The 72,089-nt window shown below is 41.0% G+C and overlaps 1 protein-coding gene across 2 annotated transcripts; it reads left to right on the top strand.

Annotated features, from left to right (window-relative positions):
• The first annotated feature begins 9,367 nt into the window (after positions 1 to 9,367).
• CXADR (CXADR Ig-like cell adhesion molecule) lies at positions 9,368 to 51,398 on the top strand. Of its 2 annotated transcripts, XM_051639341.1 has the most exons (8): positions 9,368 to 9,525; positions 29,914 to 30,083; positions 30,740 to 30,944; positions 31,310 to 31,465; positions 34,379 to 34,501; positions 34,839 to 34,977; positions 35,322 to 35,508; positions 50,452 to 51,398. In XM_051639341.1, the coding sequence occupies exons 1-8, from the start codon at positions 9,471 to 9,473 to the stop codon at positions 50,491 to 50,493; spliced, it is 1,077 nt and encodes a 358-aa protein (XP_051495301.1). In that variant the 5' UTR covers positions 9,368 to 9,470; the 3' UTR covers positions 50,494 to 51,398. The 2 variants fall into 2 exon arrangements, with proteins under 2 accessions (XP_051495301.1, XP_051495294.1); XM_051639334.1 differs by lacking the exon at positions 50,452 to 51,398 and having other exon boundaries at positions 35,322 to 41,149.
• Positions 51,399 to 72,089: the final 20,691 nt, after the last annotated feature.

Here is a 72,089-nt window from a genome sequence, read left to right on the forward strand (position 1 = left end):
AGCTAATGTAATTAGAAAGCACTATTGAAACCAACCCAACCTGTTTATACAGTAGGAAGGAAAATTACATAACTCTACCTAAAAAAACCCAAACAAACAAAAAACCACAAAAAGCCCCTAAACTTTACCAAGTGAATTTTTTACAGATTTTACAGCAGTGGGATGTTAAATGATCCAGCAACTAGAAATGCATCTAAGTCAACCTGGAACACAAACTGTTACTCTCTCTTATGATAGGATGACATTTAAATGCACTGGGAAAGGAAGAAAGATCTCCATGAGAGACACGTGCACTTTTGAGGGGGCTAGTCTTCAGGTCAGCGAGCAACATCCATTGCTATCTCAAGCAGCCATGGCATATGCTGCCTTCCAGAAACTGCTAAATTTCTGCAGTGAAAGTTGTTAGACCTTTATTTTTGCCTCCATGGATGAAAGCTCCTCCAGAATTCCCAACTTGGACAATGAGAAACTTGACTCTGGAAAAAAAGGTAGATTTCCCAGGCCAAAGTCCCTGCTGTACCCAGTGGGTGTGGCAGCAGCGAGGGAAGCAGTGAAGGGTTGGTATGTTGAGCTTGCCAACATATGAGCCAGCTGGACCCACTCTCTGAGGGTACATGACCAGTACACAAGGTATGGGAAGTGGAGGGCAATGTAATGGAAGTGGAAGAAACATGACAGTATGATTGTTTTACTCACAGCTTGCTATTTAGGCAGTCACATCCATTCTTCTGCTTGTGCAGAACCCTTTTGATACACAGCATAATTTAGAGCAGGGACATGTGTAAGTGACTCACAACAGCAATTTCAACATTCTCAAGCTCCTAAGCACTGCTAGGCAAAATTTCAGGGCTTTAGGGATTGACATAGTAAAATGTATCCTGGCTACATGCCCACCTGAGAAAAAATGGAATTTAAGTGTCACAGTTTGACTCAGGATCAGCAGTTGAACCAGTGACACTAACGCTCTCGATCCCCTCCCACCCAGGTAGAGAAGGAGAGAACGAATGAAGACAGATAGACTTTCTGGATGTAAAACTAAACTGGACAGCTTTAATTAAATACTAACAATAAGAAAATATGTACAATTATATACAAGTATGTGCATGAACGTTCAAAATCTTATTGCTTCCCCTCTCCTCCAGCAACTCCCACAGCATCTCCTGAGCTGTGAACAGTTCTGAAACGTCCTGGAGCTCTGCCAGAGAGAGCAGCACAGCAGACAGGAGCTGAGGGGAGAGTTATGAGGGTCAGGAATGCACAAGCCTAGCGACCAATGGTGATGGATAGATGGAGTCCTCCCTGGTCAATGGCCATGGACAGAAAAGAAGGGAAGAAGAAAGGAAGTTCACTTCCATGATCTCTGACCTTACACCAAGCTTATGTAGATATATGGAATGGAATACTTTGGTCAATTTTTGCTGTCCATCTAGTCCACTCCTCCCTACGGGAGGGCTGCAGATATGACTCTCCTGCTCCCTGTAGCATCTGAGGCAGCACAGCAAAGCAACCTTGGCATCTCAGCAGTAACATAAACATTCCGGTGTTATCAGTCCACTAGCTGGAAAACTTGCTGCTAGTTAAAAGAGAATTACAAAAAAAAAATCAGTAAAAGGAAAATTGGCTTCATCCTGGCTCAAACCAGGACATTAAGGAATAGAACCTGGGGAGATAAAGATGAGGCTTAAGCAGAAGAGGCAGAGTGCAGGGAAATGTTGAAGATAATGAGGAGGAGGTGGTATCCACCTTAGAAAGGGCTAGGAAACCCTATCATGTTGTACTGCCAACCAAAAACTTAGGAGTAAATCCCTTCTCTCCACACCAGAAAATACTGAGGCTGCATTAAAAAAAAACAACAAAACTTCTTGAAAAATGAAGTTGAGGGTTTTTTTGTGATTTCTTCAGGTCTTTTTCCCCATCAATAAGATGCAAACAGGTTCTGATATCTGTTAATTTTTATCAGTAGTTCTGTTTTCCTGACTGTAGAAACTGATGCCTCAAAAGAAAGGACTGAGCAGCACAAGGCTTCAAACAAATTGGAGAAAATTGCCATTCTTCAATGATACCATGTCTAATGACAGTAGATATTATATGGAGGTACCATCAAAGTCTTTACAACTCCAGGCCCCAAGAGACAGACGTTCAGTGTTGTTTAAATATTCTGATGGAAACAACGGCAGTTAACACTGAGATACCTCCAAGGATCTCGGCTGTTAAGAACCGCTGGAGTTGCCCTGAAACACCTCAACTCCCATGACAAACAGATTTACAGCCCTGAGATAACTAGCCAGACTTCCCTGGGGAAGAGGAATATCAGACATCTGTGCAAGAATTATTTCAGAAAGCAGCCAGCTGAGCAGAGCGTGTCACATGGGTAATAGTGAAAAGTGGGAAAATGAGTAAAGTGTGTGGCATTTAAGCAACTGACTCTGTACCTGATGGACCTGAAAAGGCACCCACCTACCTGATCTTGAGGTCTTCAGCAATTAACTCCTCCCTTATATCAGCATCAATGGTTTGCCAGTACCAGATGAAACACTTTGTTGTCCTATCCTGTATTTGCACTCCTTATTGCTTATTTTTGCCTTGTTTTATTCCTCTTGTTGTCTTTTGTGCTGACACACTGTTCTTCCATCCACTGTTGGCTTGTTCCCAGAACTTCAGGCACATGATCTGGCAGGCCCCAGACATTAGGAGTGATCTGGGCATGGCTATGGGATCTGGTCTTGCTGGTGGAATAAGCAAATGAATGTCAGATGAAGTGAGCATTACATGAAGCTGGCTCCTATCTTAACGCACTTTCTTGCTTTTTTCACTGGCTAATGGTTGTAACACAAAACAGTTGTTAAGGCAGTCAGTAGAAATACTACATAGCAGGCTTGTGCATTCCAGGTTGCAGGCTCTCCTTCATGCTACTTCACACATATGCCTCAAGCTTGGTATGAAAAGGTAGTTTCCCCTGACTATGGAGTATCTTGCTTCAGGCGTTCTGGGGTTTCATCTCAGGAAAGGGCTTTGAGCAGCTTGATAGCAACTGGGCAACATCAGCAGTGACAACCAGGAGAAACTGGGCTGTCTAGTAAGACAGTGGCAGCTGAGTAGCAGTTCAGAAAATATCACTGGAGTCTTAAGTGTAGATACAGACACCAAAGAGATGAAAGTGCTAAGACACCAGTTAGGAATGCCTTGCACAAGCAAAGTAATCTGAAAGTTCATGATGCAGTCCAAGCAGCCATCAGCTGCTAGCTCTGCACTATCAAAACTGACCTGAGTTAATTTGGGGATGAGGTATGAAATGTGATTGCCTCTGGCATATCTGTGATTATTGTCCTGTTCAACTGTACTCCCTGAAGGTTCAGAGAAACCCCTTCCCGCTACTCTAAGCTCATGAATGCTCTTGGTTTTCAGGTGTAGTTTCTCCTCTCTCTCCTTTGTGGATCCTGATCCTAGTCTTGCCTGTTCAATTCTCAGAAAACAATCCTTTTTTTCCTAGGCGTTAAAAAAATGTACTGCTCATGCCCTCCCTCTGTCCATAGATGCCAGCTTCTACCATGTACCTTTCACCCCATTTATGGGTGGTTTCCATATTTCCCTTGGCCTTTTAGCTCCGTAATGATCACTTCCAGCCTGGCCATGCAAGAATCTGCCCCACCCCACTGTACAGCTCCAGTTGGAGAACACAACCAAAACCCATGTTGACACTGTGAAGAAGCATATAACTGCTTTCTTTTTCTGGCTGTAATTTTAAAGATCCGTGTTAGGGGTACAACCCCTGGATGGATGCTGGGTGTCGATGCCAAAATTCGTCCACACTGAGCCAGTTGTAGGAGTGGGAATGTAGCGCTTCTTCACAAGGGTATTTGTGCTTCGATACAACTGTGATGCAGCTAATTTCACCCTAAAGGTCAAATTTCATGAGAGAGCTGAGAAAATCTAGTTTCTGCTACAACCAACAAGCATGGGCCTGTTCTTCCAGTGCCTTCTCACAACTTCACCTCCTCCTCCTCACTTGTGTTGGTGCTGCTTTTGTGGCAACAGCACTGGTCAGTAATACATTCTGCAGGTAAGCCAAGCTGATAAAAACGTGGAAGGGAGCAATTATTGCTAATCTGGTAAACTAAATGAGCTCACTGAGTTGTCAGATGACTTATCAGAGCTGGCACAAGGGAATGCCGGGTGACTGCAGAGCTGAAAGCGGGGAGAGGAGACTGGGATTGTTCTTTCTGTTAAATGCTGTTGCTGGGTCATACAGGTATCAGCAAATGTCATAGTTGAAATTCAGTGCAAAGAGAGAGACAATAAAGGGGAGAGAGGAAGGCGAATGTCACCTCTTTTGAAGGTAATCTTCAGCTGCTAAAGAGGCACTTCTTCATCACTTCAGGAAATCACATCTATTTTTCCTCTTAAGGGAAGTTTACTTCAATCAAGGCATATCTGTTGTGAATATTAGCTCAGAAAAAAACAGTTTGCTACAGGACAGACCTGTATTTTCAATTGTGTTAATCTTCCAGCCAACATACATTGCACTTTTACTCCCATGTGCATATATAATTTGACTACAAATAAACCTCCAATATATAATCAATAGATTATATGTAGCACTAATACTTTTATAAAGATTAATCACTCCATGCACTTCTCTTCTGGACTTTAAACAAATCAAATCTATTTTATATTACACAGATTTTGCTTCCCTTTTACAGAGTAAATATGTAGCCTTAAGTTTGGGTTGACTCTCACTGCCATTGGTAGGGAACTAATGCTCCTTGGTTCTTCTTTCTGCTATTTTTGTGTCTAAATGATGTAAACATTCAAGTAACGTCTGAGAGAATATTATTTGAGATAAATTATATTCCTAAATTTCAGTATCACAGGGACACAAAGTGTAAGTTGCTGCCCTCTTAAAATGTCTTTGCTAAAAATTGCCTCTCCGAAAGAGGAACCCAGCAAGGTGTGAATTTTACCCTGATAGCAACTGTCACTTGATTGAGGTGCTAAATGTGAAAGCTGTTCTTTTAAGTCTGAACAAGACAGTCTGTGGAAAACATTAACCTGTTTTCAGGTTACCCTTAAGCTATTGTTGGCTGTTTTTTCCTTTATTCTTTCTTATTTTCCTCGGTAATGGATTGCATTTAGTTGTTATTATTATAAAGAGGTAGCAGGCCCATGGAAGCTTAATTGCAAATAGCCCAAGGTTGTTACAGCAAAAGGCAGAACCCAGTCATCTGGTCACTCCACACGTGCAGATGGGTGGCTCCTCTGATGCATCACTGGGGTGCTTTCTCTGTGGAAGCTGAGGGGAGACTGGGAGGGGTGGCACCTCCTTGGACCTGTCCCAGCCAGGAAGCTGCCTGAAGAGTGCAACACTGTCCCAGGGTCTGCCAGCTGGGACATAACAAGAGAGCCTGGGCTCAAAGTTTTATTACTAAATACTTAATGCTCTGCAACTTTGTCTTTTAAAATCCTTTGCTGTAGTCTCCCCACATTGATGAGACCTTCATGTTGACTATCTCTTGACTCTGGCAGCTATTTTCAGCTTATCAGTCTGATTTGCCCTGGGCTGGCTTAACTAATGCTGATAAGGTCAGCTAGTGCCAAAAAACTGAGCAATACAGAAGTGCCTGTTCCTCACATCAGGGCACGGACACCAGCACAAGGAATGCAGAAAATTATTTTGGAAAGAAATGATTGCACAAGCTAGATTGTCCTTTTCTCACAGCTCTGGCTGTAGTGCCACAGCAGTTTAAACTCATCCCAGCTGATTCATCATCCTGCCCTATCCCTGCCTCCCACCCTGCCCCCTGTTTTTTATGCCAGCTGCCATTCAGGCAAATAAGCAGGAAAGCAGTTCAGGGAGTTCAGCTGGCTGAAAAAAAAAAAAAAAAAAAAAGGTACTCATCTTTGGCCAGCCTGCCCTCCCAAACTAACTTACCAGCCACTGTTATAAACTCCAGTGCCAGCACAAGGGAATATTGGGGCAGGACTGTTGCACCTCCAATTTAAATGAACACACCAATGGGCTCACACCTAACAGCAGCAGCCTGCAACTGCTAAGGAGAAATGGTTCCATCTTCCTAACCCCATCACCCCTCTTCTGGCTAAATACCCCTGTGTCCTCCCTCATGCTGGCCTGAATTATGGAGCAAACTGATGGGAGTCTGCTGGTCCAGAAGAAAATGTGTCCCAGAAAAAAATGCAGCCACTCCCTCCTACACATAGAAGTCCAGACCCAAAGTGCCACGGGTACTGTTTGCTCCTTCTCTTTACCTTTCTTCTCCATTTCTTTCTCTTACCCTTCCTGAGACATGTTTTTATGCATGTTGGGAAATGTACAGCCCTATGGGAAATTTTCCTTCAGGAACTGGAAACTGAAACAGAAAATAACTCTATTATCCTTGTATGCCATGTTCATGTCCTATTACACTGCTTCTGAAGATCAAGCCTATGAGTAACTTCAGGCAATACTCTTCCACCTTCCCCTCAAAAAAACAAACCAATACTAATTTCACTTTGTGGATGGTCAGGCAGATAAGGAAGCATTCCCGAATCAAAGAATTATTCACAACCTAAGTTGAAATTGGTGGATCGCTTGAAAAAAGTAGAGCGAGGTTGCAGAAATACACAAAACATGTTATTCAAATTCAAAATTTTACTTTTGGATGTACCAAGCAGTTTCACCACACCATTTTGTAAGCTTATTTTAAAATTACTTCTGAATTTGTGCTTTTTGTGTAAGAAACTTACACAAAGTTGTATTGATATTACTGGTTTTTCAAGACACTGATAAATTTAAGCTGACACTAATGTAGGGTCTTAACTTTAAACACATAAAATTGTTTTTTTATATTTCAATATATCTGAAGATCCCTCAGGATGAGACAGCATTTGCCATGAAAGGAATGCTAAACAATTATTGGCTTGCAACATGTGGATCTGGACTGCAAGGCTCTGCACCAGTGGGTATCTCTTGTGTGTCTGCTGGATTCTACCTTCACCCTGCATTCTTTGTTTTGGGCTTGATCCAAAATGCTGGCATTAGTAGAAATATGTTCAAAAAGTTTTAAACCTGACCTTTTCCTTTGTGAGTGGAATAGCTGTGGTCATTTTCACAGCTATCTTTTTCCCTCATTGTGTTTAGTGTTCCAGGAAGTACAGGCCACTCAAAATCTACAGAGTGTCACATCCTCTAATAAATCTGGTGGCTTTATGCCTTATTAGCCTGACCAATGTTTGCAGTGGGGAAGCGAGGATTTTTTTTATTTAAAAAAAATATTAATTAAACATTGTATTCTGATGTACTCTTTAATTTGCAAGAGCATGAACAATTTTCAGGAGTGTGAACATGACTGCACCCGTGTTGCTTTTGATTTAAATGAGACCAGGAACAGGTCTGTCTAGGCTAGACAAAGTGGAGACCTCATGTTTCCTAAATGCAGTACAGTATTTATTTTAATTACTAACTAGAATTTATTTCACAGAAGGGTGAGCATCTCCATTCTAATGACGAATCATTTTCTCTTTCTGTAATGACTGTGATTGCCTCATTATACTTTCCACGGTATATAATTTTTGTGTTGACACAAGTGGACATACAGCAAAAAGCCTCGCTCATCCAGTCAGCCTGGGATCCTCGAGTCAAATTGCCCTTTAAAACACAAGTCTGCAGCAGATATAAAGCAACAGAAGAAAACAAAATCTGAATATCCTCACTTTGAGGTTCTGGTTCCTTTAGCTTAATATTACATGAGTTGTATTTTCTTTCCTTCATAGGAAAGAAAGACAATTGTGATCTCTAATTAAATAAAATGCTTGAAATCTCCCAGTTTAAAATTCTGTGCTTTATGTGTATCCAACATCTTACTGGGTAGATTTGTTTTTAAAGTGAGATCTAACAGACCCTGTGAGGTATCATGTCCTTACAAGACAGAAGAGGTACTTACCTGCACCTTCATGTAAAATGACCATGCATTTGCTCTACCTACCAAAAAGCTAATTCTGAGCTGGCAGTTAAAAGCAGCTGCTGTACTTATGAGAAACCAAGCATTTTGAAAGACATTACTGCATGTTCATATATCCATATGATATATCCATATATGCATAAATCCACACGGCCGATTTAATGGACAGGAATCCTTTATTGAACGACAGGCCTATCACCCACCTCCTTTTTAGCAAAATATTTGGGAAAATGCCCTGTGAGTAGTCACCCATTCAATTTTAGGTTTCCAACAAGGGCAGAAAGAACTTTGTTTTTTAAACTCTCACCTCATACATAGAGAACACGGTAATATAAAAATGTATTTGAAGTTTTTTTATTACGGACCTTAAAGAAAAATAACGGGCAGTAACAAGCTTCCTTTCAAAATTTGGACTGCAAAATCTGGACTACATAGCTTCTGCATTTGCATAAATATTTGGTTATGGGGATGCTTTCTTAATATAGCCAGAGCTGTGGACATAACACAGGAGATGGTACCAATACAACTTAACCCTTTACAAGAATAAACCATAGGGGCAGAAACAAGTCAGTTAACAGTAAACTTGGCTATTGCAGTACATAGCCATATATGCATAGTGACAAATTCACAGAATGCGCTCGGGTATGGACAATGAACCTCACCGGGTCTGTTTTATCTTCTGATAAATGCAACCAAGGGCTTTGTTGTACGTGGAGCGCAAACCGTCTTTTTCCTGGCATCATGGGGCTGCCATTTTGGGCACGGTGCAGCTGCGCCGCGCTCCAACAGAGAAGCCTGGCGGTGCCCTTTCACTAAGGGCCTTATCTGCCTTTTGTCTTGGTGGCGAGTTTTTCTTCAGCTCCAGATCTTTCAGCCGAAAGCCGTATGCGCCGTACAAGGGAAGAGCAAGACACGACAACGGCGTTGCTATGGGGACTGACGAAGACACGGCTGGTTTTGGCGCAGCGGCTGAAAGCCCGGGAGCAGGTACTGCCGAGGGGAGCGGTGCCGGGCCCTCACGGCGCTTCCCACCTCCCCCGCAGCCCCGCCGCCCCGCACTCTCGGCGTCCCGGGCGTCACCTCAGCTATCACGGACACCCTTCACCTCCCTGCCGGGGGGACAAGCCCCGGAGAGCCCTGCCTGCCTGCGGCGGCGCCGCCGTCGTCGTCTGCGGGGCGGAGAAGCCCTGCCAAGCCGGCGGAGAGCGGGGTCCGCCTCTCGCCGAGGTGTGCGGGCACGTGTTGCCGCAGCGGGGACGGCCGCACCCGGGGGCGGCCCGGCGGGGCTGGTCCCCGTCCCGGGGCGGGCAGGGGCGGCGGCAGGTGCCGCTGCCTGGCGCCGCCGAGCGGCCGGTGGGGCAGGGCGCTGGGAGGAGGGAGCCGGGGCGGGTGGCGGCCGGAAGTGACGGCCCGGCTGATTCACCTGCTGGGTGACGCGTGGGGCGGGGGAAGTGCCCGCCGGGACTGGCGGGGACGGAGCCGCCGGTGCTGGGTGCCCGTCGCTCGGGTCGCGCCATGGAGCCGCCGCGGCTGCCGCGGGGGGCGGCCCTCGTGCTGCTGTGCTTCGCAGGTGGGCGCCGGGCGCAGGTGGAGGGGAGGGGACCGACGGCAAGGGACGAGGCGACGGCGGCTCTGTTGGGTGGGGAAGAAGCGTGGCGGGGGTGAGGGGAGGGCAGCAGTCCGCGCCCCTGCGCCACCGCCGACTGAGGGGGCTGCTGCTCCGCCGCACCTCCGCCCCTGCTGGGGTCTGGCAGGGAATGGGGAGGCGGCTGAGCTGGGGGTCTGTCTCCGCCAGCCCCTCTCCGGGCGGCTGTCGCCTCCCGGCCCCTGCCCGCCCGCGGGTGCCTGAGGCGCGGTGCCCGGGCGGGCGCTGGCGGCGGGGAAGCGCTGCGGGGCCCACCTGGGCTTTGTTCGCCGGCGGGGCGGCCGGCGTCGCTGCCGCGGGTTGTCTCCCCCTCCTCCCCGCAACCCCGCCCGCTTCTCGCGCCCCCCTCCCGGGCAGCTCTCGGCGTGGCTGGGGACCACCCGCTCCGCCGCGGCTCCCTCTGCCTCCCGTGCCCTGCTTTTCCTCCCCGGCCGCGCGTGGAGCGCCGAGCGCGCAGCTCCTGGCGGCGGTGCGGGGCGGCGGTGCGGGGCGGCGGTGCCCGGCTGGTGCCGCTCCCGCTGTCGCTCCCGCTGTCCCGCCTCTGGCTGCGCCCGGAGCGGCGGGGCGGGCAGGGCCCGCGGGGCGAGCGGCGCCCACCGCGGGCGGGTGGGCTGAGAAAGCGCCGCGCCTGGAAACCGAGGTGAAAAAGAGCAAGAAAAAGCATAAACGCCCCCTAAACCAGCCCGACATGCGTGATGCCGCCTTTTTATCTGTACCTGACTTCAAGCTTGATCCTGGTTTGAGAGGGGGGAAGGGGCGGGGTGGCTCTTAGAGAGCCCCTCCAACCGGATTGTCCTGATCTCTGGCTGTGATGGAGTTCTGAGGAAAACGTGAGAGAATTAGAGAGTGCGAGGAAAGGAGCTGAGTTAGGCGGATCTGAACGCCTTTGTTTTTCTGGCTGAGAGAAAACAAAGGAGTAGGTATTCTTAAACAAACAAAAAACCAAACCAAAAAACAAACCGAACTCATGCCTGGGCTACTAAAAAGTAGACAAACGTTTTTAATTTCGAACACTAGATATCGGGTTCCTGTAATGGCCTCAGTTGGGATGTCATGTAAATATTTCCTAAAAACCTTAAAAAAAGAAAAGAAAAAAAAAAAAAGAAGTTGATCCAAACTTATGTGAAACTACAAAAGATGACAAAACACCTGTGGAGGTTCAGGTTCATAGCTAAATGTGTATCAGCGGTGTCAGGAGGTCAGTTTTTGTTTCCTGTTGAAATGTTAATACTTGTGTTGATGTCAGTGCTGTTCTGGGAAATTACTCATGGTGTGAAAATTCTGTCTATAATGGCATGATGAACTCTGATCTCCTGCGTAAAGGGTGTATTGGTAGTTCTCCATTAGCTGTTTCTCTAAGCATTGTTAAAAACAATATAGATACTGTGTAAAAAGTGTGAATTACCAGTATTTAGTGACTAGGTTAGCAATTAAGATTTATGTTGAAGCTCTTTGTGTAACTAAAGCTATGAAGACAGTTTCTAATGAGCAGAAATAATACATGTACTGCAAATGAGCTGGGTCATTGCTAGGCTATCAAAGACTATGAAAAAATTAAGCTGGGAGTAATCAATATATGAGGAAATTTAAAACTAGAAAAAAATGTTACACTTCACAATACTGAAATATGCTAGTGTCTTCAGACTTCACTGTGAATATATTTATATTTTGATAAGGACTATATTTTGCACAGTTATTTGGGTGACAGTACCCTGAAAGACACACATATTTCACAGTCCTCAAAAGGAAATAATGTAATGATTTATGTTTCATCAGAGTTGATTAAAAAATCTGAGCTTGCTTGTGGTTTTTTTCGTCCATCAGAATGAGTTAATAGTATTTCTGGGTCTGTGTTCCAGGTAGACATTACTTCCTTCACTGAGGTGGTGGATGTCAGTAGGTTGCTGTTGTCTCTATGGCCCAAACGTAGAGGAAGGAAGCTAATTTGAGTGCAGTTGAGTGAAAGATATTGGCAGTGGAGGATTGTCCAGGTGCTGAAGTCTTTACTTGAATTTGTGGTACTGGAATAATTTGTCGTGGTGTCTTAGGGCTTGCATTATGTGCTGTTTTCACAGCTTTTTCTTTCTTTTTTTTTTTCCCCCCTGTAAGTCTCACTTTCCTTGTTTCACCGTAACCGGAAGTAGAGGATTTGAAGTAACTGATATTGTATAAATAAGGAAGCTTATCTTGACTGTACAAAAGACACTTTCAGCAGGTGACACGACTATACCATTATGTGTTGAAATAGGAAAGATGAAAGGTGTCCCTGAACCCTGCTCAGGGGTTTAATCTCTCTGTTAAGGTCAATTTCACAGTCATAAATAACCAAATTGGGAACTTCCTTTCACTTGCAGGAAAGGAGAAGTTCATCCTTGAGAATTTCAGGGTACTAGGGAGAACAGTTATTTTCTGCTCTAGCTTTGTAGTTGGTCATTCATTCATTCATTCTACTGACTGCCTTGGTATTACATGGCTGTACAACTGATAAATAACTTGTGGCAGTTTTTCCTTGCATTGGTGCTTCTGGAATATTTCCAGTAAACAGGCTGGTGTAGTGAAATGCAGTCTTCTGCTGTATTGCAGAATGAATTTACATGGTATGAATTTACATTTGTATGGCTATTTCTGCACTCCTAACAGCTTTTCTAATTGTACTAATTCTTCTCTATTTAAATCTTTGGTGAGTGAGAACTTGATGGCCATTTGGTGTGTAGTGTAGTTAACTACGATTGGTCATTTCAAGGAGTTTGGGATTCCCAAAATGTGCCAATTATGTTTCACTTAAAAGACCACTCTGTAGCTGTCATCAACAAACCTTGGAATAGGGTAATAGAAATGATGTCCCTCTTCAGATTCTGAAATATTTTGTTGAGATAATTGAGATGAAACTGTTTTCCAAAGGGCAATACAGAATTCTTGTTTGAAGGGGAAAGCTCAGTCATAACGTTAAATGCTGCCAAATCACTTTGTTAGGTCTTATGCATATGTAATCTGATGTATATTTGGGGGTTTTTGGTTAAGCTTCCTAGAATGTGTGGTCATCTCAAGAGCTAATATGAAGAATGTATGTTTTTTCTCATTGTCAGTGGCACTGAGCATCTGTTTGCCTAAGCTGTGACTTCGGGGGGCTGTGTAAATACTGATAACCTTTTCCTGGCTATTCAGTTTTGGGGAAATAATTTCATTCCATTTGGAGCAAATTCAAGTTTGTGTAGGGTTTTATAAGGCTGAGAATAAAAATAGATGCCTAACTTGTGATCCTGATCTAACAAATAAGATAGTGACTTACGGCAGTTAAACTTTAAAAAGTGTGTAATGGCAGTAGGCAAATTCTCAGTAGCTATTGAAACATAGCTAACGTGGCCAGATTAGTATCTGTCTTTGTATAGTAATTGCATCTGTGGTGGTCCATGTAGCCTTCAGAAGATATGCTATAAAAAACCAGCACACATAAATGCTGAAATTGAAGGTAAGAGTTTGAGATTTGAAGTGGATAACTAGGCAAGAATTTTAGTCTGTAGTGGTACCTCTTACTGCTGTTTTGTGGTGGTGGTGGTTTTATTTTTTTTTGCAGTAGTAGTAGAAGCTAATAATTCATTGAAATTCTGCAACGTGTGATGCTTTAGAATATTAAGCTTTTAATTTAATAAAAATTAAGCTCAGGAGCGCTTTGAGAAAACACTGTGGTTATTGCCCTATCATTAAGTTTGCAAAAGTATTTTCAATAACATGCATGCAGGAGCAAAACTTAATGCAGACACGCTTAGTCAGCATTTGGTGGCTAGTACACTTTGTCAAATATGTACAGTAAGGAACGTAAACCTGTTCATGTTTTTATGCATGCAACAGGATCTAACAGAAACCTAAATTAGGAGAAATTTGACTACCACAGGAGTTAAATTATCATTTATTTCCCAATCTCTTAATTGCTAAACCTGGTATGTTTCATCTGTTGTGGAGTAGTGGTAGCAATTTGCTCTGTTCAAATTCTTCTGAAGAGTCTGTTGACATGAAGTTATCTGAAGTTCAGGACTCCTTTCCTAGGTTTCTCGGATCTTAGTGTTTCAGGAAGTAGGAAAAACTTTAACCAGAGATGACTTAATCAACTAGGTACTGCTGTGACATCGACCATGAAATATGAATTAGTCATTTTGCCTTAACTTGTGTTTATCAGAAGGTATTTTAAGCATTCAGAATGCTGCTGAGGAGACTTATTTTAGCTCCTCACCTTGGACTCCTCTGGCTGCCTCCCTCCCCCTGCTCTCCTGTCCTGGCTTCGCCTGGGTTGCATCAAACTCAGCTGCCTGCCAGTCTTCACTGCCAGTGCTTGTCACAGCCTCTTCCAAAGCCAACGTGGAAATAAAACTACCACTCCTAAATGGCTGGTTAGCTTCCATCGCTGCTGTAAAAAAAATATTCTCATACAAGTTCTTGTGTGCTTTGCTACTGATTCCATTCATGTTTGAAGAAAGTACTTGTAAAAACATCTTCAAATGAGCCTAAGTGCTGGAGTGTTCTAGAAATCATTTGGACAGACTGGGGAACTTGGTTTTCGAGCCACTATTATTTCATCCTACTTTCTAACTAATTTAATGATTTGATGTTCCTTACATTCATTCATAAACTTTTAATGGCAGGAATTCTCTTTTTCCTGCTTTTGCACCTTCTGGCTCATTTCATGGAGCTTTTAGATGCTGGATGAAACATTATAAATAAGGAGAACTTTCAACATTTGTGGGGCTTACCAGCTCATAATAATTCCCTCCATTACCTCAACTTAGTTGCTCTTCCTTTTTATTTTCTTTATTTTTCTTTCTTTCTTTTTAAGGAATTTCTCTTTTTACTCTTTTTCATCTTTCGGTGGATGGTTGTAAGAAGAGCACTTCAGCCTTTTACCATGGGAGTAAGTGGCAGTGAAACTATAGTTCTGTGGAAACCTGTTTCAGTAGCAGCTTGAATGTATGCAGACTCTGCATCCATGCTGGGTGTTTCATTTACTGCACAACTGCCTTGATTGCATGAGTGTGTGGTGAATGGGCCTGAGTTAAGGCTGCTTAAAACTTTCATTAATTTTTTTGACTGGTTAAATTACATGATTTGAAACAAGAAAGAGTGTTGCCAACAACTTAGCCTGGTACAGGGCAGGAATAAGTGACAGGAAGGATAGCAGAAGAGCATTAGGAGGAAAGCCCATCCTGCACTTTCAGTGGTCTCCCATGGGAGAAAAATGTCTGTATAACCTTGGCTGGGGGAGCTTAGCTGGGGAGTCTGACTACAGTGCTAGATCAAAGAATTGGTTGAGTGGCTAGGTATTACCTCAGAGATTATTTTTGCATCCCATTTCGTATTTTGCTTGGCATTCATTTGGGTCCATGGTGAGCCAGTTCAGGGAGTTTCCAAGTCAGAAAAGTACTAAGGCTTTGTAAGGCTGGTTTTCTACCTGTTCCTGATCCAACTCAATGCCATTGAGTCTGAGTTGTGGCAAAAGAGTCATCTGGAACCTGAAAGCCATGTGGGTGGAGTATACTAGCCTATGCTTAGTATGTTAAAGGTTATTAATCAACAATAAATATTGGGTGTTTGTAGAAGGTAGGGTGAGAATTTAATCAATTCACAACTGTTTTTACTTGTTCAGAGTAAGATTGTATAGAGAATTGAAATTTTATATGCGTTAAGTGACCCTGTGTTTTCAGTTCTTCCTCTTAGATGTATTAACAGCATAAACTACAAGGAGTGTTTCAGTTGTTTTAAGGCATGTAAAAATAATGTGTGTTTATATATATTTTAAAGCATCCATAAATTTTTAAATGACTAGTTAACTTTGTGGCTCTTTAGGGTGGATATGGTAGTTCTTTGAGCTTATTCATTTCTGGCTGTTTCTTATGTGGGAGGTGAGGGGCAGACAGAAAGGGAAGCAAAAGCAGGCAGACAGCAGCCTCTTTCTGTTGTTGTGATGCTCCATCTTTTTATATAAAAAAATGAGCAACAACAAAACAACTAAAAAAAAATTCAGCCCTGTTCTACTGAACGAAATAATTTTCAGTCTTAATGCAAAACTTCCATGAGCTAGGAAAAAGCACTGTTTGTTCAGTAGCTTGGAAGAGCCGGAACCCCTTTACTCAAGTGAAAATAATATGGCTGCTCAGTTAAGTGTTTGATTGCACTTAACTCCCTGATGCATTGACTGACAGATGTGCCTAACGTGTTTACACTGCAAAAGAGCTGCTTCATTCAGATTCCTTTTAAATGCCATCAAATGGGCAGGAAAAAAAATTGATGAATCATGTAACTGGATTGCCTAGTGACTGTGTAATCCTTCAATATCAGTTTGTAATGGGAAAGTAAGTGGCTTGCAGGGTTGAAAGCAAAAGCAACCTGTGCAGTTGATGTAGACTTGGTAGAGGAGAAGCAGGATTTTGTATGAATAAACCATATCAGGATTTGAATTCTGATTTTGTTGTTTTTGTTAGTTTTTTTTGTTTCATTTTGACTGAAAAAAGTCTTTGTAATGGTTGGCCCTCATTTCATTTTACACTTCTTAATGTAATGCTATTTCTAGATGGTTCCTTCATTGCTTTTAAGTGCAGTCTGAAGGTACAGTTACATGTTACACCTAACTGAATTACAGATGTGATGCGATTACATCTGGTGTAACTTCATGTGTCTGTCAAAGTTGCTACTACTTCCAGTGACGGTGTTGGGTTCCTTCTTCCTTCCCTGTGTTGTCAGAGTAGTGTCAGGGAGCTGCTGCATGAGTCTGTTCCTCTGATACAGAAGAGAACTAGAGAACTTTTTTTTCCTGAGTGTATTGTTCTCCTGTTCTCCAGGTGAGTTCCCTTGTTGGAAGCAGGTGGTAGCTGCCCAGCACCACTGGCTCTGAGAACTGGCAGCAGCCTGGCCAGTGTGGGTGACCTGTGAAATTGCTCTCTATGGGTAAGGTTCCCCACCAGTGTCAGCAAATCCTTCTCAGCGGTCACAGCTTTTCTGTTTCTGGCTTTGTGCTCCTGCTACTTACTTGTGCTTGGGGGGACTCTCCTTCAGAAAGTCTCACAGGGAGAGAAAAACCAAAACTTCCCAGCTAGGGTCAGTTTTTAGTGGAGTCTGCTCTTTGTTTTGAGTTTCTACCTTTTTGCATTAAGTGTTTTACTGACCCTAAGGGAGGTGACAGGATCAACCCCGAGGATAAGGGGGCAGCAGCTCAGCAAATTCAGAGAATTCTAGTTGTCATTCCCTTAATACTGGAGGTTGAATTAGGTCATGCTGGAACATTTACATCTGACCAAGCATTAAAACTCTCAGTGATCTTCTGTAGAAGTTGGGCTAAACAATACTCCTGTGGTTAAAATTAAGATTAGTCTCAACTTTTGTTACAATATCCCCTCCCCCAAAAGCGAATCCTTTCCCTCAGTAATGAGATACAAATGCTCCCGCTCTCAACTTGATAAGCACGTCTCTTGAGTAAGGTCATCAACTGCTGCAGTTGCTAGGATACTCGGCTGGTGACTTTGGGTTTAGCTACAAAATAGCTTCAAGAATGTGCTGAACAAGTAAGGAGCACAAGGACAGTTGGAAAAGGAAAGGGATGTTGAATAGAAACTGAAGGCAAAGGGGATGTCCGGGAAAAAGTGAACGTTATGGGGTGGGGGGGGAAGTAAAATATCATTAAAGGTTTAGCTATGATCTTTAGGTTTTCTTAGTTACATAATTATTCCAGCTGATCTCACTGAATTGCAGTTGGGAATGAACGTAGGCTCATTCTATATGTATACAGGGTTGGGGTTATGTGTAGTTCTATTTATATGAGTTTTAAAGTTAAGTATTTTTTTATTACATTCGGAAGATTAGTAACTTCTTACTTAATTGTGCAGTGTGTTTTAAACTGGGGCTTGGGTTTGCAGCACTGTGTGCCTTTGAGCTGGTTATTCATTTAATGCTGTCTAAGGACATGCAGCCTGAAAGAGCATTTTTTTTTTCCTGTCTTTGTAGGAGTATGCTTAGCCTGTTTTCTGTTTTAGGGTTTGTTTGTTTTTTTCCTTGTGTGATTTGACAGAGGGTTTGTAGGTTCAGGTGAACTCTGGTAGATACTCAGTAACTAAACAGTTATTGTTGAATTTATGCATTTTTGTCAGGTTTTTCAGGTTAGACCAATGCAGCATTGCTTCAGTTTTGGCTTATGTTCAAAGCAGGTCACGTTATGGTGGTTTTTGGTGTTCCAAAGGGAGATGGGTCTTTTTGGGCTTTTGTACAGAAATTGTGAGCTTAGGTTGACAAAACTTCCATTTTTGGAACTGGTCAGATTTCAGTGGTTGCTGAAAACCATGTTTCTTTTATGAGTCTGGGGATCAGCCAGTAGAAAGGAATGTAAGACTTACCAGTGGAGTCCTTCCTCGTAATTGTGGAAGCAGATGAGAAAAGTCAGAAATAGACAGGGAGAAAGTAAATCCATTATTTGAAGAACTACTGTGACAGTGGTTACTTTAAGGGTGAGTATAACTGGGAGACTGCCCAGTAAATACTGCTCAGAAAGTGGTGCTTCTCCCTGCCTGCTCAGAAGAGGCAAAGTTTGGAAATGCAAACCTGTTGTTTTGAGACCCAGCTGCAGAATCGTCTATCCAGGTGTTAGAGCCTTGTTCCATGCATATAAAGTTTTTTAGCTGCATCACCTACGGAAAAAATGTTCTGAAAACAACCAGACCAGAGCTCATGGAGTTTGGTCACTCAGCTTCATTCTGCTATCAGTAAGGCAGCTGAGATAAAATGTGAAAGTGAGGGATTTAAAATCTTGCCTCTGCTAACTGTAAGCATCCTTATAAAACTCAGTATCTTTTCTCCAGAAACTGCTTCATCAATCTAGTTTCCTGAAGTATTTTTATATTTACTCTGGGACTAAATGAACTAGGAAGGAGGAAATAGTGTTTGGAGCAAGGACTGGGAGCCACATGTGTTCTAGGAGAGTGTGAGTGCCTTTACTCCTGCGTTATCTTTACTTCCTGTGGCTCCATAAACAGTATCTTTTCTACAGAGTAGAAGGGCCTCACAAAGATCTGTAATTCTGATTAGCTTAGAGAGCACTATCCTGTGAGTTACGTCTTGTCTGAATGTTAAGTCTGTCTTTGGACACTAATCAGTGTTCTGCGTAGTGGACTTAGTCTAGTATAGGGAGACGAGTTTTTACCTTCTCTCTAATCTTTTTTATTAGGCCTTTTTGACATTTAAGTAGAGGGTTATGTAATATGTTCATGTCAATAGTTTTGGAAATAGTAGATTTAGAAGTGCTTGATGCTCTTGCTAAGATGGTGTAGGTTTTGGGTTTTTTTACTACTTACTGTGAACTGTGCTTTACTGTGAAATTTATATTGTAGCATTGTATGATAACCACAGTTAGTGTCAAGTGTCTGCAAAACACATTAAACATTAGCTGGTGAACATGACACTAGAAGGACAGTACTACAGTTATTACCTACTAGGACAAAACCTGCTCTTTGGATGCATATCCACTGTAGTTTCAGGTGCAGTAATGCTATGCCATTTTTTCTTCTGTTTTAATCACTGCTGCGTGAATATTTAGCTTTTGGTAGTTCATTGCCTGTTGCTAGCTTGTTCCTTTTCCTCAGCTCTTGCTTATTCTTACCTCAGTTGAGGTTACTTTGAAAGTTCTTCAGTATGTAGGTGCCTGACTAAATTAACAGAACTTTTTAGTGAGCTAATATGTATTTTGAATTCTGTTTTGAAGCATTTTGTTGTAATATCTGTGTACTTTGGCTGTAAAAGAATTTTAGAGTCTCATTTCCACATAAAAAGCCCTCAAATCTGTTGAATTTGCTTTCTAAAGGGAAGACAACTAATTTTTTTAATCCTTCTATTAAACTTTTTTTCTTCTTCATTGTTGTTTACTAAGTTAAAGAAGACTCATTTCTTTGTTTTGTTCCATGTCTTGTGTCCCATGGAAAAATAAGGAAGTTGAGAAAATCAGTATAACTAGAGCCAGTTGAAAAACTGTAATTGAGCCTTTTCGCTCTCTGTCCCTGGAAGTTGCGCAGTCTGAATTTCTGAAGCTTGATATAACTTCTACAGAAACTAAACAGTGGTCAGCTCTGCCTTAATTTATGTCAGACCTCATGAGGACCAGAAACATAGTGTTTTCAGGCTCTTTTGTGGTGTGGTAATGCTTGACAGAAGTTGTAGGGTTTATGACCTGTGGAAAGTTAGATGCAAGAAAAGCTTTGTACGGTGTCGGGCCCAAGTTCCTGAAAGCTGGGACAATAATGGGGCCTTGCTCTTGCTGTTGGAGGTAAGATGCTGAAAATGGTGATAACACAAATCTGAATCTAGGCTTTTTGGTCTTTTTGGGGAGTGAAGTCTCACTGGTGAAGTTAGGATTCATTTTGTGGTACAGTCAATTATGATGAACTGTGGCAAAACAGCATAAGGAAACCCACTAGCTTGTGGCCATCTTGGCTATGCTGATGTGACTTGGCTCCTGGGTGCTCTAAAAATAGCTAAAATGAGTCATTTAAAATACTTTTTTCCCTTTATTTTTGCAAAGGCAACTTTTAATCCACTTAGTTCATTAGCAGTACCCTGCGTTGCCAAGGCTTGTTTTGGCATTACTTCAGAGTGCTGAAGTTTTATGTTGTAAGTAAACAGGAGAGGATTGTGAGATAGTGCCTCTGGTTGGGATTTCATCCATGAACGAGACTTACCTTTGTTTTAGATTGTGCCAGTAAACACTGGGAAATCTCCCTCAGCTGGCACTCCTCAATGTGTACCTTTTTCGGTGTCTCTTAAATGAATTTTATAGCTTGTATGGCTCAGTGCACTAATGTGTTTCTGGTTGTCATTGTTACTTCTTAAGGCCTCATGCTCTTAAGGAGAACGTTTATATATTTGCAGCCATTCCTTGTTTACAAGGAGGTATTGGAAAACAAGGTGGTTTTTGGAAAGCCTGCTAGTAAAGTTGAAATACTCTGCAAATGCAGATTGCCAGTGGATCACATACAGTTTTAAGTACAGCAACATCTCTCATCTCAACTTTACCCAAGTAGAAGCAGTCTGTGGTTCTTTGCAGTTGTGCTCATTCATGTTTGCCATTTCAGGCATCAGTTTGAACCTGGCAGTGGTCCTGCTTTTGTAGTGCATCTCCCCTGCTCCTGTCTGTTCAGTATGTCAGCTGCCATACCTTTTCCTGTTCCAGCTGTGTTCCTCTCCTGTTACATGTTTAGGGAGACTGTGTCGATTGGAATACAGAACAGTTCTGTAACATAATGATATCTGATTCCAGGAACATTCATGGCAAGTTTAAATTAACACTTAAATTTGTGTAAGTCAGCAATCCAGAATTTCAGTGTATCCCAAATTTAAAACTTTTTTTTCTTCATATAAATAAGAAAATACAAAATGTATAAATAACTAATCACATGACATTTTACTTTCTGTTATTTGTTGGCTTTTATATCACAGCTCTGTATCTGTATTTGAGCTGAGAAAGAATTGGTCCATTTGTCATCTGTCTTTTGTATTGAAGATTCTTGTGTACTAGAAAACAATTTACATCAAATTCTACAAAACATCTCATTTTCCATAGATTATTATTAAAAATAGTAATAATGTTGTTTGCTATGCTATGTTCCACTTGAGTAGTATTTGAAGGCATGTCCATATATTCAGGAACTATGGTTTCTCTAAAGATGGTGTAGTGGTTTGCAGTGCTTCAGAAATAATGCAAAAAACTTATTCAGTCATGCAGATGCAGTTGGCAGTGCTCTTTGGGGTCAGTTTCCCAGAAAAGGACTACTTAATTCCAGATTAAGAAATGTAAATCTGGATTATCACAATAAAAAATGTGTATTGACCTCTTAACTTCTTTTGATTTAACCTTTTATAAGGGATAAAACTTACTATTCTGCATCAAATAATGGTACATGTCTTCTCACCCAGTCATAAAGGTTCATTGTTCTGTTTGCTCCGACTGAGTATGTGTTCTCTTTGAAAAATATTTGGGGAACAATATTAATGTATTTGGACCAATAACACTTCTCTATTGATAGTTTTAAGGTTTTTTTGGGGAATCTGTTGCATGCCTCTTAGCCTAAGCTTTACAGTGATTGTTTCCTGCATTTAGGTATTAGATATTTTAATGCTAAGCATATTTGAGTAAGCAGGATAACTGACTTGAGAAACCCCCATCTTTAAGTCTGAAAAAGGTCTCAAATTTAATCCATGAAACCTTGCCAAAACAAATGCAGATCTTATAGATTCATAGAATCACCAAGGCTGGAGAAGACCTTTAAGATCATCAAGTCCAGCCTATGACCTAACACCACCATATCAGCTAGACTGTGGCACTAAGTGCCACATCCAGCCTTTCCCTGAGCACATCCAGGGGTAGTGCCTCCACCACTTCCCTGGGCAGTCCATTCCAATGTCTGATCACCCTCTCAGTGAAGAAGTACTTCCTAATATCCAACCTAAACCCCCCCTGGAGCAGCTTCAGGCCATGCCCTCTTGTTTTGTTGCTAGTTGCCTGGGAGAACGGCCCAGTCCCCAGCTGACTACAACCTCCCTTCAGGTAGTTGAAGAGAATGATAAGGACCCCCTGAGTCTCCTCCAGGCTAAACAACCCCAGCTCCCTCAGCGTATCCCTATAAGACTTTCCCTCTAGTCTCTTCAGCAGCCTTGTTGCTCTCCTCTGGACCTGCTCCAGCACCTCAATAACCTTCTTGAAGCGAGGGGCCCAGAACTGTACACAGTACTCAAAGTGAGGCCTCACCAGTGCTGTGTACAGGGGGAGAATTACCTCCCTACTCCTGCTGCCACACTATTCCTGATATAAGCCAGGATGCCATTGGCCTTCCAGGCCACCTGGGCACACTGCTGGCTCACGTTCAACTGGTTGTCAACCAGCACTCCCAGGTCCCTCTCTACCAGGCTGCTCTCCAGCCACTCTTCCCCTAGTCTGTAGCGCTGCCTGGGGTTATTGTGGCCAAAGTGTAGGACCCTGCACTTGGTCTTGTTGAATTTCATGCCATTGTCCTTGGCCCATCGATCCAGCTTGTCCAGGTCCTCCTGCAGCTTCTTCCTACTCTCCGGCAGATCAACACTCCCCTCCAGCTTGGTGTCATCAGTGAACTTACTGAGGGTGGACTCAATCCCCACATCCAGGTCTTCAGTAAAGATGTTGAATAGGACTAGGCCCAGTACTGATCCCTGGGGGACACCGCCGGTAACCAGACACCACCTGGACTCAGCACCATTCATCATCACTTTCTGGGCCTGGTCACCCAGCCAGTTTTTAACCCAGCAAAGGATGCACCTGTCCAAGTTGTGGACAGTCAGCTTGATAAACTTCCACGTCTTGAAGCATTCGAGGAGAGATTGTATGGAACTTTGAGCAACCGGCTCTAGTGGGAGGTGTCCCTGCCCATGCGTGGAATTTGAAACTAAGTGATCTTTAAAGTCTCTTCCAACCCAAACCATTCTATAATTCCATTAAAATGTCTGCCTGTCACTTAATAACATTTAGATGCCACAGTTGGTCTACTAATGCCTTAAGAAGCATACTAGATGAGTGAAAAGAAGTTAAATCAGGCCATAGGAACAAAAGTCCAGCTTGATGCAGACATCAATGTGCCGTCAGTGAAGGAAGAGTTGGTGTGTCAACTACAACAGGAACTTGACCCATACAAATTGATAGGTCTGGATGCTATCCACCCTCGAGTGTTGAGAGAGCTGGCTGATGTCATTGCAAAGCCACTCTCCATAATCTTTGAGAAGTTATGGAGATCAGGAGACATTCCTGAGAACTGGAGGAAGACTAATGTCACCCCCATCTATAAGAAGTGTTCCAAGGAGGACTCCGGTAATTATAGATCCATTAGCCTCACTTCAGTTCCTGGGAAAGTCATGAAGCAAATCCTCCTGCAGACTGTCACAAGTCAATTGAAGCACATGATGGGAAAAAGCCAACATGGATTTACCAGGGATCAATCATGCTTGACAAACCTGATCATCTTCTATGACAAAGTAACCTGCTCGGTTGATGCAGAGCGAGTGGTGGACATTGTCTGCCTGGACTTTTTCAAGGCTTTTGATATGGTCCCCCACAGCCTTATCCTGGAGAAATGGGCTCGTTACAGCCTTGACAAGTGGTCTGTGCAGTGGGTGGGGAAATGGCTGACAGACCATACCCAGAGGGTGATAGTAAATAGTTCCTCCTCAAACTGGCAGCCAGTCACAAGTGGGGTCCCCCAGGAATCACTCTTGGGCCCAATGCTGTTTAATATCTTCGTAAGTGATCTGGATGTTGGGATCAAGAGCACCCTGATGAAGTTTGTTGACAACACCAAGATGAATGGAGAGGTTGACACTCCGGAAGGGAGAGCCACCCTCCCGGATGGCCTAGATAGGATTGAGGAGCGGTCTAGCAGGAACCTCATGAAGTTCAATGGGGAGAAGTGTAAGGTGTTGCACCTGGGAACACATAACCCAGGAGTGCAGTTCAGACTGGGATCCACCTGGCTGGAGAGAAGCCTTGTGGAAAGGGACCTGGGGGTTTTGGTGGATAACAGGCCCAACATGAGTGAACAGTGTGCTGCAGTGGCAAAGAAAGCCAACAGGAGGCTGAGCTGCATCAACAATGACATCACCAGCAGAGATCAAGAAGTCATCATCCCACTCTGCTTGGCACTTGTCAGACCTCATCTGAAGTATTGGGTTCAGTTTTGGTCCCTGCTCTACAAAAAGCATGTGGACAGGCTGGATAGAGTCCAGAGAGGGGCCACAAGGATGATCAGAGGACTGGAGGACCTGCCATATGAGGGGAGGCTGAGAAAACTGTTCAGTCTTGAGAAAAGAAGGCTTTAGGGGGGACTTCATTACCATGTTCCAGTACTTAAAGGGTGGCTACCGAGAAGTTGGAGGTTCCCTATTTACAAGGAGTCACATGGAAAAGACATGGGGTTATGGGCACAAGTTGCTCTTGGGATGATTCCAATTGGACAAAAGAGGTACATTTTTTCACCATGAGGACAGTTAAACATTGGAATAGTCTCCAAAGGGAAGTGGTACGTTCCCCCACATTGGACAGTTTTAAGTCTCAGCTAGACAGGGTGCTGAACCATCTCATGTAAATTATAGTAGTACCTAGAAAGGTTGGACCAGATGATCCTTGAGGTCCTTTCCAACCTGGCATTCTATGATTCTATGAACTGTTCCTGATTTGAGTTGAAACTGAAGTGAGGTGAGGCTTGGGAAAGGTTGGAGAAAATGTCACTGTGTGCATTGACTTCATGTAGCTCTTCAATGCAGTTACAGAGTTCTTTATGTTGGACATGACTTCAGTTGTTCAATGTTCTGCTCCAAACAGAGTCAACACTGAGCATGTTGGTCTTGACTGTGTCAGCTGTCACTAAATGACCTGTTTTATTTTTTGAATCTTTACTGTTCATGTACTAGAAAAAGCTGCTCACGTTACACTTACGTCCCTTGCTTCTTTCAGCTTTGGTTGGGTTTTGACTTTGCTAGCAGGGACACTGCATGCCTGGGCAGTATTTCTGTGTTCCTCCCTTGATAGACTGTTCTTGCTTCCTCTTACTTAGGCCGAGCTGCTGATTGATCTGCTTAGTTTCCTGAGTGTTGGGATGTACTTCTTGTGTGACTAGAAGCTGTTGTCCTTAAATACCTGCCAACTCTCTTGCACTCTTTTGCCTTTTGGTACCGAGCCCCACAAAATTCTACCTACTGAATATGTCAGCCTGCCCTTCTGAAACACAGGGCGTGTACTGGATGTGCGTTCCTCCGGATTCTGAGCTCCACTATTTCATGGCCACTACAGTCAAAACTGTTGTTGATCCCATCCGCAGCAAGTTCTTCCTTTCTTGGAATTGCTTTCAACAAAAGGATCAAATGGGTTGACACATTTAGCAACTGTTTTTCCCTTAAATCTTCCAGAAGCCTCCTGGATTGCGTGTGTCCTGCTGTGTTGTCCTTCTAGTGCATACCAGGGAAGTTAAAGTGTTGCACAATAACCAGGTTCTGTGATTTCAGAAATTTTCTGGAATTGCTGAAAAAGGCTTTATCTGCTTTCTTATGCTGATCAGATGGCTTGCAACAAATTTGAACTGTGGTGTTGCCCATAGGAACCTTTCCTGTAATCCTGGTTCACAAGCTTTTAACTAGACTGTTGTCTGTCCCATAAGACAGCTTTTTTGTGTTCCTGCTGCTCTTTCAGGTAGAGGGCAGTTCACCTGCTGTTGTTTCGTTCCCAGCTTTCTTCAAAAACCTGTGTGCATCCATGCCAAAGCTCCAGCCATCAGCAATCCCACATGTCTGATTTAACTCCAGTGTCATAGTTCTGTGTACAGGTAATTGAGATTTATCCTTGCCAAGGACTCTCTTCTTCCTACCAACCCAACCCCATGTACTTAACATGTCTGAGTCTCTATTCCCTCCTGTAACTGCAAGCTTCTTCCATTCCCAGATAGACCTCTCATTTAAAGTGCTTGTTACCAGATTTGATGAGGGTGTTCCTAACCTGCTTTGTCAAGTGGATCCCATCTCTTAACTTGACAGCCCTCATTTCTCAGGGGTACTTGTAGCCATAAAAATTAAAGCACTGCCTGTCCTGCAGCAAGATGTTAACTTGAACGATGTTTCCAAAAGCCTTTTCCGCTTCCCATGAATGAGCAAGGAGAGCAAATGTCCCCTGGGGTCTCATGTCCTTCTCCTTTGCCCCCAGAGTTTTCTAGTCACTCTTGCTTTACTTCAGGTCTCTTGTTAGAAGCACAGGTGAGTAGGTAGTAGTGACAGTTTTAAAAAACCCCACAAACAGACAAAAGGCAGGAGTAGCAATAATACTAAGGGGTAATAGTTTCATAGTCAATAGTCCAAGAGTTGGAGAAGCCTTGGCAGTTTCTCCAACATGCTGAATCTGGGCAAACCTCCTTCAGTAGCATCTCTAACAGCTGCTGTGTGTGTCTTCTCTGTGGTAGGAGATTCCCTAGTAATATTACTTGCCACTTTCTTGTATTGCTGCTAATGCTATATGCTTGTGTTCTTAGCGTGGGAAAGAAAATGTGGATCAATAGTATAATAAAAATGAGGCACTAGGAGATGTGCAGTAAGAAGAGAACTGAGATTTATAAAAAATCTCAGAGAAGGCTCACACCAGTGTTTGGATGCCTCTTGTATTGGGTAATGTGTGCTGCAACCTTCACATGCAGGAATTATTGTTGAGAGCTGTCCCAGGGTTCCTGTGCTTCATCTTCCATTGACATGTTGAACTTGGTGATCTTAAGGGTCTTTTCCAACCTAAATAATTCTATGTTTATGTGCAATCAATGTGCATGAACATACTACTCACTTTGAGTTTCAATTTTTGCAACATTCTTCTACGTGGGATAAATGTCTGGACAGCCACTTTAGGCTTTTTGGTTCTGCTTTTATTTGGCTTGTGGTTGTTATGTTGTCTCATATCCTTTGGATCAGAGAAATGAGTGCTGTAGTAGATTCTCAGACTGGACAGCTTCTAAAGCACTTTAAGCAATGTGGTAGATAGAAATATTTTAGCCTAGTTTCCTAGGACGGTGTCTCTAATGTAGTACTTCCAACTTTTAACATATTTTTTTTTTCTCCATTCGCAGTATACTTTACCTAGTTCCCTTTCTCAGCATTCTGCCATCTGAAGAAGGAACAGTTTGTGTAATGTCCACTTTGAAATGATACTCATATAGAACTGTATGGCAGTTAGGAAGCAGATGAAGAATCTTAATACTTCTTGGCTATGTCAAAACAAATAAATAACTTCAGGGACTTTTAGGTGTACTGGACTATTATTTCTGCTTTTGGATTTGATTGAAATTGTCAAAGAGATGAACAAGGAATGTCAGAAGAGGAAGATAAAACATTGATTATACAAGTCCTGTTTGCTTAGAAAATTAGTCAAAAACACACAAACACTTTTCTGTCTGGTTTGTTTCAGCCATATTGTGTGTTTGAGCAGGCTTATTTTTCAGGGGCTTTATAGTACTTTTTAGTAGTACAGATGTGTTGTTGCGTCTTCAAAGTATGATCTCTGTTACACACTACCCAATATGAAGTGGCAGGTGTCAGTGTATTCCTCTGTCCTGAAATACTGAACACTTTTTGAAATCCTCAGCAGATCCCTTGGAAGGGAGAGCAAATGTGTGTTCTGTGGTCATCTATTGTGTAACTTCAAATGGCAAAGTAACTGTTAGTGGAAATGCTGTCACAGAGCTGAAGTATTGCTTCAGTGACTAACTCTTATTTCAGAATGCAGGCTTTTAATTTTCCACTTTACAGATTTGAGGCTTTTAAGGAGGTAACATCAGTCACTAAGCTGTCCTTGACATCCCATCTCACTTCTTTGATATAGGAAAAAGAAAATGCAGAAATGCATTTTGAAGATGAACCTGAGAATATTGTGTTACTGGACACTGATGAAGGAGTGGGGGAGAGGGGAACAGAAGAGTATGGAAGCCACTGAAAAACAGATTAGGAATTTGCATTCTTTGGTATTGTGCTTTATGGAAACATGAATGTACTCTGAATCTACCCATTTCTAGAGACGATGGGTAGCAGTAATATAATCTTTGTTTACGCAAAGCTGACCAAACTTAAGGATTACATTGTTATATATTCCACTTGTCAAATTCCCTTTTTAAGAGGTTTAGAATGGCTAGTTTTACACTTAGAAATCTGAAAGGATCCTTTAGAAGGAGATAGCATCTGTGACAAGTCAGCCAGTATTCATGGAGATCAGTATAATTTAGGAAATAGTATTAATTCAGTCTACTAGTGGAGAATTAGTCACTCAGATTTGCTTACTGTGGTCAAAAAAGAGACAATACAAGCATGTTAGAATTATCTTTGAAAATAATTACGTGGGTTGGTAAGAAACATTGCACCAAAATCTCTTTTGTACCTCAAGTTAATGTTTCTTAGGTTTTTGGTTGGTTGTTTTTTTTCCTGGGATGAAGGTAATGCAATGCAAAGTAATACCATGAATGATAAGCGCAGTTACCCTACCTAATTTGTAACAGTATGGCTGCAATTAACAATTGTGAAGGTCTGTTCTTGGACACTTTTGTCTGGAATTTAGGATGTCAGGTGCTTACAGATCACTTTGCTTTGACATCAGAAAAAGGAATCCTAAGACTTGATGCAGCACAAATTTTTAGTAAGATAGAAAGGTAATTGTAACAGTCTGATCTACTGCAGAAATGTGTTACAGCTTTTCTACTATATGGACAAGCCCAAGTTAGGTTGTAAACTTACTGATTACAGTAATTTTTAATTTTATTACATCTGAGGATATGATTCTACAGATGGACCAAACTGATCTGTCTTATCACTGGCCACTCTACTTGTGGCCTTGCATCTGTTGTGGCTGTGGTAACATTTGTGTGATTGTGTAGCTGTGATTGGCAGCAACCTGCACACATCAAATTACTCTGAAAATCTGAGCTTGGTACCCAGCAAGGTGGATAAAACAGTGGATGTACAAATGCCAAATCTGTTTCCATAATGAGCAAAGGGAGTTTTCCACGTTCTGGTAGTAATTGTTTATAACTTGATAAGGGAAGCCTATGTTTGTTGTAAAAAAGGGGGGAATCATGATTCAGGCTTTTTGAATAATTATTTTTGGGTCATTGCACAGATGCTTTTTCAGGGCTGAATTGAGGAAAATCTGGTGTTTGGAAACATGATTTTGCTTAGAGAGTGAAGATAAGGATTACACAGCCCTATTTTTAGGAATAAGACAAGCAGAAAGGGCGAACAAATCTAAAATCTTACTGACATTTTTGGAAAGGATTAATTTGTCCACTCCCTGTAGATAAAACAGCCCTTATACCTCAGGGCAGAGAAACTTAACTTGATCTAACCCAAGACTTCACAATAATCATGTCCGTACTGGCAAACTTCATCACTGTTTCATGCTTCTTATTTTACTGATGAGGAATAAGTGGTAGGGTGATTTTTCTAGTAACTTGAAAAAACAGTTGCCGAAAATAGTTATTTATTTAGCTTTGTATGGGACTTGAATTCTACAAAAAAAATTGTATGGTTTGAAAGTTGTAACTGCCTATAAATTATGATTCCAAGTAAACAGTGTTCATTTGTGGCATTATGTTCAGTAACATACTGCACAGATTAAGTGGTAACAAGTCTGACCAATTACATGATTTCTATGCAGAAAGTCTTATGATGCGTTTGAATGTATACCAATATATAATAGAACACTTGCAGTGCAAACTACATGTGAAGTGTTTTCAAAACAAAATTGTATTTTTATAGGTCTAACAAGAAGCCTAACCATAACTCCAGTTGAGCCATCAATGTTTGAAAAAGCACAAGGAGAGAAAGTTACCTTGCCATGTACTTTTGTACTCTCAGAAGAAGATGAAGGCCCACTAGATATTGAATGGGTATTGATACCAGCAGATAATCAAAAGAAGGAACAAATAGTAAGTAGAGGCTTTTTTGCATAGTGTTAATTCAGCTGTTTGAGTAGTTGTGTTAACTTCATTACTGACTTTTTACACTACCACCTTTTTAGGTTGGGATGCTTGTGATCCTAAATTACTTTGAAGCACTAGTGATATGAAACAGTGGAAGCTTTGGAAGAGCAGATTTAAGTGTGAAATGTAAAAAAAATCGCTATAAACTTGTCTTCTAAAGGAGAACTCTAAAAATTCATTAGTTAGAGAAAAAAAATCTACGCTTTTATACCAGCATAATTTTCCCAATTGAAAAGTGATTTATGAGAATTTTATTTTAAATGTATAAACTCTTTTTGTTAGTTATTAACTCTTCCCATTCTTTGGAAACCTTATTAAAAAGATGACTCCTTTTGGTAGAGATGTTTGACAGAATTAAGAGCAATTTAGACAGTTTTTCTTTAGCTAAAAGTCAATGTTGACATGCTGCTACTTGGACAGGTGTTTGGTTGGAGTGTTCGTTAGAGTATTGCACGTGATGTTTTTAAGATTGAGGTATTTGGCTGTGTCATACTTCTAGGATTATTTAAAATGTTAGAAAGAAATTGCCAAGAATCTGCACATACCAAATTATTTAGAGTTTTTAAATGTCAAGTGGATTTCTGATTATTTTTTTTTCATAGATAATTATGTATGCTGTAGACAGGATTTATAATCATTATTATGCTGCTATGACTGGGCGGATGCAGTTTACTAATCCTGATCCCAGATCTGGTGACGGCTCGCTGGATATCCTGAATTTAAAGTCAGCAGACACTGGTACATACCAGTGCAAAGTGAAGAAGGCTCCTGGAGTTCAAAGTCAAAAATTACAGTTGACTGTACATGGTAAGATAACGTTTTTCTTGAATTTTCAGTGGCACTTTTAATGTGTTCATTCCATCCTATATTTGAAATACAAAATGAAAATGTCTCTCAGGCAAAGTCATAGTGAATCTATAATTATGCATCCATTATTGAGACTTTGTGGGGGGTGGACATCATTCTGTTCTGGGGGATGAAGGGAATAATACTCAGAATAGTGAGTATAAAAAAAAAAAATTACTTGTGGCTTGTATTTCATAGAATATCTTCCCATCCATATAAATGATTTGTTGGACAAGCTTTGTCATCAGCAAAATGACCTATTAGAACACGACTAGTAAGCATTTTTATTGTGACTATTATTAATTCAGTAATACTTTGTTTATTAGTAAAGCCAGCAAGAACTAAGTGTTCCATTGAAGGACCCCAGGAGATTGGAAAAGATGTTATCTTGAAGTGTGCATCACAAGAAGGATCCCCACTTTTGTCTTATGACTGGAGAAGAGTATCTGGCACACAGGAACTTCCTGCTACTTCCATGCTGAGTACTGTCAAACTTTATTATTCTGAAACATGTAAAAGATTGCATTTGTAGTTTTGGGGAGCTTATCAAGCTTGATTTTAGTATAGACCAATCAAAATAAGTGACAGTTCTGCCCTTGTACTCAATAATAAAAATTACTTGGAAGCAAGCTGGGTTTTTTTTTTGTTTTGTTTATTTTGTTTTGTTACTTTGTTTTTTATTTCATAGTGGGCAATGTTTCAGGCTTTAAGTTGAGATTCTAATCATTAAGCTTCAGTCATGCTCATCTGTGCATGAGTGTTGTGAGTTACCTTGCTTGGTAATGTTGGCTGCTTTTGTGCTCAGATGGGCAGTGGGAAAGAGGCAGAACAGTCTAGACCAGTGGTAAGAGCTGCCTTCAGGGAAGTGGAGATAAAAAGCTTAAATTTTATTACAGAATCACAGAATCCTAGAGTTTGGAAGGGACCTTTAAAGATCATGTAGTCCAACCCCCTGCCGGAGCAGGGTCACCTAGAGCACATCACACAGGAACATGTCCAGGCAGGTTTTGAATGTCTTCAGAGAAGGAGACATCACAGCCTCTCTGGGCAGCCTGTTCCAGTGATCTGTCTCTCTCACAGTAAAGAAGTTTTTCCTCACATGTATGTGGAACCTCCTATGTTCCAGTTTGCACCCATTGCCCCTTGTCCTATCACTAAACATTACTGAAAAAAGCTTGGCTCCATCATCCTGACACCCTTTACATATTTGTAAACATTGAGGTTGCCCCTCAGTCTCCTCTTCAAGCTGAAGAGACACAGCTGCCTCAGCCTTTCCTCATAAGGGAGATGTTCCACTCCCTTCATCATCTTTGTGGCTCTGTGCTGGACTTTTTCAAGCAGTTCCCTGTCCTTCTTGAACTGAGGGGCCCAGAACTGGACACAATATTCCAGATGCGGCCTCACCAAGGCAGAATAGAGGGGGAGGAGAACCTGCCTTGAACTACTAATCACACCCTTTCTAATAAACTCCAGGATGCCATTGGCCTTTTTGGCCACAAGGACACATTGCTGGTTCATGGTCATCCTCCTGTCCACCAGGACCCCCAGGTCCCTTTCTCCTACACTGCTCTCCAGCAGGTCAGCCCCCAACCTGTACTGGTACATGGGTTTGTTCTTCCCCGGGTGCAAGACTCTACACTTGTCCTTGTTGAATTTCATCAAGTTTCAGCCTGTCCAGGTCTCGCTGAATGGCAGAGCAGCCTTCTGGTGTGTCAGCCACTCCTCCCAGTTTAGTGTCATCAGCAAACTTGCTGACAGTGTCCTCTGTTCCCTCCTCCAGGTCATTGATGAGTATATTGAACAGTACCAGTACCCATACTGACCCCTGAGGGACTCCACTAGATACAGGCCTACAACTAGACTCTGTCCCATTGACCACAACTCTCTGAATTCTCTCCTTCAACCAGTTCACAGTCCACCTCACTATCCAGTTGTCCAGACCACACTTCCTCAGACAATGTCAAATGCTTTACTGAAAGCAAGATAAACCACACCCACTGCACTACCATCATCTGTCTACCTGGTTGTGTCCTCATAAAAGGCAATCAGGCTGGTTAAACATAACTTCCCCATAGTAAAACCATATTTACTGCTCCTAAGGACCCTCTTATCCTTGATATGCCTAGAGACAGCACCGAGGATAAGTTGTTCCATCACCTTTCCAGGGATGGCGGTGAGGCTGACCGGTCTGTAGTTACCAGGGTCCTCCTTCTGGAGTGACATTTGCTTTCCTCCGGTCCTCAGGCACCTCTCCAGTTCCCCACGACTTCCAAATTCAGATGTGGTTTCAGTGTAGTTGATTTTTAACAAACAAAAACTGACTTCTGGAAGTCTCCTTTAGACTTCTATTGTCTATAAGAATCTGTAATATCTTAAAACGCAGATCTGTGAAAATTAGTTACATATGAAGAACCTCATACTGTTCTTAATTTTGATCTTTCCTCCTGGTAGTGCTGTTTGATATCTCTTACTGTTTTGACAGTGCACAGTTGATCACTAATGTCCTTCTCAGTACCGCTCAATATGTTAAGCTTGTGTTGTTCTTCCCTTTCTCTCCCCACATCCCAAATTTGTCTCACGGTAACAAAAACAATCAGTTGACAGTATCAGTCCTGGACAAGAGTGACTGAGGAAGTATGCAAAAGTGTCATGTATCTTGATAAAACAAATGTTTGCTTTGGGCTTGTAAATATCAGTTTGGGGACACTGAACATGTTCTCAAGAACCTAAATAATGCTTGTTCAGCAGGAGGAGCTAAGTATTTGTGTGGTGCTTTGCTCCTGTGAGGTAGTCTAGTGCTGATCTATTCGCAATTAAAGCATGCAAACTATTTGAAGCTCCTGTGGTAGAATCTCACAAAAGTAGCTGTCAGTGGCTTTGGAAGCCCTGAGGAAATACTCTTTTTGAAAGTTTTCACTGATTCCCTGCTCTGTCAGCATAGCTAGGCTTAATTCATCACCCATTGGAATGCAATGCTTAGGTTAGACGCACCTCATGGCGAACGTGGGTTCTGCAGGCATCTGAGCTGGTTGTGTAGAATCGGTTTAGACAGAGAAGAGCGGGAGGTACCCCTGGGATGCAGTTAATCTTTTGTATTTTAGAGTTCTGTGTTAGTATGAGAGAACTTGACACTTTAAGCATTGTTCCTTTCTGTTGACAGAACTATTAGTTGTAGTCTTAATATTAAAGTCATGCTGGGGAATAAATTTCTAACAAGGCTTTTACAAATAATACTATTTTGCATCATAATAGACTTCCGGGTTTTATTTGGGTATGTTTTAATATGGCATTTTTTAGTTCAGACTTCATCTGTGTGCTGGATTAATAATTCTATAGTATTTAATATGAAATGAAACTTGGGAAAAGAGTAAACCTTTACCTTTTGTTCTTTGTAGATAAAAATACAGGGGAACTTCTCTTGAAAAATGCCTCTCAAGACTACTCTGGTACATACCATTGTGTTGCCTCAAACAGAGTTGGCACGGATGAATGTTCTGTTCAGCTGAATGTCACCCCTCGTAAGTGTTCGCTGTGCAATGGTCACAGAGTTTTATGTATTAAAACTGAATAATCTTGCTTCTCTGAACTCCTAAAAGGTTTAAAAAAACAACCTTGTGTAACTTGTTGGTTGCCACTTCAGGTCTGTATTTCACATAATCTTGCTATTCATGCAGAAAGCTGTAACTTGTATTACTGTTTTAAATGCATGTGACTGAAGCATACCTTCTGTGATTCAGTGATACACTCTTAACCTGGATCATGTGGAAACAATGGTTTTGATGTTGAGATGAGAGAAAAGAAGCTGGTCATATAAATTTGAAACATGACAACAGTATTGTTATTTATCTATTCTAGCTATAAATACAGCTGGTATAATTGCTGGAGCTATTATAGGAACTCTGCTGGGTCTGTCTGTACTGGGTTTTCTCATCTTCTGTTGCTGTAAGAAACACAGAGAGAAGAAATATGAGAAAGAAGTACATCATGACATCAGGTAACGACATATCTCATTTCTGAGCAGTATTGTTTGAAGATTAACTTCTAAATATGTATTTCTGCAAGTAAGATACTTAACAGCTGAGACTTCTGTCTTAACATGGAAAGCTTATTAACATACTAAGGGCTTGTCAGAGAACTTTTGGTTTGAATATGGCACGGGCAGTCATGTCTGTTTTCAGTAAAGATTTTAAAAGCACTTGAATTTTTTTAACTTATAGTAATGTATGATCTTCTCTTGGCTATTGTGTCTGAATAGAAAGACATAACCCGAAAATTTGTTCTGTAAGCTCCTACCTAGTAACAGTGACTGAACTCTTGTTCTGCGATTGTTTATTTCAGAGAAGATGTTCCACCTCCAAAAAGTCGCAGTTCAACAGCCCGCAGCTACATCGGCAGCAATCGTTCTTCGCTGGGTTCGATGTCTCCCTCTAATATGGAAGGATATACCAAAACTCCGTATAGCCAAGTCCCAAGTGAAGACTTTGAACGTACTGCTGGTCAAAACCCAACCTTTGCACCTTCAAAGGTAGCTGCACCTAATTTAAGTAGAATGGGAGCTGTTCCTGTGATGATTCCAGCACAAAGCAAAGATGGGTCCATAGTATAAGATATTACTAATTTATATGCTGTTTTTTAAGTGTTCATTGTAAGTATTAAACAACCATGTTCCATCCCTCATTTTAAACAATGGCATGCGGTTTTCCTTGAAGAAAATTAACAAGTTAGTTTGAAAAGCCACCTGTTCTTATTTTTAATTTAAAAAAATTTAGGATATGACAGTTGAACTACTTGCTAAAAAGTTGAAGTTCCTGAATAATCAGACACTGAAGGTTTTTGGACCTCTGGTAGGTTGCTGAAGAGACACTGCCAGCTAATGTGCAGTTCTGAATATGTAACAGCAAGACACAAGTGAGAAGTAACAAAAGCATTTAATGTATAGACCATGAAGTTTCTCAGAGTTCCTGAAACTTTATTCTTAATTTTGGAATAACAGAAATATTTTAACTTGGCCACTGTCTGATGAAGTTGCAGGAGGCTGAAATACTGAGGATGACTTTGAATTCTTTTCAGACTCCTTAATACCTGGTGATGTCTGGAGCACTTCTTGAGCTCTTATTTCAGAAGCTACCAGTTTTTTGTTTGGTTTACTTAGTTTAATTAATCTATTCTGAATTTAAAATTTCAGTGAGTGGAAATGTGACAGGAGACCTTGCAAGCTCTTTAAAACATTAGTTTTCTATAATAAATCGTTACAGTCATGTCAGATGACTTATGTTATCTGATGCAAGAGGTCCTATCAGGTTTGTTGGTAGTTGCATCTAAGCTTTAAAATCAATAGATGAATGTTACTGCCACAGTAAGAATGAATATGTATATCTACAGGTCTTAAGTTAATTGTACCTTGCATTTTCCAAAGCCTGTTTAGATTCTGTGGTAGATTACTTAGAAGCTCCAATGAAAGCTATTAAGTAACTGTTATTTGATATTTGTCTTCTTGCTCTAACATAACTTTAAGAACATCTTTCCCCATATACATGTAAGCAGTAGTTAGGTCTAACTTAAGATTCAAGTATCTTTCTGTATGAATTTGCAAGGAGCTGAAAGTTAATTTCTGTTTGTCTCTTCAGCAGCCCTAAATATTCTTACTAGCAGACTTTTAGACTTCTAAGAACAAAAGTTTCATGCAGCCATAATCTGAGAGGAAATAGTTATCAAGAGTCATTGAATAGTTTTGTTTTGGAAAGACCAAGATCACCAAGTCCAACCATTAACCCAGCACTGCCAAGAAGAATTGTTGATGTAAATCTCACAGAATGACAGAATGTTAGGGGTTGGAAGGGACCTCCAAAAATCATCGAGTCCAAGTCCCTGCCAGAGCAGGACCAAAAAAGCTAGGGCAGATCACTCAGAAAGGCATCCAGGCAAGTCTTGAAAGTCTCCAGAGAAGGAGACTCTACAGCCGCTCTGGGGAGCCTGTTCCAGTGCTCTGTAACCCTCACAGTAAAGAAATTCTTCCTCATGTTGAGGTTGAACTTCTTGTGCACAAGTTTGAATTCATTGCCCCTTGTCCTATCACATAGCACAAGTGAAAAGAGCTTGTCCCTGCCTTCCTGATGCCCAGCCCTCATGTATTTATAGACATTAGTTAGATCCCCCCTCAGTCTTCTCCTCTCTAGACTGAAAAGCCCCAGGTTTTTTAGCCTTTCCTCATAAGGCAGGTGTTCCAGTTCCTTAATCATCCTCATAGTCCTTCATTGGACTCTCTCAAGTAAATCTCTGTCCCTCTTGAACTGGGGAGCCCAGAATTGGACACAATACTCCAAGTGAGGTCTCACCAGGGCCAAGTAGAGGGGGAGGAGAACCTCCATCAGCCTGCTGGACACACTCTTCTTAATGAACCCCAGGATACCGTTTGCCTTCTTGGTCACAAGGGCACATTGTTGTCCCATGGATAACTTGTTGTCTACCAGGACTCCAAGGTCCTTCTCCATGGAGCTGCTCTCTAGCAGATCACCTCCTAGCCTTTACTGGTGCATTTTGTTGTTCCTTCCTAGGTGCAGGACTCTGCATTTGCTCTTGTTGAATCTTACTAGGTTCCTCTTTGACCAGCCTGTCCAAATCTTGCTGAATAGCTGCACAGCCTTCAGGTGAATCAGCCAGTCCTCCTAGCTTCATGTCATCAGCAAACTTGCTGAGAAGACACTCTGTCCCATTATCAAGGTCATTGAGAAAGATGTTGAACAGTACTGGACCCAGCACTGATCCCTGACTCTGCACCATTGACCACCACTCTTGGGCTCTACTGTGTAGCCAGTTCTTAATCCATCTGACTGTCCATTCTTTTATCCCACATATCCTGAGCTTGCTTATGAGGATGTTATGGGAGACTGTGTCAAAAGCCTTGCTAAGGTCAAGGTAGACTACATCCACTGGTTTCCCTGCATCTGTCCCTTTGGTCACAACATCACAGAAGGCTATCAGGTTAGTCAAGCAATATTTCCTCTTGGTAAATTCCATACTGACTACTCCTGATAACCTTTTTCTCTTCCATGTGCTTAGAGATGATCTCCAAAATGAGCTGCTCCATCATTTTTCCAGGAATGGCAGTGAGGCTGACTGGTCTGTAATTTCCTGGCTCTTCCTTCTTACCCATTTTGAAGACTGGAGTGACACTGGCTTAACTCCAGTCTTCAGGCACCTCTCCTGTTTGCAGTGATCTTATGTTTAAAGATTAAAAATCCTCTCCAGTTTTGAAAACTTAAAGCATTGCAGGAGGAACAGAAAATTCTCTATCTTACTTTCACACATACTTCACAGACTTTTGGTGGCTTCTGATGACTGATCAAATATGCCTGTGGAAGCTGGAATTAAAGCTTAGTGCAGTTTGAATCGTTGTGGATTTTTTTTCTTCCTTTCCATTTTCTGTTTTCTTTCCTCAGCCTGTGCTGTGGGGCAGGAGGGGCAGTCCCTTCAGCTCTTTCTAGCTATAGATGTTAAACTGCAAGGTATTTTGGAAAACTCCGAGGGTGTATAGTATGTGGCACTGATGTTGATGAAGGAAATACCTGAATTGCCTGTTGAAAGATGTTAGGATTATTTGTATGTAGCAACAGTGTAAGAGAAAACATTTCCCCAAACTTCTAGGTTTAGTGTCTTGCTTTTTTGTAGCTGCTTATAGATCTGTGATAAATTCTTAAGCTTAATACTAAATGTTTTTTCTATCTGTAGTTAGGTTCACAATTTTTGACTGGCACTATTAATGTAAAGAACATACCCTTCATACTGAATTTAGAAATTTAAATGGCTATTAAGTATTCTAGACTTACGTTTTACACATTTGGGACTTTTTTAGATTGTAAACTGATACTGTTAGAGATCAGGTTTTTTTAATCTTCCATGTGTGCCTTTTCAATAAACTCTGCCTGATTGTAACTTCAGTTTTTATGAAATTTTTGGTGCCTAAATTTACTGTTTGAACAGGTGCTTAGATAATGATACAGTTCTTAAATATGACACTGTGATCTGTTTTCTTAATTCTTATGTACTATTTATACCTCTTCATGCCTATTTTTGGATGTAACTTCAGTGGCTCTCTGCATCATTGTTCTATATTTCAAAATGTCAGTTACTCCCTTAATTGCTAGTTATGATCTAAGTGTTTATATTCCTGGAAACTATTTAGTTGTCATACCAATGAGATGCAGGATTGACTTTTACTTGTGTTGTAAAGAATAGGTTTAGTAACTGTGCCAAACATATGCTTATGAAGAACAATAGATGAGGACACTTGCATCCAATTATTGTGATAGAAGAGACTTGCAAGATTTTAATCATACACTGATTGTTTACCTTGAAACTAAAGCCTTCCTTAATTAAAAGGGTATAGTTATTATAAATACAAGTTGAGTACAAAACTCAACTGAATCACAGACTGAGAGATAGCTATAAACCTAAGCAACCAGGCAACAAACCTATTGAATTTGGTTCTTAGCCATCTGTGGACATATGTGAGATGAGATGTGAATTTAGATTTTTGTTTGCTTTTGATTTTTGTTGTGTGGGTTTTTTTTTTTGTTTGGCCTGAGACCCTGTGCTTTCAGTCAGGTAAGCCCTAGGACACTGAAGAGCAGAAACTTATCTCACTAAAGTGTACAGAGCAGAGTTTACACACACTTAATGCTCTGTCAGCTTGTACAAAATAATAAATGGACAGAAGGACAGCGTGGTGTGCCCTCAGAGCCTAGCTGGTAGGCTTAGCAGCCTTGACAGTGTTTGTCTATTTATGTAATTGCATGGAAAGTAAAAGGAATAGAATCTGACATAGTCCTTATCCGAAATACAGAACCTCTGGGTTGGGGTAAACTTTGTCTCAAGTTGGTATGCTGTTTTGAATGCATACAACACTACTATGAAAACTTAATAGTGCTATTATAAATTATTTCTTTAGTAAATAGATTGTTCACTTACACTGGATTATGATTCTCAGAAGCAGCTACTGTACTTTAGCAGTGATACCTAGCTGTAGGAGATGAACTGGTTAAACACGTGAGGTGTCCGATCTTAGTGATAGCTCTGCTAACAGAATTCTTCTAGGAAGTAATGGCAGCTGATATGCCAGTTAGAAGGTGGCATTTTTCATGTCTCTCATTTTATTAAAAAGGAAAAAGGGGGGCGGTCTGGGGGGGGATGGTACCATTATGTAAATAAGTGATCTCAAGAAACCTCTAGTTAATGTCATGACTGTAAACTTGCCTGTTGAGGACTACTGTGTATAGAAGAAAACTCTCAATTTTAGCATGATGTGAATAAAGTGTTAGACTTGTAATACTGTAGAGGTTACGTAGCACTTGTCAGTATATCACAATCATTTTCATAAACTTTCTGAAATGGATATTTAAAGATACTTGTGTGAGAATTCCTTCTCTAAAAATTAATACTTCTTCAAAAACTGTGTAGTGCACATCAATGCCTTGTTGGAGGGGTAAAACATGACTTTTGAAAGAAATGTACAATGCATACATCTTTATTAACTCCGTTAGTTGCATTCATGTTAGATGTATGCTTCCTGCTTAATAGTACATATAAGACTTCTTAATTGCAAGTTTTTCTGTAACGCTGAATATTGTATATTGCTGGTGTTCATTATAAGCTTTTGGTTTTGTTCTTAACAGTGTATGTTCTGGATCACTTTAGATCTTTGTTCCAGTCTAATGGCATAATACTATTTGTGTCACTTAAACCTTGTTTTATACACTTAATAGGTGCTTTATGGGACCCTTTGGTTATCGGTCCTCTAGCATTGAGGCACAGCTCACTTGAAATTGGAGCAATAATATTTCCTGGAATCCAAAATGTTATGATGTTATGTTACACTTCTCATGCACAAAGCATGGACTTGAATATTGATATGAATTTCAGTATGAGCTTTTATATTCACACTTTTGGGGGAATGGTATTTTAAAATACAAATATTGTGACTGAATTTGTAAAAACTAAATCCAAAATTTTAAAATGCTGTAGTTCCATGACAGACTTGTGTACTTTTTGAAATAAAACTGTTGGAGAAAACAGTAGTCTGTCTTTATTTTAAAGTGGCACTTCTGTATGGCTTCAACTTTCTCTTTATGTAATTGGAAGTGAACTAATAAATAAGGCTGTGTATACCACACTGGCATTAATAATTTTATTTCTTGATTTCCCCCCCCCCCCCCATTAATTTCTAAGAGTTAAAGGGAAGTAAAACTTCAGATATTTTAAAACATACTTATTTGAGGTTTCCAATTGTAGATACGTAAATGTAGTGATCAATTTTAAAAACATTGGAGTGATCCCAACAGTTACTCTGAAACATAAAGCTAGGAAAGAACCTCAGAGTGAATTTCCTCTCTGTTTTCATAGAACCACCCTTTGGCCTTATAAACCAACTGATTACTGTCCTTATAATTTTACCTAAGATTAATGCAATCTTCTGCACATGCTTAGTTTTAGGAAACAAAGTCTGGCATGGGCTCTCTTTACATTAATGGTATGTATTATGTTTGTATCATTGGAGGCCTAATTAGCTTACATTTGTTCCTAATGTATGCATATCTTCATTTGTTAATGTGCAGCTGTGGCATGCCAGATGTTTCAGTCACTACTTTGTGTGCATCTAAAAAACCTGTTTAATGCATGTGTGCAGAAGCATATGAAGTTAAATAGAGTACTGGTGGAAAAATGTTTAGGAATTTTTTAATACTTAAGATTTGTGCTTGGATACAAAAGTAAACATAATGAAAATTACATTCAGATTGTCTCTACTTGTAGAGCTTTAAGAAACTTTTCTACACCTATTTAACATGAATGTCAAGACTTCAGTTCAAGACTTCTATCTGTTCCTAAGATGGCAGTTTTGTCACAGATGGCACTTGCATGCCTCAGCTGCTCCAGGTCCTCTAACTGGAGATGAGTTGGTTGTGAATCAGTGAATCTGAGTTCCTCAGCTTGTCTGTGGGAATTGCAACAAAGCAGCTAACACTTTCCCAAGGGTGTGCTGAAGCACAGAACGCATTCATCATGTGGTAGTTCTACAAAACCTTTGTAGCCCTTACATATGTATTAGAACTTGCATTGGATAAAGTTTCTTGAAATGTCTTCCTTTTTATTTTTTCTCTGAGCATTTTTGTGTACTTTAAGCTTACTATTTCAAGTTTACTTCTCAGATGGAGAAGTGTGGGTTCTTCCAAGCTCTACAATGATGTTGATAGAAATTAATTGTTAGACTGTTTGAGAAAATAGTTAATGCCAGGCACTGAGCCTTGCTTTCTTGGGTGTAAAATCCATAAAGCAAAACCAAAAGACCTTGTGAAAAAGAAGCTGATCAAGGAGTGAAAGCAAGGGTAGAGTGAAAGAATTTATTAATGGCGTTTACCTTTCAAATTCACAGCTTACTCTAAATTTACCTTTCTCTTTTGGGATGACTTTAGGTGGTTGCTTACATCATGAACTTTCATCTTAATATAAAAATGTCTGTGATTGAGTTGCAATGATTCTGTTGCCTTTTGAACTTGCTTTAGGCTTTTTGCAGAATGGTATAGGCTCAGCTATCAGTAGAATATAAACTTAATTTTATAAAATAACCACTGTGCCAGAAAACTGACCCAGGGGATTCCATTGCCCCTACTTCTGTCTTCCATTCAAAGTCAAGTTTCTGAAAAAAAGACATCCTTTAAGGATCATTTGATTTTTATAGTTTTGTAAGTCAATGTTAGTGTCACATTCATAAATTGGGTGTTTTGAAGTCTCCAGCTCTCAGCTGTTGAGTACTGGCAAGGTCACTTTGAATATGCAAAGTCAGTACCATTTATGCCAGCAGCTGCTATTTGGGTCCTCATTTTTAGTGGATCAGCAGTCATTGAAAAACTTTTTTTTTTTTTTTTTTTTTTTTTTGGACAGCATTGACCAGATGAAGGGTAATTCTAGAATATAACATTAAGAAAATTATGCAACTCATATACAGGAACCTTGTATGGTGCCAAGGGTTCAGCGTGTTGGTTACACAACCTGATTATGTAATGATTTTAAAACATGGCAATATTAGAAGAGATGTTAACATCTGAAAGCACATCATTTTACCTTCAGTAATCTCTTTTTCCTTTGGGGAAAAAAACCTCTGGAGGCAATATGTCTGCTGGGAAGCTCAGAAAGCTGTGTGATGCATTGACAGTTGTCCCCCTTCTCAGGGCTGGATGCTGTGGTTCTGTGAGCTGCAAGCACGATGAAAGTTGAGTTCTGTACCTGAAGGGTGTTGGACTCTTTTCCCATAGTACTTTTCCAAATTGCAAAATAAGGAGAGGAATACAACAAGTCTGATCAGCTTGTGGGGAATTTTGTAGGAGGGATCTATATTTTAGAAACATAAACAAACTCACTGGTGAGCTTCTTGAAGCCTTTCCCTACTCTGGTTTCCAGCAGCATTTGACTTAGGGGTTTTCAGACAGTCTGCAAGATCTTTTTGCATTTAGAGTTGCTCGTATAGCCAGCACATCTTCATTACTTAAATTGCAGGATCTTGTACTTTTCCTACCTTAAGTGATTTGTGTGTGATATTGTTTTTGTTTATATTATTGTTAATAAGACTGTATGAAGAAGCAGTTAGAAACCATAGGCTAAAGGCTCCTGAACACCCTAGACAGGGCACATGGTGATTTCATGGCTTCTTAGTGCTCTGGGTACAAACATCTCCAGGGCTGCAGAGTTCACTCAGGTTAGGTAGCAACTCATTCAGAATGTGGTATTGAATAATACTAAATCAGATGGTGTCGGTTTGGGCCCAACATGACAAGGAAGAACCAGCCCCATGGCTGCTCACTCCCCACCCCCCACACACACACTCTGGAATGAGGAGGACAAAGCTCATGGGTTGAGAAAAAGGACAAGGAGAATTCTTCACCAATTAAGATCCTGGGCAAAACTGACTCAGCTCGAGGAAAAAACAATAATTTGATTTCACACTAATCAAACACACACAGGACACAGACAACACACAGAGCAGGGCTTGCATATGTTACCCCACCCCTCCCTTTTTGCCGGGCCCAAATCACTTTGTTCCTGGTTTCTCTTCCTCCTTCCCCTCAGTGGCACAGGGGGACAGGGGATGGGGTTTAGAGTCAGTTCACAGGCTGGTGGTTCCTACTGCTCCTTCCTCATCAGGAAGAGGGATTCCTTACAGTCCTTCCCTGCTCTCTCCCTCCCACGGGAGAGAGTCCTCCATGAACCTCTCCTTCACGAGTCCTTTCCACGAAGTCCGGAGCAAGATGCTCCACCATGGGCTTCTCACAGAGTCACGGGCTGCTTCAGGAACAGCCACCTCCCCTGGCGCCAGGCTGTTCCAAAGCTGCGTGATCAGAGTCCACTGGCAGCAAATCCACTGGCCATAAAATCCACTGGCCAACTTCACCCTTCTTGGCTCCTTCAGGGAATGTTCCACCACATTCCTCCATGAGTGCAGGGGGACATCCTGCCATCTCGCCATGGGTTGCAGGGAAACTTCTGCTTGGGCACTTTCTTCCTCACCAACCACCAGCACCGCTCTCCTCTCCTCCAGCACAGCTCTTCTTTAAGTGCTCATCCTACTCAGGTCTTATTTTATTTTTCTGTATATTAATCACAGAGGCACATCTATTGTCACTCTAATGGCTCCTTGGCTGGGTTGGGAGCAGGGGGAGCTTCTCAGCTTCTTATGGAAGCCACTCCTGAGGCCCTTCCCCTGCTACCAAAAAAAAACCACCAAACCAGCACAGGTGGTAAAGAGCTGTAAAAGTAATTTAGAACCATTAGTATAATAGTTTCCATTTATGTCATTTTTGCAAATTATGCTCTATGTGAATAGAAAAGACACTTGAGATTTTGTTTATTGTGGCCAGTCATTGCTGTACAGTGAAGTAACACCTTTTCATAGCTTATGATTTGGCCTGCTCTGTTATTTATAAGTGAAACTATTATCCCATACAGGAATCGGAACCTCCTTATTTCATATCACTTGGTAACATTTAGTTGTGAAGCAGCAGTCAGAATTGGTCAGATTTCACAGGAGTTAGTGTGCAGTAGAGTATCCCTTCACAGTGTTTCAGGTGTCAGCAGCAGCAACTCACAGGTGACTTGCTAGTCATCCGAACAGTGGGATTTCTAAGAAAATACTCAGTGAGGTCAGAACACTTGTGCTGTGCCTTACTTAACTGTAGGAAATAAAGATAACATTATTACTTAAGATTTCCATTACTTTAGATTTCCATTTACTAGTAGAATAACTCAGGTGAGAGAGAAACGGATGCCTTTAAACCAGAAATAAAGGCAACTGGTGGTAATACATAAAACTGCTGAATTGCTTGTGACTGCTAAAGAAGACGGCAGCTCTGGGGCACAGCTGGTGGTTTGTGGAACATGTCAAAAAGCTTATGTTGTGGCTGCTAGCACTGAACTTCTTATCCAGATAAATAAAATGCCCTTCCATGTCACTTTCAGTCCTGTAACTGTCAAGACCAGAAGTAGTTCATCTAAGCTGTAAGAGCTGTAAAATAAATAAATCTTGCAGTTACTTTAATAAAATTTTCCCTGTGTTGTTGGTACACAAGACAAGTTACAATATGCTAAAAGGACAGAGCTTCAAATGAGCTGTTTGGTCTTGCCCTGGTTTCGTCCCTGTATTCTGTAACTCAATATGAAATTGCATAAGAATTGCAATGCCTATTTCTCTCACTTCAGACTTGAGCTGTGGTTCAGGTGACATCTTTAGGTAACCCATTTAATTTAATGACCTTGTATTTGAAGTTAAGATGAGAAAACTCCCTGTGTTTAAAACACAGAACTTCAAAATATATATATATATGTATAAAAAAAGCTATAGTCTCCCCTACCAGCTCCAGCCTACTTGGAAAATACATTTTATGGCTAAGTATGCGTGCTTTGAATTGGAACAAAATACTGCATTTTGTGTTTGGGAATACTGCACGCCCTCTCGCGGCTGATTCGTGGGCAGGCTCCATCCCTTTCCTTGGCTAAACGTGGCTGTACGGCTGTGTGGTGGTTTGCAGTGATTTACTAAGAAATGTTACATTTTCCAACATAAAGCAAAATAACCTTCTTAAGTGCCAGAAAGTTATTTTCTTACTGCTTACTCGGTAAAATAATTTAGGTAAGAATAGGGTATTGTAATCTGCATCAGTTGAGACATTCTGTATGACAAAAAACTGTAAACTGTACAGAGATCATTGAAGGAAATTACAGCTGAGACAAGAATTTAGTTGACAGTTTTTAACAGTTGTGAAAAACACTGTATTTATATTACCTTTACACACACTATTATTAGGCTAGAAGTACATACTTCTACATCCCTTTTGTTTGCAAAAGAAACCCCAACAGTGTAACTGAAGCCTGATTGACTAGTATGGACCAGAGCTTAGAGTTAGTAATGAAAATGTCTGTTTTCCTCAGACTGAAGTTAAGGTCAGCAACAATGTTTTTTTGCAGCTCATTCAGAAAAAAAAAAGAATAAATTCCTCTGATACATCATAATTGCATCTGTTGGTTCTCTTTTAGGAGAGTTAGACAATGAAAATTTTGATTCTTGTACAGATAATGTACAGTTCTGATCATACCAGACTGACATACTTGAAAGGCATTGAAGTTCTACATTACATGTTTATAAAGTGAAGATTATGTTGCTACTTGAAGTATTTTAAGTGTATATTATTTTAAAATTATATATGCATATCAGTGTGATTTTTTAATAGTGCATGAACTGGGTGGGCAGGCAGGAATCTCAGACAACCCACTAAAATCCTTTCTTCCTAGATGAAAGAGCTGGAAGGAGTGTTAGAACCTTTATGCTCAACAGTCCTCTTTTGTTGACTGAATTAGTGTAATTTCTCTGCTCCTGGTGTTATTGGGACAAGCTACAATTTTAATCAGCACTCTGAGTGGGGTAACCAGCTGTCAGTGAAAATTAGGTCATTAGATTACACATGTGTGTTTTATTCTGACAACATCTTGTGTCTATGCCAACCATACTAACTAGTTAACTTGCTGCTGGCTTTATGATTTGTTTATGGGGGTGAAATTGCTGAACATGGAAAGGAAGCTTAGGACTCTTTAATGTTCAACATGGCTAACAGAAGCTCACTCATGTGCAATAGCAATAAAGAAATAATCTCAAGGCAAGGGAGTCTGATTAACAAAAGGAAGGATTATGGTAATATCCTGGCTCTGTCACAATTTAGCTGTGTGGTTTTGTTTTTCTTTAACATTCACATCATCTCCTTATTCCTCAGCTTCCATATCTGTTAGAATGGAGATGGTTCTGTGGACTTCAAGAGACTTTTGGAACTCGTGTTTTCCATCCCACTGTAATTTTTTAAAGCTATCCTTGAGTCTTTTCAGTCTTCACCAGCTGCCCATCTACTACTTATTTTAACTTCTTTCATCATCACAAAAACATTTCAAAAATACATATTTAAAGATAGTTACCTTGGTCAGAACAACTGTGGTTGTCTCCACTGTTTTTTTAATTCTGTCCTGACACCAGTCACTCTTCCAGTACTTCCAGCCCTATGTGGGTGTTTCAAGTTGTAGTAAAAAGAATAGTAGGGCAGATCTTGCCTAGGAGCTTCATGTGGGTGAAAGAGCACCTGAAGCCCATTGGCAATCCAGGGGAGAACATGTTTCCTCTGGAGACGTTGTCAGAGATCCCAGCTTGGATGCCTGCTTGGCATCACCTAGGAAGGAGATGGCTTCTTTCCTTTCACTCAACAGCATGTGAGAGAGAGTTCACCAGTTCTGATGGCCCTCATCAGTCAGCTGAGTCACTTGATACTCCCCCTGCCTGCTTACTAGGGTGCTGGAAAGTATTCTCAAGGTAAGGCAGTTCAGCCTATTTCTTTCGCAAATATAGAACCAAGATGTATTGAGTACTTCTCTTTATCGTTACTCGTAGTGGAGGTACCTAGACATTTATACTTTGAGAGAAATGTGAAGTTCATTCTTGTCATTGCCTTGGCCCTGCCAGCAACAAACTACTCTTTGTTTTTGTCGTTCTGTACAACTTCTGTCTATAGCTTCCCACTTAAATTGGTGGCTGACTTTCGTCTTTCTATTACATGCTGCCTTTTTATTTCTGATTGCCAGGTTCATTTCACCACTGAAGCAGGATGAATTTTTAGACAGGTTTTCTGTTTTCTGAGTATAATATGTTGCTATTGAACATGTTTTTGCAGAGGGTCATTCCTTTTATTTATTTTTCTGTCATAGTTTTTGTTCCAAACCAGCTTCATTCAGGTCTGTCTGGTTTAGGCACCAAGTACTTCAAACTTAAATAGACCATATATTGTATTTTAGACAGGCCTCTGTTTTTCCAGCTTAAACATAATAAAGTTATGATTGCAAGTAACCTGGGTGTCTCATTAATTGGTATTTCTCCTTTCAAGATCCAAAAGAGTTACCATATCTTGTTTATAAGTTACAGCACTGGTGGGTGGAAATTTTTTTTCGTTCTTTTTGGTTCTTTTCCTCTGTCTCAGCTGCATGAATAACCTCTAGCTGCATGTTAGGGTTCACTTGCCAGACTGTGTTTTTCTTTACTTTTTTACTAGGGATTTACTTAGATGAGAAGGAAAGAAGAAAATCAAGACTGAAAGTATTAGGACAGTGCGGGCAAAGGAGAATAGCATATGTTGGTTTTGTTCCCTTTTGCCGCTCTAGCTTATTTAAGCTTCTGATTTTAAAAATTTTTTTGCTTTTCCAAACAAGTGAGGGGGCAAAAGATCTCTCCCCATCCCAGCTCATCTCTGTGTGCCATACAGCAGATTTTTTTCTTCATTAGCGGTGTATGTTAATTGTCTCTTGACTCATTCATGAAAGGGAATGAGCAGGACATGCTTGATGAAGAGCTATTGTTACATGAGCCTTTACTTGCACACCTGCCTTATACCTATCCCTGAGAACAGGTAGATTTAGAAGCTTTTTGGCTTGCAAGAGCTCTGTTTCTTCAGACTTTTCCAAAAGGCTTGGATAGGTTGAACTGTGTGGGCAGCAGCTTAATCTTTATTTAGAAGTCATATGTTTACTAATTATTAACTTGTTATCTGTTCAAGAGCTATTAATACAAGAGGCAGGACATAGGAGTGTTGTGATAGCTGCAGTGCAAAGACAGGAATACAGATGCAAAGGTGATTTCTTGCCTCATTGTTCAGTCCCAATTAATATGCTTCTTACAGAGTTTCAGTTAAGTTAATTAAATATAATTTCAGGCTGACATTAGGGTTCTTTTTCCTGTGATACTAGAGCTGAAGATAGATGTATTAGGTTAGGGTGGAAGATAAGTTCCAGAAGGAAAAAAAAAATGCTGCCAAAATCTTCCAAAATAGAGAAAATGTTAGGTAAATTATTTGAAAATACAGTTTTACACTGTTACATTTCTTAAAAGACTAATTATATAAACAATGAAACTGTAAAACAGATTCTCTTTCTAGAAAATTTCTTTAAATAGAAAGAAGGCAAATGTGGTGATTTAATGCCAAGCGGTACTTGACACTGATTTGAGTTATGCTTCCAAGCAAGGTTTTAAGAAGGTACTCAATTATTTTTACTGTCACATGCAACTGGAAGATTTTGTTTGATGTGTAATTCTAATTGCAACGTGACTATTTGCAAGGAGGAAAGTGAGATGTTACAGAGGTAGCCTGAGTCAGTTTTTTTAATTACTGGTCTTACAGAGAAACTGAAGCAGAGCTGAGCCATGTTATAATATTCTTTGAGGACTCGTGTAGTAATACAAAAGCCTTTAATAAGCTGAAATGGAGTAAGAAAATGAGATGTATATATCCATATACATTTCTGGATTATTAATTAGGAAGAAGCTAGGAACAGAGGTAATAACTAACTGGAATAAAAAATATTTTAATTATTTTTTTGCAAAACAAGTATCCCCAGAAAAAGTCAACAAAAAACAGTCAAGAAACTAGAACTGACTTCTAAGGAAATGTTGAAGCAAGCAAGTATGCAGATTGGGATGAATCACTGGAATCTTTGAGAAAACTGGGTGCTTATGGCAGTAAATGAAAAAAAGGTGTGGTTCTTCAATAATTGAAGTTACTGGTATGAAACTGAGGAAAGAGACATCTAAGCAGACTTTGACAGATGCTTTAAAAATGGATTGCACTTGGTATATGCTGGGAAATCCATTAGGATTTTCAAATAACTATGCAAAGATACTGAAAATTTGCTATTAGGCTTAAAGCTACAGTCACTTGAAGCCCACTGATAAATGGAGTCAATTTGCTACACCACTACACTGGTTTTCTGCAAGACACTGGTATAAACTCTAATCTGAATGACCATAATTTCAGTGATGATCTGTTTTGTGCATTTAATTACTGTGTATTGCAGTATCTAGCCTCTTGTTAATGTAGATTATTGATATTCTTTCTTTTTATAGTATGACATCGCACACAAGATTGGTGACATAACAGTGGTATAGACCTGAAGAAACAGGCATCAATTTTTGCATGACTTTGAAGTATGGTGAAACTGAAGTACATTATGAAATGAAGTGCTGTTTTTTTATTTGATCTCACTTTAGATTCAAGATTGTTAAGTAGGCTGTATTCAGTTTTGTAAGTACCAATTTTTTTTCTTTTATATATTTTTAATGCAAAGTTTACAGAGTTACTACTAACATTTTTCTTGCTAGTTCTGTATTTTGAAAGGTGTGCACAATCACTCCTCTCTGCCCTCCTGCCCCTCCTCCCTCAGAGGTTAAAAAAATTGTAAAGTTAATAAAATCAACTCAGGTAGTAGAAATATAGCCTTAAGCAGAGGGGCATTGAAGGAAATTGTAATTCAAAATAGGGTAGGTCTTTTATTTTCCTAGCATTCTGGTCTGCTGATTTGATAGGAAGTGTGGTAGTGATGCCAATGAGGTCTTACAACCTGTGTGTGAAATGTGCTGTGTTTTGAGGTTGTGTATATTTTATAACACTTAATAAAATGTACTTGAACATTACGTTTAACACATGCTTTTTTTACCACTGCAAGTATGTAGATACTAATTTAAGGTTTCATTCTGTTATATCTGCTATTCTGTGCTCTGAAGGCAAACATACAATCCGTTGGTGAAACTGGTGAAAAAATGCTGAAAAAATATGGTACTTATTAAATATTTTTTTCTTCTGCTTTTGAGAGAAGCACAGCTAATTCTACAAGAAACTGACAGTCAGATGCTTTTGACTAAAAGATCCATATCCTTGCTTTCATCACTGTACATGAAAAAACAAGTAAAACCACGGGAGAAAATAATAATATCTTCATGAGAAAAATTAAAGAGACAGGAATATCTAAATGTAACGGGTTTAAATAGCTAAATAAAAAATATTTCAAATCTAATTTAAGCTCAATATCATAATTACAGAAAAAGATACTTTGCCTTTAAGAAACACTTGTTTACGTGCTAAAACATTACATTCCTCATTCTATCCTTTGACTCCATGCTGCCTGAACTTGTCTGTGAGGGAATCTGGCAAGTAATTAATCAGGGTAAATTTCCATTGGAATCATTACGAAAGTTGCCTGGTCAAGAAGCAGTAACTGCTTGTTTAGTGTGTGTTTCTTTATCTAGTGATTTATAGATATAACCTAGCTTTTTTTTACAGTGGGTTCCATGTGAGATGAACAGTTGTCCTCCCCTACCTCCCCTGCAGTGATCACCATCATCAAAGTGCTTAATCTTTGCTGTTTTAGGAAGGAGGGAGAAAGGTAGGAATTTCTGTGCAATCAAGTGTTGTTTAAAAACTGAGTTTTGTAAAAGAACTCTTTTTTTTTTTTTAGCAGAAAGATCTGTAAAATTTGATGTACCAAACTGTTATTGAAAGAATAAGTGAAATAAATTATTTTTGTACTCAAATTCCTACCTAAATTTTGCAAAGAAATCTTCATTTAGTTTTTCTTCAAGAAACTAGTAACTGCACAACTATTTTGCCATCTGTCTTCTGAGTTGCTTGGCTAATCCACAGGTTCTTACCAGATGTACAGGTACCAACACCGAGTCTTCTGAAAGGCAGTGCATGATGGGTATTTAGTTCAGAAGCCTACCACAGTAAGGTCACTGAGTAAGTGTTGTTAATTTTATGTTGCTGTGGCGTAAGCAGGGTACAAGTTTGAAAGCTTGTCTGATGCCACACAGAAAGTCTGAATTGAGAGTCTGACTCTCAGTCTGCTTTCTGCACCTTTCTCAAGCTTGGAAGATATGATAATGAAGCCTAGAGGTCACGCCTGTATAAATTACCGTGACCAGGCGGCTGTTTAGAACTGATTGTAGATGTCAGGAGGTATTTTCACTTGCTTAGAGATTCATTTTTCAGCTGTTTGTCCTTTGTTTCCAATATGCAGAATAGCTTGGTTATGCATGGTGAGTGAGTGGAAAACACCCTGGCTCTTGTACCAGTGCTGTTAAATGAGAGATAGTACATTTCACATGCCTTAACTTCCTGCCAGGGCTTGCTTTTCACAGGAAAGTTCAAGCAGATGCTTATTTGGTAACTGTGCTCTTGTCCACACCCAAAAATAGCTCATCTGATGTTTTATATGCAAGTTAACTGGCCTGGACCTGGAGTCAAAGCCTAAATGTTGCCGATACTTGGTAGCCAGCATCTTTGCTGCAAAACAGAGGAGCTAACTTGCTGTGCTATCCCACCATCCGTGTATAATATGTTGTTCTATCAAATGGGAATTGTTATATTGAGCTGATACTTCACTCCATTTATTTCAGACCCCTTCAGCTTTGTTTCTTCAAAAGCCATTATAATTACAGACATCTAAAGAGTAGCTTATCCTTTCTCATGCTTACTGGCATCTTCTTTGTGGTTACCAAGCCTTGCAGTCACGTAGACCTTTAAGTTTGATGTAGGCTCTGGAAAATGCATTTTGCAAGCTGTTACCAAGGTTGGGTTTGTGGGTTCATACTGCCTCAGTAGTGTCTCACATGCTGTCCAGGGTTTAGGGCAAGCCAGGTAGTTCACCAGGTGAACTTCCCCATGGTCTAGGGGCTAACTTGAATTCAGACTTTGCCCTACGGGCAATATGCCTGCAACAGTCTCAGAAGTGGGAAAACCTATGCCAGTGCAAGGCAATTTCATATTGCCACAGCTGTATCCATGCCTGAATTTATATCATTGTATGTATTTACATAAAATTAAGAAACCTCAAACCGTGACTCTAGCACATGCATTTTGGATAGCAGAGTTCAGCAAGCTACAGAAAGAATTGGCTCAACCTGTCTGCCTCTTGGCTTTTCTTTCCTAGCCTTGGGCTGCCTCCTATCTTGTCAGCATAAGCCTTGGTGCAGCTGCCATGAGCCACATCAGAGACATGATATATTTTAAAATTACTTACATATAGTCTACTGTAGTTTTAACTCAGGCATGTTCATTGTTTCAGCTCACCAGGTGGCTGCAGTAGTATTTGTGCTGACAACAGGGGAAGAAGGTAATGGGAAAGCAGAAACAAGGATCAAGAGAAGGGTGGACAACTGCTTTCAGCAGCAGTGCTAAAAGGGCTCAGGGCGCTCAAGTGCCCTGCTCTGAGCTGGGGGTTGGACTGCGCAAGCTCCAGAGGTGCTTTCCAACTTTGTCACTTCTGTGATGCTGCGAAAAAAATGCTCATATCCAAATTCTCTCTGTATCCTCAGCTGGTGATCCTCAGCTGCTGTGTGAAGTTGAAGGTGCTGGAAGGCTACAGGCACCTCAGCTTTTGACACTGATGTTTCCAGGCTCCCCTAGCCCCTTATCTGGGTTAGAAGCCCTTTGGATTGAATAGGATGCACAGCTTATGCACATACGCACCTTCATGAGTGTCCGTAGGTCTTCACTGTGTTCTCAGGGCATCCTGCTCTAGTCAGTCTTGGGATAAAGCACACTTGCAGCAGTTGCCACTTTTAATACTTAAAGGAGATGGTAGTTGATAATGCTGTTGTTGTCTTCAACTATGAACTTGTATGCAGTTTTTCTATGTGACTCTGAAGTAGTTCCAAGCCTCTCCCCAAGCCATCTCCTGATACATTTACATGGCCCAATCACCTTTGGCTTCAGTGGCCATGCAGATGGGTTGCTGGGACTGCAACGCTCTTTGCAGGCTCCAGGTCTCCTGTGTTACTTACAAAATGTAGGTTGATCAAATAAAAATGAAGAGGAGTATCTTACTTCAATCTCAACTCCAGTAACATGTGGAAGGTGAAGAGGGAAACCATTACGTAAAAGGAAACCACAGCAGTTTCACTACAATTTGATGCCATTTTAAGTAGTGAGGAAGTGACTAGCACAGCATGGAGCTCCAGGGGACCAAGGAAGAGTGTGAGCTTTCAGAGCCACTCTCCCTGACCCCTAGGACCAACTCCGCTGATCTGTCTAGTTGGAGTGTAAGCCCAACTGTTATTTGACTTGAGACAATGCTATTTATAAAATGCATTGTACATAAGTAAATTGTCCTATTATATTACACTAAAAAGCCATATTTTGTCATGTTATTGTGTTGCCTGGAGCAACAAAATGTATGGGAGAATATAAATGATATATTGTATGCTGATATTGATGGTGGCTTGTCTTCCATTGTGTCTCCTGAATGCACTACCATGGCACTGCGCTTTCAGAATAGATTTGTCCTGCTATGAGATGATTCATGTATAGGGAATGTGCATATTCAGAAAGAGTAGAGATTTCAAGAGGACATCACTGAAGAGAGGCTTGTGAAAAGAATTGATAATAGACCAATAGCTGAGCAGGGAAAAATGTACTTAGTACAAAGCATTTAGACTAAAGTTAAAATCGTAAGCGTTTATTATTGTTTGTCTCACCATTTGTACCAAAGTCCCTGTTCTTAATTATTTTCTTAAAAATGTGTTTTTTAGACGTATTTTAGGTAATATATACACCTTTATGTATATTTACATTAGGTATTTTATATGTATGTGTAGATAATTTTCTACCATGCACTCCCTGAGGTGGTTTTTTAATTTTATTATATGATTTTCCTTTAGTACAATGTCAACACTTACATAATACTAGGACGGGGCTGAATATTTAAAGTTAATCTTATAGCAACTAGATGTCAAACTGTTATTTTCTTTATCTTAAAATGTCTAAGATATGGGCTAACATTTAGCAAAACAAAAGTGTTTCCCAGCTTTGATATTATTCATGCTTTCCCAGAGAAGTTAACATAACTATGTAATTGGCATGAATTCTATCCCGCAATGAGCACTGTAGGAAATGCATTATATGTTTGTTACTTGTTTTTAAGGCACAGTGGAAATGTATAGGATATAACAAGCTGTGCATTTGCGTATGGCTGATTTTCTTTCTGTACAATTAATTCATTCTGAAGGGAAAGGGAACATCAAGCTTAATGTATTTCTTAGTAGAAAGCCTTCTCTGAAAGATTTTCATTTGGATGTAAGTGACTAATTTCCAAATTGTATGTTACATTAACCTTAACAGGCACTTTCAGAAAATCTGCATTTGAACTCTCTCCTCTGAAAAAATAAGAAAAAAAAAAAAGACAGAAAAATAAATTTGCACGACACAAACTTAAAGCTAGAAGCAGTTTTTCTGCTCAGATTTCAGATCTTGTCTTCAATGTGAGCAACCTAGGCATAACATGGTTCCGGTATACAAGCCCTGATAAAGAAGATTAATAAAACAAAAAGACAAATAAGACTGCCACAGCCTTTAGACTGTCAGTTTGACTTTTGTCTAAGTGAATAAAAGGCAAGTGCCACTGGAAGACTGCTTGAAAACCTAGGTGAAGCTTGTTTATACCCCTCTTTTTGGTTCTCACTGGCCAAGTAACCTCACCAGAGAAGTACTTTCTTGGAGCCACTCATGATCCCTCAACATGACTGTTGGACACAAGTGCTGGGCCATTAAAAACTAGTATATAGTACTGAAGAAAAAGCATGGCAAAAAACCATCATAATCTTCATCATTGCCAGCTGCTGCATGGGAGAGATCCTCCTAAGCCCACCAGACCGTGCTAGTGCTCTCCCTGCTGGCCACTTTCCCTTTCCTTCTTTACCTTCCTGTTTCCTTCTTTTAGAGTTTTCCCTCTCAAGTAACTTTCATTACTAGAGTCAAGGTATGCCATAAGTCATGGATGCTGCTTATGAAGTTCTGTGCCTGTAAACTTGTGCAGCAGTTACCAACTTCATTTCTTTTTGATTTCTGCTGGGGCACAACTGTGGACAGGGTAGGCGTTGAATCGAAGGGAGATGCGGCTAGAGAAGTGCTGCCTTTTTTTGCTGAGCTCCATGATGATTTTTTTTCCCACTGTTTGATTTGATTGAGTAGAATTGAAAAACAAATCCAAATCCATACCATTGTTGCTGAGGCAACGAGATGTAGCTAAGAATGAAAAGTGCTGCTTCATTAAAAGCAATGCAAAGGACGTGCTGTGGTTGCCTGTGGAAATCCGTGGTGCTCAAAACCTGAGATCTAACTTGGATGCATTATGAAACCATCTATTTCAGTCCCTTTCACTACAGAAGCAGCAAAGCTTGCAATGGGAAGTTAGTTCGTGTTTGCTTACAGGCATTTGAACACGGCTGCTATTTGCAAGTTACTATAGGGAATATCCATTGACTCTACAATGTATTTTGGCAGGCACAGAAGAGAGAAGATGTGGTTAATGGCCTCTTGCCAATATTCAGTTCCTCTGGATATATCATACGGCCATCTAAGAAATCTGACAGGCTTAATAAAATTAGCCTCAAGCTAATTAGTAATGTCAATGTTTTTTTAAATAACTGTTAATATTGTCACTGTACATTATCCAGAAGTTCAAGTGGAGAACAGCACCCTGTGTATTCACTAGATATGGCAAAGTGTCATAGCCATAGATATAAACTGTCTAAAATCTGAAAAGTTTTCTCTCCTTTTATCTTCTCAGTTTGTAATCCTGATTTATGTTATGGACATAGTTAGTGTTAATTTAATCTATGTAACTGAAGAGGAAAAGAAACCATGCAGCAAAACTTTCTTCCTTAATGATTTATTTTGATGTTATACATACTTGATTATTGAATGGCACATACAATTATGAAGAAAGTGATAAATTCTGCAGTCTTATGATATCCCATTGTAATTGATATTTTTCCACTTTAGTCTCTAACTGCTGGAACTATTTAATGAAAGGAAAATTTATTTTGGGTAATATTTTATGAGGAATATGAAACAAGTATAGAAAGTAAAACAAACAAACAAAACCAACCACAACACTTTATATACAAAAAACCCCACACATACTCACATGTACAATATTGTTACCCTTTATCATGTAGTTAAGGAATAGGAATGTAGTAAGCCAGAAACCTGCTAAAGTTCTTATTTCAGATACTAGTTTGGTAAAAATGTTAAACATGCTTACTCTTATCACTAGCAAATAATCACAGAATCACAGAAACTTAGGGGTTGGAAGGAACCTTGAAAGATCATCTAGCCCAACCTCCCTGCCAGAGCAGGATCACCAAGAGCACATCACACAGGAACGTGTCCAGGCAGGTTTTGAATGTCTCCAGCAAAGGAGACTCCACAACCCCTCTGGGCAGCCTGTTCCAGGGCTCTGTCACTCTCACGGTAAAGAAGTGTTTTTTCACATTTATGTGGAACCTCCTATGTTCCAGTTTGCACCCATTGCCCCTTGTCCTATCACTGGACATCACTGAAAAAAGCCTGGCTCTGTCCTCCAGACACTCACCCTTAACATATTTGTAAACATTGATGAGGTCACCCCTCAGTCTCCTCTTCTCCAAGCTGAAGAGACCCATAATGTGCAATTGCTGTTCTTATGGTAGGAGCTTAAATGTTCCAACCCAGACCAGTTATACTGTATTAGACATTACAGGCAAACAGTAAGAAAATTGTCCTACCACAATAGACCTTATAGTCTAAATACTAGATAACCAAATGCTGAGCAATCAAGGGGCGGGCAGATGGTTGTCTTTATTTTACAGAAGGGGAATGGAGACAGAGGTTGGTTAAGTGAGATATCACAGGTCAAACTGGTGCCCTACAACAGAAAAATAACCCGAAACCACGTTTCCTGTATCAGAGGTCAGTACATTCACTGGGTCAGCATTTCTCCAGCAATGACAGTAGTAAAAGATGAGAAAATATACCTAGGTGTTGATTGATAGAATTGTGAGTCATTAGATAGAAAGAGGAAATTGGAAGCTGGAGGATAGGATTATGGAAATTAGGAACTTTCCCTTCACATACATTTGAGGTATGACTGCCAAAATAAGATGTTTATTATAGGATTATTTCCAGTAGGAGACTTTATAAAAATATGTGGATCTTATTTTTTTCAGTTTTATTTAATCAGCTCTTGGAAGGACTGTGCTGTCTCTCACTTTCTAGAGATCAAAGTGTAGGCAGTGAAAAATAAAGTAATCTGCCACTTTGGAATAATTTGCAGCAGCAGACATTACCAGTGCAAATCAGAGTACAAATCTGGTGGTGAATCAGTGATCTCAAAAGAGGATTAGTTTGGATTAGTTGTCCAGTGAAGCTGGCACTTTGTATAATGCAGAGACAGGTCCAATGTGAGCCAATTCATTGCTTGTTTTGTGGTTTTGTTTTTGATTTTTTGTTGGTTGTGGTGGTGTTTTTGTTTTGTTTAAAGGACATTATTTTATCAAGTGGATTTTCATACACTAATTAACAGTATTTTGACAGTGTTCGTGTCTAGAAGACAGATGATGTACTACTACACAACTGAAAATTAATAGCCAGCCTTTCTGGAGAGGGAGGAGGTGTGGTAAGCTGCCAAAGCTGCATTTTGGTTGACAGCAGTTGCACGTCTTTGCAGCTGCTTTGAAGTTCTGGCTTGATTGTCCCTTGCAGCTTACAGCTTGATTTGTGAGACAGGGAGAAGGCAACACAGTCTGGCCAGAGTTCTGTCCCACTGGTTCTCTAGTTCAAGTCTTTGAACTAGAGAAAAGCTTTATTACCATTTTGCTGACAGCATATGTTGCTAAATAAATCTGCTTTTCAGTTTAGTACGACTGTCATGATATAAATAACAAGTTGATTAGAAACACCTTCTGTCCATATATGAACAGCAATGTCCTGTTTCTGTAGTTTAATATTTGACTCCATCATGCCTGTAGCTGAGGTCACAATAAATCGGTGTGCCACCTCCCCGTTGACCTAGGTTCTAGACATTTATTAATAGAGATAGAATCACTATTGACTGCATTTCCCACCTCACAAGGTTGCCTTGCTTGCTTGAAAAGCACCATCTATCCAGAAGCTGTTGCTGGGGGTGCTGTAGAGGGGTGGGAAGAGAAATGAAGTACAGGAACTCACTTGGACAGAGTGCACTAAAAGGAGGGAAATGGTGCATATCCTGTGTATGAAATGGTGTCTGCTTCAGTATGCAAGGAAAGCAGTATTTCATGAAATGCTCCTGTTTTCTGGGCAGTATTAAATCCCTGGGGAAGAAAAGAAGAAGTAGCCAGCCATTAGTGCGGTGATGGAAATAAACACATGCTGAAGCTCTAGGTCCAGGCAGCTTTACACAAAGGCAAATCCAGATCAAGTAGCATTATTGTCTCCTGTCTTTAGAGAGTAACAACTCCAGACCATAGTCCTGGCTGTATCCCTGCCCTCGAACATACCAGGGTGAGGTGCCAGCAAGATAAAACTTAAGGATTCACCAATTAAGTACAAATTTGCACCATTGTGTTCAGACCAAGCCTGAAAAAAGGCTGGGAAGCTCAGTCCCTATTCCAGATAAAGGTCAGGCAGTTGCTTCTGATTCAATCCCAAACTTGTGATTCTGTAAGAGGTTTCCTCCCCTGTATCATCAGCTTGATCTCTCCTTTGGACTCTCCAGCAGGCTAGAAGTGAGCGAGAAGATCACAGTTGCTCTTGAAGCTTCTTTGGAAGCAGGCACAAAGGATGTTTCCCTGGTGCTTGCTGTCCTAGATGAGACACCAGTTTCAGCAATGAGCAGTTACATGAAAAGTGACAGGAAGACTTACACCTCTAAACTGCAGGGATGGAATCAGGTCAAGTTTGGCAAGATGCATTAAATCAGCTGGATAAATCCTCCCTTGAAATAAGACTCTTACTAGCCATGCTGCGTATATATTCTACCCTGCCTGTTCAAAAACTCCACTGAAAGCCTCTTTATCCATTGAGGCTGCAACAAGGATGTCCAGGTATGTTTCTGCAGTGAGCAATATAAATGCATATTTATATTTGTATTTGTAGTGCAGCTCTGTATGTTCTCATTCATCTACTGGATCACATCAGTGATAGTCTGACATAAAGCAAACAAGGTTTTTGTTTTTGTTTGTTTGGTTGGTTGGTTGGTTGGTTTTTTTGGGTTTTTTTAATACAATAAATGCTTCTTCAAAGCCGTGGAAATGCAGGCTTGCAAGAATTCATAGAAGGACTATGATATAGGACCCAGGCTCCTTAGTTGCTTTAGGAGTGTTGTAAACCCACTGTACTTAGAATACATTGTTTCTAAACATTTAAGGGCAAGCTTTAGGAGAATAACAAATAAGAATGAGTTTCTGTCTTGTGACAGATTGGTAACCTGTAGATGTGTATACAACAGAGAAAGCGATGACACCAGATTCTTATAAAATAAATTTGCTTGTCTTAAAATTTCTCCAAGACATAACAAAGTGCTAAAGGCACCTGAACCTTTGTGTGTGGAATCCTTTGTAATAATAACAATAATAATAATAACACCACCACCACCAATAATGATGATGATAGTAAATAAATGTGCTTATAAAATCTTCTTAACCCTGCAAATCATTCCAAGATGCCTCAGTACCAGTATAACCAAGTACCAAAGCAGATGCTTCATTTGTTCATATGAACAGATTTACTGAAGTCACGTGTCTGAGGTTCTGCATGCAATTTTCCCAAGCATGCATTAGTTCATTATTCCAAAAGCAAAAATCAGATCTCTATATACATAGGTGTATGGACATATATGCACCTACATCTATCTCTCTCTCTCTGTACAAAAGACACTGACCTATTGGCAGTAAGATACATTTTTGAGCATTACTCAGTTGTATTTGATTGACTCCAGCCTCTTCTACCTTCTTTAGGCGTGTGCACCAAAAGGAACACATCAGTGAAATGAGAAGGCAAGCCTATGAAATCCATTGGCCATACAAAATGATGAATAACAAACCTGGAATGAATACCCAATAAGGAGGCAGCCATATTATGCCTATTTGTGTGACATCTGATTTTTTCCAGTGTTCAAACAAAACTGGACTGTAGTTGACATACAAGTGTATATTACATGCCTGCAGAGAAACAACAGAGTCTGTGGCTTTGATTTTGACTTGGAGACAAGACGATTCCTTGGCATCATGCATTTTTGATTCTGCAGATGATGTTTCATTTTTTTGTTTGGGTTTTTTCTGGGTTTGTTGGTTTGTTTTGTTTTGTTTTTGGGGGGTGTTGTTTTTTTGTTGCTAGCTTCACTAACACTATCCTTATTAAACACAAATCCTCTGCTGATGTGAAGAGAACTCAGAGAAATCACAGGAAAAAGTACAAGCTATGGCTATCTCTATCCTTCTTCTTTCCTAGGACGTGAACTTGTAGTTGTGTTTCCGTGTTGGAAGTGGCAAATGAATTTACTGTGACAGCTGCTGAGCAGTCAGTGATACGTATAGAAATTGGATTTGAAAGTAAGCAGGTTTTCTGCTCCAAACTTTCTCCTTGCACTGAAAATGCAGCTACCTTATCTTTTGCTCTGGTGAGAAGTTGCACCCATGAGAGCAAGTAAATTGTTAAAACTGGTGATAGTTTCTGTTTCCTGAGCTCCTGGATGTCTTTGGGCTTAACGATACATACGAAACAGTCATAAATATCACTGTATGGAAATTTTCTGATCTCACATTTTTACCTCTAGTTTCCAGCTCACTATCTGTACGTCATCATATCCCAAGTACATACTTCTCTGTTCTAACTGGACATGACCTAGGTTTTGTTTCCTGCAGTGCTGTAACTATCACATCTTGGGGTTAGCCAGATAACGGAGTGACTGCAGCTGGCTGCTCAACCGGCTTGAAAGGGAACAGAAAAACGCAGTTACTGAAATCTACCACCAGAGAGAGCGTTTGTCTTGCGAACATTCATAGGCACACTACGCAAAGCAGAACTTCTCTCGTCTGGTAATTGAAGTCTTTATAGGTATTAAATTATTTCTCTTTATGTATCAGAAGGAGAGTAAAGAATTGAAATTCACAGCTCCGATAGGAAACATAGGTTTTATATCTGTGTGTTTGTGTGAACACATGAATACAGGTAATTTTAATTGCACACTTTTCCTAGACAATGTCTTGGTTTAACCCCCGCCAGCAACTGAGCCCCACGCAGCCGCTTGCTCACCGACCCTCCCCCTCCACGGTGGGAATGGGGAGAGAATCGGAATGGTAAAACTGAGGAAACTCATGGGCTGAGACAAAGACAGTTTAATAAGTAAAGCAAAAACTGTGCAAGCAAGCAAAGCAACACAAGGAACTAATTTACTACTTCCTATGTGCAGGCAGGTGTTCAGCCATCCCCAGATCAGCAGGGCTCCACTACACGTAATAGTGACCTGGGAAGATAAACGCCATCACTCCAAATGTCCCCTCTTCTTCATCTTCCCCGACCTTTATATACTGAGCATGACATGATATGGTAGAGAATATCCCTTTGGTCAGCTGGGGTCAGCTGTCTCAGCTGTTTCCCCTCCCAGCTTCTTGTGCACCCCCAGCCTACTTGTTGGTGGGGTGGAATGAGGAGCAGAAAGGGCCTTGACTTTGTGTGAGCACTGCTCATCAATAACAAAAATACCTCTGCATTATCATCACTGTTTTCAGCACAAATACAAAATGTAGCCCCATAGAATCTACTGTGAAGAAAATTGACTCTATCCCAGCCAAAACCAGCACAGACAACTATCAGGACAGCTTAGCAAATGGTAAAACTGATGTCAACTGGAGGAAACCTGGTACAAACCGAATCACTCTTATTTACAAAGATTAGGAAGATGCTTGTTCCTGTTCAGTCCTTTCACTTAGCTGGCCCTCACCATATTAAAACTTCAAGGACTGATGGGCAATAGGCATGTTCAGAGCTGTAAAGAAGCACTCTTCACTGCAGGTAGTATAACTGCAGCTGCCTCTGTACTCTTCCAGAAACTGACTGGTCCTAAGAATGCCTGACCTAGGAAATTCTTAATGTCTTTTAAATACTCCTCAGTGCAATGTCCCAGTGTACTCAACAGTATTTTAATTTATTTTTTTTTGTGGTAGAAACAGATAAAAACATATAAAGTAGCCACCAAAGCAACACATATCCTCTAAGTGAGCCAAACACATGACAAACGTCCACATAAACTAATCATACTCACAAATGGACAACAACATCATGCAACACAACAGGCTTTTACTGGCTGGAAAGCTGCCTAGCAGCAAAGGACCTGGGGGTGTTGGTTGACAGCTGGCTGAATATTAGCCAGCAGTGTGCCCAGATGGCCAAGAAGGCCAATGGCATCCTGGCCTGCATCAGAAATAATGTGGCCAGCAAAACCAGAAAAGTGATTTTCCCCCCATAGTCGGCACTGGTGAGGCAGCACCTTGAATACAATGTTCAGTTTTGGGCCCCCCACTACATGAAGAACACTGAGGTGCTGGAGCATGTCCAGAGAATGGGAGTGAAGCTGGTGAAGGATCTGGAGAACAAGTCTTAGGAGGAGTGTCTGAGGGAATTGGGTTTGTTTAGTCTGGAGAAAAGGAGGTTGACTGGAGACCTCATTGGTGTCTACAGCTACCTGAAAGGAGGCTGTAGCCACATGGGTGCTGGTCTCCCAGGCAGCAAGGAACAGGATGAGAAAAAATAGCCTCAGGTTGTGCCAGGGGAGGTTTGGACTGGATATTAGGAAAAATTTCATCACCAAAAGGGCTGTCAAGCACTGGAACAGGCTGCCCAGGGAAGTGATGGAGTCACCATCCCTGAAGATATTTAAAAGATGTGTAGGTGTGGTGCTTAGGGACATGGTTTATTGGTGGAGTTGACAGTGTTAGGTTTACAGTTGGACTCTATCTTAAAGGTCTTTTTAAATGTAATGATCCTGTGATTTCAAAACTTCAGCAGACTGACTGTCTAGCTATGTCTGTGGATGCATTTCAACATTTTTGCAATTGCTTTACAGCCTATTCCTGCACATGAAAGGTACGGTGTGATACTAGAGCAGGGCATTGCCCAGGGCACAGACCCTCCCTCTGCCCAGCAGCGCATGCTCCCAGGGCCAGCTGTGCAATGCTGCCCTTTGAAGCAGCATTGACTCAACTGTTTGTCAGGCCACACTGTGAATCAGCTCAGGGAACAAACCAATGTAACATTGTGCTGTGGAGAACTGTGCCTGCCTACCTGCAGCAGCAGAGGAGGGTGCATAAAGGAGTTGAGGAGAAACCTGGGAAGTTACAAAGCCAGCGAATGCACACCAGCCCGCTGGTTAAAATGTGCCTCGGTGCAAACAGTGTTACACTTCTTTGTCTTTCTTCATGCAGGGTAAGCAGGTTGTGAGCTGGTGGCACACACCCTCTCAGCCCATCCCATGCCCTGGGCAAGCAGGGAGTATCCACAGCACCAATGCACCAACTCACCCCTCTTGCCTGCCCAACCTTCCTACGCCCTGGACAGGCTTGGGTGCTCCTCCGTGAGCCAGCGGGACTTCAGTAAAGGCTGCAGCTGGTTTTCTGCCTCTTTAATGAGCAGGTCCCAGAAGGGGCTGGCAAAGGCCAGGGACAGCTCAGGGTGCTCTGGTGCTGAAGGAGGGGAGATGGGGCAGCAGGGATGTCTTTGCTTGTCTCAGATGGCCAGGAAAGTACCATGCCAGCACAAGGTAGCCCACTTCAAAAGCTGCTGCACCTGGAAGCTCTCTGTTTGCCAAGAGAGCAGGGTATCAGTAGGAGTTGCATCCTTGCTGGCTTTGGGCTTCTGAACCTGGATGAGAAGGCATCCTCCATTTGATAGTGGGGAAGGAAAGCCCGGAAAAAAACAGACTCCAGTGGTCAGGATGTCTTTTCAATAATGCTATCATCCCTCAGTGTGCTTGAGCTGTCTTGATAGATTTCAACACTTCTTTTTCCTGCAAATGACTCCTCTCTCCTTTCCAACTGTACTTTTGCAGAGCTTAGAAAGGCAAAGTGACACACCAGATGAGCTGCTCTGCTGTGCTTTCATAAATGCTCATGCCAGGTTGAGAGTTTACCCTGAATCTTTGAAGCAGGGGACTGAAAAATTATTTTCTTTCTCTTCTATCAGTGTTTTAGCCCAGGGCTTCCAATTTCAGCATGTTTCTTAGCTCAAGACATATAACAAGGTAAAAACTGTCTCCAAAGAGCAGCAGTTCAGAATGGAAGTGGCATACAGTCTTGTAACATAAAATAGCTGATTCGTATCAGAGGGAAAATAATAGGAATTTTTACAGCTGATTTCATGGAGCAGTTATGTTGGAGGAAGAAGAAGGTTATCATCACATTCAAACTACAGAGTTTAACAGGAAAACTTACTTCTCTAAGGCAGCAAAAAAGCCATCCTGTTACAGGTGACCAGACACCACACTTGCTTACTGATAACTTGTCCATCAAGACTGCTTTAAACTATGGTCAAGGAAAGTAGCTGCCATTGGGTCTCAAGAAATTTTCAATTTACCAGAACAAGGACCATACTGCAAAAAAACATCTTCTGTTCATGTTTTGCACTCTACATTTTCTAAATAAGCCTGGAAAACCCTGCAGTCTACTTCAGAGATGTCTGGAAGGATTAAACCTCCTAAAAGGCTGAGAAGTAGTGAATAGCAGCACTAGTGCAGAGCACACAGCTGTATGTGCTCTCAGAAATAAACAGAGTAAGCTTTGCAATCAAATTCAGTGTTGCCACATTTTGAAGTTGAAGAAACAAGCACAGATAGATTACTGGCAATGGATTTGTGTATGGCCATTAAACAAAATAATAATCCAGTAACACAGCTAGAAAGGGAGCCCACAGTTGAAGACAGCTTTGCTCTGTCCAGCTTTGGCTCCAATGAGCCAAAGGACAATGAAAGGCAGTGCAACTGTGACAGGAGGTGACAGTGAAAATCCTAAGTGTGTCCTCAGCCTCCTGATAGACTGATGAAGGTCAATAATAATTAATTGAGTAGCTTTAATACTTTTAAGGAGCTTTAGCCTCAGAGTCCAGTGCTGGGCTACCTAGTACAAGAGATGTACTGGAGAGAGTCAAGTGAAGTGCCACAAAGGTGATTAAGGGACAGAAGTGTCTGTCCTACAAGGACAGGCTGAGAGAACTGGGGCTGTCCAGCCTGAGGCAGAAACGGCTAAAGGGGATCTGATTCATGTGTATAAATTATAGACTCATTTAAGTTTGAAAAGACCCTTAAGATCATTAAGTCCAAATATTAACCTAACACTGCCAGCTCTACCACAACAAAGGATAAGTGAGTAAGGAAGAGGGAGTCAGGCTCTTGTCAGTGGTGTGCAGTGACAGGATAATGGGATGCTATGAGCACAAACTGAAATACAGAAAATTTCATTTAATCTAAGAACACACTTTCCTTCTGTGATGATGTTTTACTACTGAAAGAGGCTGCCCAGAGAGGATGCAGTCTCTGTCCTTGGAAAAAAAATCAAAAGCCATCTTGACATGGCGCTGAGCAACCTCCTCTGGCTGACCTTACTCTGGGCAAGGGTTTGACCAGGCAATCTCCTGAGATGCCATCCTGCTTCATCCTGTCCTTGATGGTGCGTGCATGCAAGAGAGAGACTGTGAGTGCAAGGGCTGCTCAGTGGCCTACAGTCAGTACATGATACTCGTTTCCAGGTTATGATTTAGAATCATAGAATCATAGAATCATTAAGGTTGGAAGGGACCTTAAAGATCATCAAGTTCCAACCCCCCTGCCCTAGCAGGACCCCTAGCACTAGATCAGGTTACATAAAAACCTCATCCAACCTGGCCTTAAAAACCTCCAGGGATGGGGCATCAACAACCTCCCTGGGCAACCCATTCCAGTTCCTCACCACCCTTATAGTGAAGCCTTTCTTCCTAATATCTAACCTAAATCTCCCATGTTTGCTGGGCAAGCCTCAAGCCTGGCTTGGGAATGAGGGTTCTGTCAGAACACCATGAATTTGCCTTTCCCATGAGTGTAAGCAAAGATATTAGCATGGTGTTTCTGCATAGATCTGGTCTTGAGTCTGAATACGATGCAAGCAGGGAACAAGTTTGGTTCTTTTCCTGTTTTAGTTCAAAATTTCAAAATATGCCTTAAAAACAGCTATAAGGCACTGGAGAAAACACAGCATGTGCAGCCAAGTTTGCAAAATGAAGTGTTCTGGTTTGCCAAGCTGGAGTTAAAGTTAGCAGAGCAGTGTAGTTTGTCCCTTTGTATTTAGTCATGATGAGACAGTCTTTAAATCATTTCATAGATATATTTTTTTCCTACGCTTTCCTTCTCCTTCCTCTCATTCTCACTAAAAATGGGACTTATTAAAGGAGCAACCAGAGTTACTGTCTTGTAACCTTATTTGGTAATTGATAGGTCTATGTGCTCATGTACTGAGAAATGACATGGACTACTGAGGGCTTGGGGGCCCAGGGTGTGTCAGCAGGCTCTATTTGCCCTGACCAACTTCCAGCCCCTTTTTGTGTCAATTCTCATCTGCAGTCCCCCCTCAGGCTGAGTTCAAGGCCCATCCCATAAGGCTGCCGAGGAGAAGGGCTTTGCCAGTGTGTCCCTCTTGGTGCTTGGTGCCCCCACAGCCTTGGGCTGTGGCCCAAAGAAGCTGGATCCACCTGCTGGTTCTCAGGAGAGCTGGTGCCTAGAGCTCTCACTTGTACCAAGCGGTGTCAGCTGATGGTCTGCAAGTGCCTTCGAGACAGAAGTACGATTAAATGAAGACAGTTTGGGGGGGCTTTACCAGAGTGGGCAGAAGCAGCTGTCAGTCCCAGCCCACCTCCAGCACTGTCAGCTCCTTGTAGCCTCCTCAGCTTTGCAGGGCAACCACTCACCTCCACTGATCTCTGACTCTCTCTCTTTCAACATGAGTCAGGTTCATTTTGACTTTATTTAACCTCACAAATTATGGTGGTAGTTGTTTCCATTGTGGGACAGCTATGAATGGAATGGGAACAGATGTCCCTCACCCACCCTGTTGGTGGCCAAAAGCCTGCATGGACAGAAGGTCCCTTTACCTCTGCACTGAGGTGGCAGGAGGTGAGGCTGACCTACATAGTTCTTAAACCCCAAAGCGCATCTTGTTTGGGTTGAGGCAGGACTCAGTCCACTATGGACAGCCCTGGCAGCCATGCTCTAAGTGGCAACCTCACTGGTGGCAGCTGCAGAATGAGGTGTTTCTCAGAGGTGTGTAGGTTGGTCAACTTTGGGTAGGAGAAGGTGTCCTTCCAGCAAAGGGATGGTTCTGTGTCCCAGTGCCAATGCACAAATGCACAGGAACTCATCAGAGCTATGGCTACCACATTTGGTGGTGAGAAAAGGACCACCTCTGAAGCAGACACCACATATTCAGGAATGCACACCAGCCAGGTGATGTTTAGCAACCAAACTAGCAACTGAGGCAGCATGTTACGACCAGATGAGTCTCAAAACTGTAATGCTGCACAGTGCTATTTTTCCTGCTTATATTAGCTATGTAAGATGTATATTGTTTTTTCAGGAGATAAAATGCAGCTACAAACAAGTTTTTTAAAAATATTAGTCACACCTTAAAAAAAGTCTGTGATCAGCAAATAAAATTGAAATTTTACAAAGAAAACATTCAGCATAGAAAACGGCACTGTGTGCTGACAAATTGATGCATTGAAGTTGAAGGTTAACAAAAATAATACAAATTATTATTAAGCTGTGTACTTTCAGCAGGGCAAAAAGCTGCATTTCCCATTTAGCTCTGCAGTGTCAAGGATCTGCTTCTCTGATAACAACATGAAGGTTATCAAAGCTGAATTGGCAAAACCTTGAGCTGACCTTCAGTGTGAGGTGACTTCCTTAGCGGCACCTACTCATGTCTTGTGGAAGCTGACACTGAACTGGTCACCCTGCAGTCTCTGCTGGAACTGTTTAAAACCGCCTTGGCCAGATAAAACAATGATTACTCTTCTGATTATGATTCACAGACATGTATGTGTTTTATTTACATATAAACACTAACTGTTACTGAGTATAACTCATCTGCTTTTAGAAAATTATTTTTGTAATGTGATTTTTCCTCCACGGAAAACCTCATCTGCTGAATGATGTGCAGGGTAAGAAAATGAGTAGAAAACTAGAGTTAGCAAAGAGATTGCATTAACTGTGATGCAGCACCAAACATTAAAATGTTTAAACTTAATTATTAGGCACTTAATTTTGATCAATGCAGTAAATCAACAGACTTGTTGTGATTGAATAGGACTATGAAAGCGCCTGGCTACCTGTTTTATTTTTGTGGCACTGGAGGACACCACTGCATTACAAGTAGCAGTAGTTGGTCTGCTCTTCCTGTTGGATCAATGTCTTTGACATATGCCAAAACTCCAGTTCTTCCTTAAGCACTGTGTTGTTTTAACAAGTACAAAAATAAGTACAAGCCAACGACCTTGGCCATTTGCCACATTGAAAGAAAACAAGTGCAATTGTTCCAGGGCGACAAGGGTGGGTTTGTGTAGCCACTCTGTGGCCCTACTGGAACACTTCAGCTCCTCTGCTGTGGTGTGCCCGGGACTGCCCTATTGAGTCACTCCCAGCCAACAGGAAAACATTCCCTTGGTGCCTGCTGTTTGTCACTGCCTCCAGCCCTCTCTCTGTCCCTGACAAGCCCGAGGAGAGGCTGCGAGAGAGCACAATGACAACGGGGCCATCAGCCCCTCTCTGCTGCGGTGAGAAGCTGGGGGTAGCCAGTCCCCATGGCTCCTGCTCACAAACCCAAGTCCTAGGACCTAGATGGAGCTAGCTCAAGCGAGGCTGAGTTACAGCTTAATTTGGGAGGCGTGGGGGCTGGAAGAGACTGGGTTTGCTCCCACTCCTCGTTTCACTTACCTGAGGGGAAAGTGTTGATGGAGACAATGACAACGGCAGCTGATGTTGACAGCTTGTGCCTTGGGGCTGTGTGCTGACAACCTCCTCTGAAGGTTCTGATAATCTATTAGTTACTGTAGTGAGAAATTTTAATAACTTCTTTTAAAAAGCTCACACAAAAAAAAAAAAAGGAAAAAAACCTTGTCCTTTCCTTTGCCTCTCAATATATAGCATCACAGTGCTTTTGAAAATTAATCTCTTTTCCTTCTCAAAAGTTGATTATGCAGAGAACATACCATTTCTGAAAGCCCAGCAGTTTGGAGGAAACTGTTGTAAGGCAAAAGCTTCATAAGTACACACAATAATAAAAATAATTGCACATTTGCTGCAGGGGAAAAAAGCATAAGGAATTATTCCAGGCTCATGGAGAACAGTTTGACCTGCCTGTTGGTTAGTGGTGTAGGTGAGTGCATCTTTGCCACCATTGTACTAATCACTTTATAAAGCTTTTTTTTTTTCCCCCAATAGCTATGATTCTACAAAAGGATGATTTCTTAAAAATGTGTCTTCAAAGGGAAAAGGAATTTCTACAACTACTTTTTTGGGCAGGGAGGAAGGGAAGAAAGAGAAATAGTAGCAGCCACAGCAAAGAGTGCAATTATTTGCTGTAACTGCCAGTGGGCAAAGCTCTGCACGTTGCCTTTAGCTGCACATTGCTGGCAGCAGTGAATTATCAAAAGATTTTTACAAATTGTCTTATGTTTGGGTGATAGAGCTTTTGGACAAAGAATACAGTCCTCCAGGTTCTGAATGGTAACTGCATCAGCATTCTGGAGAATGCTGTTGCTTATCAAACTTTTTGAAGCCTATAGCATGCCAAGAGAGGAGAAATACTGCATGGTCCAAAGTTAATTGCAAATTCACGCTCTGTTATTCCATCCTCTGTCTCCACATTGAAAGACCATCTATCCTGAAATAAAGTCACCTGTGCAAAAAGCCTTGTTCAAGATTAACTACACGTTGAACTTGAAGCAATGGCACTTCAAACAAACCTCTAGTTAGACAGGAGCACAACTGTTTTTCAAAAGTGCAGCCTACATAAACATCTATTCAGGATTAATTTTTAAAATAATATTGGAAAATAAGTCTCTTATTGTTTATTTCGATGCACAGCTCTAAATTGAATAATATGCAGTCTATGATATTTTAATCTTGAAGTCTTAATCTTGAAGTTTTGCTGCCTTTGAGTTCTAATAAATATATCGACTGGAAGCCACAAGCTGCTACTTCATCTCCCCTAACTCCCTTAAAACTGACTTCCCACAGTATTTTTTAGCTTCAGAAGATTAGCAAAATCATTGAAAAGGTGAAAACCATGACATTATTTTTCAATAATTTAATCTTTCTTTTGGTGGATTAAAGAAGTATTATCATTCAAAGCTGGCCTTTGGCTTCACAGGGTGCTTTTTTTTTTTTTTTTTTTTTTCTGCTTTATCAAGAATAAAAAATATTTTAAAGAGAAATTACTGGAACTGTTCTGCTCAGGAAACTGTACCAAACTGTTGTTATTAAAAATCAAGAGATTCGTGGAATCACAGAATTGTCAGAGTTGGAAGGACCCCTAGAGAGTCCAACTTCCCTGCTAAAGTAGGTTGCCTAGACAACATTACTCAGGACTGCATCCAGGCAGGTATTGACTATCTCCAGAGAAGGGAACTCCACAACCTCCCTGGGCAGTCTGTTCCAGTGCTCTGTCACCCTCACCATAAATATTTTTTTCCTCATATTTAAAAGGAACTTCCTATGTTCCATCTTGTGCCCATTGCTCCTCATCCTGTCACTGGCAATTACTGAAAAGAGTCTGACTCCATCCTCCTTGCACCCACCCTTTAGATACTTATAGGCATTAATAAGATCTCCCCTCAGCCTTCTCTTCTCCAGGCTAAAGAGTCCCAGCTCTCTCAGCTTTTCCTCATAAGG

This window comes from Apus apus, chromosome 1 (assembly GCF_020740795.1).
Source record: "Apus apus isolate bApuApu2 chromosome 1, bApuApu2.pri.cur, whole genome shotgun sequence".
Taxonomy (NCBI): domain Eukaryota; kingdom Metazoa; phylum Chordata; class Aves; order Apodiformes; family Apodidae; genus Apus; species Apus apus.

Bases quoted from the DNA above. Each gene is read 5' to 3' on its own strand.
- CXADR (XM_051639334.1), top strand. From the start codon at position 9,471: ATGGAGCCGCCGCGGCTGCCGCGGGGGGCGGCCCTCGTGCTGCTGTGC. The intron at 30,945-31,309 runs GTAAGATAACGT...TTTGTTTATTAG, and splicing joins ATTACAGTTGACTGTACATG to TAAAGCCAGCAAGAACTAAG. The intron at 34,978-35,321 runs GTAACGACATAT...TGTTTATTTCAG, and splicing joins GAAGTACATCATGACATCAG to AGAAGATGTTCCACCTCCAA.